This window comes from Danio aesculapii, chromosome 7, assembly GCF_903798145.1.
Source record: "Danio aesculapii chromosome 7, fDanAes4.1, whole genome shotgun sequence".
NCBI lineage: Eukaryota > Metazoa > Chordata > Actinopteri > Cypriniformes > Danionidae > Danio > Danio aesculapii.
Window position 1 is genome coordinate 3,562,227 of NC_079441.1, and position 72,089 is coordinate 3,634,315.

General features: G+C 38.8%; 6 protein-coding genes across 6 annotated transcripts in view; all 6 read left to right on the forward strand.

Moving 5' to 3' along the window:
- Positions 1-9,523: 9,523 nt before the first annotated feature.
- LOC130232780 (macrophage mannose receptor 1-like) lies at positions 9,524-12,435 on the forward strand. The gene is made up of 3 exons (XM_056462761.1): positions 9,524-9,560; positions 9,653-10,009; positions 12,077-12,435. The coding sequence occupies exons 1-3, from the start codon at positions 9,524-9,526 to the stop codon at positions 12,433-12,435; spliced, it is 753 nt and encodes a 250-aa protein (XP_056318736.1).
- Positions 12,436-28,721: 16,286 nt separating this feature from the next.
- On the forward strand, positions 28,722-31,484 carry LOC130232887 (secretory phospholipase A2 receptor-like). The gene is made up of 4 exons (XM_056462868.1): positions 28,722-28,752; positions 28,845-29,201; positions 30,628-30,966; positions 31,123-31,484. The coding sequence occupies exons 1-4, from the start codon at positions 28,722-28,724 to the stop codon at positions 31,482-31,484; spliced, it is 1,089 nt and encodes a 362-aa protein (XP_056318843.1).
- Positions 31,485-35,907: 4,423 nt separating this feature from the next.
- LOC130232670 (macrophage mannose receptor 1-like) lies at positions 35,908-38,188 on the forward strand. Its single transcript, XM_056462645.1, has 3 exons — positions 35,908-35,944; positions 36,037-36,384; positions 37,276-38,188. The coding sequence occupies exons 1-3, from the start codon at positions 35,908-35,910 to the stop codon at positions 37,635-37,637; spliced, it is 747 nt and encodes a 248-aa protein (XP_056318620.1). The 3' UTR covers positions 37,638-38,188.
- Positions 38,189-45,471: 7,283 nt separating this feature from the next.
- LOC130232671 (macrophage mannose receptor 1-like) lies at positions 45,472-52,289 on the forward strand. The gene is made up of 4 exons (XM_056462647.1): positions 45,472-45,508; positions 45,601-45,936; positions 51,396-51,743; positions 51,900-52,289. Exons 1-4 carry the CDS (start codon positions 45,472-45,474, stop codon positions 52,259-52,261), a joined length of 1,083 nt encoding a protein of 360 aa, XP_056318622.1. The 3' UTR covers positions 52,262-52,289.
- Positions 52,290-55,993: 3,704 nt separating this feature from the next.
- On the forward strand, positions 55,994-59,989 carry LOC130232672 (macrophage mannose receptor 1-like). Its single transcript, XM_056462648.1, has 3 exons — positions 55,994-56,030; positions 56,116-56,451; positions 59,628-59,989. The coding sequence occupies exons 1-3, from the start codon at positions 55,994-55,996 to the stop codon at positions 59,987-59,989; spliced, it is 735 nt and encodes a 244-aa protein (XP_056318623.1).
- Positions 59,990-67,442: 7,453 nt separating this feature from the next.
- Positions 67,443-72,089, forward strand: part of LOC130232692 (macrophage mannose receptor 1-like) — a 5,040-nt gene continuing 393 nt past the window's right edge. Inside the window, exons 1-4 of the mRNA XM_056462667.1 lie at positions 67,443-67,479; positions 67,564-67,899; positions 68,285-68,632; positions 71,975-72,089. The exon at positions 71,975-72,089 is cut by the window's right edge and continues 393 nt beyond it. Coding sequence (XP_056318642.1) covers positions 67,443-67,479; positions 67,564-67,899; positions 68,285-68,632; positions 71,975-72,089 — 836 coding nt within the window. The remainder of the gene's footprint in view (positions 67,480-67,563; positions 67,900-68,284; positions 68,633-71,974) is intronic.

Here is a 72,089-nt window from a genome sequence, read left to right on the forward strand (position 1 = left end):
GACCACATGTGCTCGGCTGTACACTATATCAATAAAGTGTTTAGACTTTTAAAAACACTGCTGTAACACATTGAGCCACTGAACATTGCTCTTATGACGTTTTTCTACAGGAGGAAAACGCGAATTACATCCAAACACTTCAGATATAGTCTGTGTTAGTAAATGCAAGACTATTGATGAACTCCAGCATAACACTGTACGACAACGCTTCAGATGACTGTTCTAGAGCCTACAGCTAATCAATCTGTCACATTCTGGAGTGCTTTACGGGTCTAAAGAAAAATATTAATGATAAATGATCTTAAATAAAACAAATACATTTATAGAGATGGTGTATAAGTATATAACTTTACTCACATGGGAAACGAGGCCACATAAATGGTTTGTGAGCACAATTAGGAGCACACAGCATCCCATATCAGCTGATAATTGTAAGAAATAAGTCCAAAAGGCAGCTGACTGTGTAAAGCCACATAAAACAACACAAAAATACGATGAATATGCCGAGATCAGTGGCTAATCTGCCGGATTCAGCTGAGGTGAAGTGACGGCGACCAGCGAGACCTAGCTGTCACTCAAGTGGCCCCGCCCTTAATTATGCAGACTTAATATAACCTAATATAAAGGAAATGGATGAGTTATAAAAAAATTCACCCCCCTCACAGTTGTCATGGAGGGTAATAATAGCTATATGACCCAAAATCGACGAACTACGGCAACTACGGAAAAGACGAACTACGGCAACACAAGAGGTACAAAAAGGGGCGATGTGCAGGTTTATCATTGCCATGGAAAATAAATAAAAATGACTGCAAAATGTGTTCTCAAAATGATAAAATCCACAAATATTTAATAAAATCTTCAAATAAATAAAAAGCACAATATAATTTGAAATTGTTATAATTTTAACAGAGTGCAATAGTAACTCTGTTATGCGTACATCCATTTTTCTGTCAAAATATGTTACAAAAGTCAAATTAAATGAAAAATAATACAATGAAAAAGCCCAATGCCCACAATAAATGAAAATGCCCACATGTAATGTCAGTAAACACATGTTGAAAAGTACCACTTATCACACAACGTTGCCCTGAGGCCACAAAAAGAAAAATTGAATTACTGAACATGTAAAATAAATAAAAAAAACTTCATAAAACCTGACAAAAGGCTTCTCTACAACTTCACAAACACACAATTTTTTTGTACAGTTTATGTTACTTTAAATGAGGTTAATTAAGCAAATAATCTTAACTTCTTCTCATACCATGTGCTCCTGTCACCATGAATCAGAAAATTAAGTTCCACCTTCAAACGGTGCTAGATAGTGACTCCCACACCTTATTGGATGTTTTATTGCTACTTTTTCTAACATTTTAATTGTTTACCGTCATTTTAAGAAATCTGTGCTTGGCACGAGAAAAGCCTAAAGAAAACTTTCTGTTGCCCCAGGCCAACGCTGTGCTGTAGAGGGTTAACACTAATACATCCATACATGTTTTTGTACATTGCATTTCACAGCTTTCCAATGTGTTATGTCTTTTTATAGTTAAAGTTTGTTAATTGTTCTGCTGGAATATAAGAGATCTAAACAATACATAAAACACTAAAAAGAGTTTGAAAGCTCAAGCCTCCAACAATGTTGCATGATCCAACTGGTTAAAGGGGTGAAAGAGGGTCCACATTTTATCCATTTGATTCTTGAGAAGCAGCTAAATCAGTGCAGCACACACACAGCGCTCAACCATACATAGTGCTTTTGCTGACTTTATCTGTATGACTGAAATGGAGTATTTGAAATTGAGTAAAGTTCGTCATTGCAGCCTTACATTATCAATGTAAAATGCATTAAAATAAGCATCTATACATATGAAAAGTGACGATGTTGTATTTAACAAACAACGAAATAAATTTTTTTTAAAAATCAACAAAACCGGAGTGAGAACTACAGCTCTGCACATGAAGGATGACGATCTAATTCTAAACACAAGGGGATTTGGAGGGTTTGAGTTTGTTAACTAAGCAAAAATCAAACATATATTAAAACAACTTACATCAGGGATGCCCAATCCTGTTCCTGGAGATCTACCCTCCTAGTAAGCCCTTATAATAAAATAAAATCAGACACGTCCTACTGACTTCAGCGTCTGTCCACTAGCCTGACTCCATAGCTTTTAATACTATTCCTGCTTAAATCAAGGCTGGGCTTGACATTGCGCTCGAACCTTTCTCTCCTGGCAAGGGAAATAAAGTCAGGCATATGCTGCGATTTTGGTTCAGATTTTTTGCCAGATTCTGACTAGTATGACTCTTCTTTGAATCTGGCCAAATTTCAGCTTTGTCATGCATTGTTTATTGTGCTGTATTCATGCATTGCACAGAGGAAACAGTGAGGTGAATAAACTCTCCAGATTGGTAATTGAGTGGTTTTCTGAAATTGTGCTCAGCCTTTGTGAGGGAACCAATTGAGTTGAACTCAATGTTCGGGCCTTCACTACACCTGTGTGAAAACCGAAACAGACACATGCTTATGGGAACACGGGGGTGCACTGGTGTAATATTAATGAATTCCAGATTGCACAGAAACAATTCAGTTCAATTCAAGTTTATTTTCACAATGATTATCATTCCAAAGCAGCTTTAGAAAAAAGTGTGCATATATTAGTTTATGATAGTCACACCAGAGTTTGAGCATGCGAAATTCTGTAGTACGGCGCTACGAAAAGGGGCAGGATTAAACAAGACGATTAGACATTTAAAGCTATGGTCACACTGGGCTTTGTGTGTGCGAAATTCTGTCGTACGGCGCTGCGAAAAGGGGCGGGATTAAACATGATGATTAGACATTTAAAAAAGCCAGCCATCGGTCCATGTTTTAAATTTCTGTCTAGAGAGGTGCTGTTTTGATCCTCGATTGGTCTCACGCAATCAAGTGGCGAGATTTCGCAGGTCAGAGTTCACCAAGCTTGAACTTTGCACTGCTGCAACCTGCGAAACTCGACGCATGACCCCGCGTTTCCGGTCTGACGCATTCGCGTGCGTATGAATGGAAGTCTATGGAAGGAAAAGTCAAGTGTGACCGCACCTTAAGTGAAGTTTCACAAACTAATTTCGAGAGGAGCATGTGATATGATTGACTGCAGCTGGCCACTCATCTACATGTATTAATTAGCCAATCAGATTACATTTACATTTAGTCATTTAGCAGACGCTTTTATCCAAAGTGACTTACAAATGAGGACAAGGAAGCAATTTACACAACTATAAGAGCAGCAGTGAACAAGTGCAATAGACAAGTTTCAGGTGTGTAAAGTCTAAGAAGCAAAGCATTAGTAAAACATTTTTTATTTTATTTTTTTTTTTTTGGAGAGAGAGAGAGAGAGAGAGAGAGAGAGAGAGAGAGAGAGAGAGAGAGAGAGAGAGAGAGAGAGAGAGAGAGAGAGAGAGAGAGAGAGAGAGAGAGAGAGAGAGAGAGAGAGAGAGAGAGAGAGAGAGGGTACAGTTAGTGGTATAGCCAGAGAGGCAATTGCAGATTAGGAGGAAAAGTGGAGACTAAACAGTTGTGTTTTTAGTCGTTTCTTGAAGACAGCAAGTGACTCTGCTGTTCTGATGTAGTTAGGGAGTTCATTCCACCAACTGGGCAGATTGAATGTGAGAGTTTGGGAAAGTGATTTCTTCCCTCTTAGGGATGGAACAACGAGGCGACGTTCATTCACAGAACGCAAGTTTCTGGAGGGCACATATATCTGCAGAAGTGAGAGCAGATACGAAGGAGCAAAGCCAGAGGTCGCTTTGTAAGCAAACATCAGAGCTTTGAATTTGATGCGAGCAGCAACTGGCAGCCAGTGCAAACGGGTGAGTAGCGGAGTGACATGTGCTCTTTTGGGTTCATCAAAGACCACTCGTGCTGCTGCGTTCTGAAGCAGCTGAAGAGGTTTGATAGAACTAGCTGGAAGCCCGGCTAGTAGAGAGTTGCAATAGTCCAGTTTGGAGAGAACAAGAGCTTGAACAATAAGTTGAGCTGCATGTTCAGATAGGAAGGGTCGGACCTTTCTGATGTTGTAGAGTGCGAATCTGCAAGATCGAGCAGTTCTAGAAATGTGGTCAGAGAAGTTCAGTTGGTCATCAATTGTTACTCCAAGGCTTTTTACCATTTTGGATGCAGTGATGGTTGCTCCATCCATCTGGATTGAAAAGTTATGGTGAAGAGTCGGGTTGGCAGAAACTTCAAGCATTTCCGTTTTCGTGAGGTTAAGCTGGAGATGATGATCTTTCATCCAGTGTGAAATGTCTGACAGGCAGGCTGAAATGCGAGCTGGAACCGAGGGATCGTCAGGGTGAAAAGAGAGGTATAGCTGGGTGTCATCAGCATAGCAGTGGTGGGAAAAACCATGTTTCTGGATGACTGTTCCTAAAGATGCCGTGTAGATAGAGAAGAGAAGTGGCCCAAGAACAGAGCCCTGAGGTACCCCAGTGTTTAGATGCTGTAGGTTGGACACTTCTCCCCTCCACGACACCCTGAATGACCTGTCCGAGAGGTAGGAACTGAACCATTGAATAACAGTGCCTGCGACGCCCAGTGACTCAAGCGTAGATAGCAGGATCTGGTGGTTTACAGTGTCAAAAGCAGCTGATAAATCCAGCAAGATTAATCCCAACTCACTATAAGTAGTCTAGCTAGAACTACTTCCTTAAGCTATGGTCACACCAGAGTTTGTGTGTGCGAAATTCTGTCGTATGGCACTAAGAAAAGGGGCGGGATTAAACAAGATGATTAGACATTTAAAAAAGCGAGCAATTGGTCCATGTTTTAAATTTCTGTCCAGAGAGGTCATGTTTTGATCCTCGATTGGTCTCACACAGTCAAGTGATGTGATTTCGCAGGTCAGAGTTCACCAAGCTTGAACTTTGCACCGCAGTAACCTGCGAAACTCGACGCATGACCCTGCGTTTCCGGTCTGACACATTCGCGTATGAATGGAAGTCTAGGGGAAGAAAAGTCAAGTGTGACCGTAGCTTTATCTTTGTTTTTTCGAAGAACCCCCCCCATCCACCCCTTCTCCTCCTTTACTACGGGGAGCTCTCGAGAACCACCTGATCTCGTACTCCTCTCACATGCTCTATGGACCAGGCGGGAGCCCTGGGCTCAACTATCTCCGAGCTCAGGGTTCTCTCCCGGGACAGCATGCCAAACCTGCTAACAGTTGTCAAACAATATCTAAGTGTGAACTAAAAAAAAGTGTGAAAAAAAAGCAATCAACTGGTTCATATAGGAAATTTCTGCCCAAAGAGGTCCTGTTTTCATCTGTGAATGGCCTCATGCAGTCACGTGATGCGATTTTCGGAGGTCAGAGTTCACCAAGCTTAAACTTTGCAAAAGTCTTGCATTTTCGGTCTGTCGCATACGTATGAATGGAGCCTCAGCTTTAGGATGTCTTTATTGAGCTCAGAGCCCTGTCCTCAGACAGCATGCTAAATACGAATATACTTTGAATATACTGAGGTTGTAAAGCAGTATACAATGTTTTGTAAACACAAGCAGGTATTTGTAGACTCCTCCTGAGAGATTCCCTTCATTTATAGAACTATTCAATTTCACTGTTTCCTTCTCTAGCCAGATTCGGTCTGTTGTTCGCTCTAGCTTCTTTCACTTGAGACAACTGGCCAAAATTAAGCACGTTTTATCACACAAGCACTTTGAAACAGTAATCCATGCTTTTATAACCTCCCGCTTGGACTATTGCAATGCCCGTGCATTTCAGGATCCATTTTAAGTTACTTTTATTTGTTTTTAAGTGTCTAAATGGTGCTGCACCCCTTTACCTCCCTGAGCTTCTCTGTCCTTACACACTTTCTTGTTCGCTCAGGTCAGCCGACCAGCTCCTCCTGGGTGTGCCCAGGACCAGTCGAAAGCTCAGAAGAGATCGGGCTTTTGCTGTGGCTGCACCAAAATTGTGGAATGAGATGCCATTGTATATTAGACAAGCCTCTTCCATTACTGTTTTTAAATCTCTTCTTAAAACCCACTTGTTTAGTTTGGCTTTTAGCACAGTGTGAGATGCTGACATTTTATGTTTATTTATGTGTATTTTAAAGTTTGTTTTACTCTCTGTTGTCAGCACTTTGGTCGTCTGTGTTGTTTTAAAGTGCTTTATAAATAAAAATTGAATTGAATTGAATTTCTGAAGCTGGGATGTGTGTAAAGCGGACGAGACTATATGCTATATGTGTGTAAAGTTATATGGTTACATCCAAACACACAGCAGACTGCATGCCAGGAAAAATGAGCAACAAAAAAGGGGGAGGCGAGCGCATGTGAAGAAGTAGTTGGTTATGTATAAACATTGCAAAATTGCCAAAAAAAAACAGGTCAGTTATTGCACAGAAACACAGTCATTTATTATTGCACATATAAATAAACAAGCTGCATGTTTTGTTTTTAATTCGTCTGAGCTAGTGGACAGTAGAAAACTAGCTACAAACTAAACACAAATTTACAAAAGTGAAAATTTAATCTGATGATTTTTAAGGTACAAGTGCTTTTGTTTTGAATTAGAAAGTAAAGAATCATGTTTCAATAATGTAGCATAAATTATATAGACTACTAGTAAGTAAAGCACAAGTTGTGTAATGTCAGTTTATTTTATGGGATCTTGGTTTTGTGGTGGTGTAACGACTTTTGTTAGTAACACCTTTTTTGCTGGTTTATTAAAAAAAGGGTTCTTAAGATCCCCCTTTATTAAAAATTTGCTGTAACACTATATTTGTCAATTTTACTATAGATAATAGTTTATTATTTTTCATCATGATGTTAAGTACTGTATGGCATTCCTTTACAATAAAATAATAATTCATCACAAAAAGGGACGTTTTCTTTACATTTATTCATCCTCTGTTGCCATGCAGAAATCAGACACACGAGTCGTGTCTGGGTCACAGCTAACCCAATCACTGTCAGCGTATTTAAAGACGTACACATACAATTTAGCCAATCACTATCCTCAAATTCAAGCTAAGATGAAGGATTATTTGTTAGCCATTTTTTATGCACAATATGGTTTCAATATTTGCAACATTTTTCAACATCACATGCTGTAAGCTGTTTTATGATCATGAGCACAATGTGTTACTCCAGGTAAAGGGATGGTTCACCCAAAAATAAAAACATGCTAATTCCACACACAAACGCTACCAGATCCAGCCGGGACTCTATCCAGAGACCGTCTTGCTGTGCGGTGAATTTTTTGGTAAAATTTCTGGACAAGGTCTCAAACCTTGCTGTCTAAGGAGAATGAGGGAGCTCTGAGATTTCATCTTAACAGGGGTGCTCAACCATGTTCTTGATGATCTACCTTTCTCCACCGTTTAGCTTCCACCCTGATCAAACCAACACAATCGGCAATTCGTAACTTTTTGATTTAGTGGCTAATTTGTAAGAATTCGTAGGATTTAATTCATACATTTTCGTACGTTTTGCTCATCCTCCAATGACGATTGGGTTTATGGGTGGGGTTAGGTGCCACGCCTCCTTTTTAAAATCGTACAATTTCGTATGACTGAACTCGTACGAATTAGCCACTAAACTGACAAAATGTAAAATACTTACGTTTTCTCTTGAGATCAGGCTGGATCAAACTCACCGAAACCAAAGAATTAGGACCTGAACAGATGCAAATGTTGAGTTGGATTTTCCCTGTTAAGCCTGTAAGGATGGCTATATCTCTCCTTAATATTAAACCCTGAAAACGGTTAAGGAGCTCCACACGAGACAGGACCACCAAATGGTCAAGCACTAAAACAATAAACTTTCTAATCTGAGAAGATCAGCTAGAAAACCAGTTGTTCGGGTTGTCTCGATCATGCATCCTGAGCCCCCCTCTTTGCCCTGGACTTTACCTTCTCCACCAGAGCAGCTCACTCACATTCCACACAGAATGTTTAAGTTTTTAATATGGTGTATCTTGTGGCTTTATATTCATGTTTGGTGTCATTTTAAATCTCTCTGTGTGATTGGTAAAGTGGTCTTAATTTCACTGTAGTATTTTTCAATCTCCCTTATATCAGTTAATTTGGGTTTTGACTTTGATAAGATCTTTGCCAGATGCTCCACTCCAGGGCAAATGGTCTTTACATCAACTCATGACCAGGCAAGTGTCTTGGTGAAGCTTTTATTGTCTTGAATTTATGACGATTTGAGTATTTAGGCAAAGGGTGCAGAAGTGTCTGTGGGATTCTGTAGGCAGGATACCCCATTGCAGTTTGTGAGTCTCTGAGCTCTGCATCAGGACTTATGTGCTGCAATGTATTTCTACACGGTCAGGTATTAATCTCTAACTTAAATGTATCTTCGAATAATTGATGTTGTACAATCTTGATTGGCTTATTTTGTTTAATTATGTGAATTGAATGGAAAATCTTTGCCTGACAAATAAATGAAAAATTCTTGTTTAACTCTAATATCTCCTGAAATCATTTAAATCTAGTAGATTGTTTAAGCTGATGTTTCCGCAGCTTACGACCAGGATTTGTCATACATTCAGGATCAATGGATGGAGCATGGGCACAGCATTAGAGACCTGATGATTTCTGACAATCACTGACTTAGTATAATATAAATTAGGGGGCTAAATACAACTTCCTTTAAATATGAGCAAGCATGGGGCGGCCAATTATTGCTTAAAGGAAGTAGCTTTCAGTTATATTCTTTGACTAAGCTAAATTAAACTTTTCTTTAAATATGTGCAAGCATGGGGCGGCCTATTATTATTTAAAGGAAATTAGCTTATCGGCTAAGAATCGGAACTGGTGAGGTTGTGTCCGTGAGCAGATGTAACTGGCCAGCATACTGACTCTAAGCGACTTCGGGTAAATGATGAACCATTACTTGAGAATAAGGATTTATTAGGTTAATCAATCTAAATTAGACCGAATCACAACCTATAAGGTAATCAGCTTGAATTAGATAAATCTAAAATTATTATAAATTGGAGTCAGATTAAAATTCGGAGTTGGAAACAAATTAAAATAAATCTTAATGAATAAAAATATTTCTTTTCACATGTGCTAAAAGGCTTACATGCATTTAACCTTCACCCATGCTGTTAGTTCCGTCATAGGAAAAATAGATGGGCCCTTACAAGCCGTTAAGGAAATATGAATTATGAAACATACAGACTTCTACCACACTTAAATAAACACACTTGCAAAAAAGTACATAATTACACAGAGAGGACTTATGCAAAAACATGTGAATGAGGAAGAAAAATGAAAAGGCCTTTTGTTTAGAGTAATAAACAAATAATGTGACGTGCTGAATGACGGATGAGTGCAGATGTAGAATAATCACACAGTCTGAAGCTGCAGACAGAAACATCAGACTGAAGACAGAAAGACACCAGCTCTGAGGTAAGAACACACACATCTACATTATTTAAACACAAACACACTTAAGACATAGTAATGCTAATGATTATAAATCTTGTTACAAAGCTAAAATGTATTGTCAATGTTAATTTCTTCAACAGAAATGGCTCAAACTCTATATTTCCCTCTTCTCCTCATTGGTGAGTGTGTTTGTAGTTTTATTTATGGTTTATAGTCTCATTAGGTTTGACTCTGTAATGAAAATAATTAAAGCAAAGTGTCTCTTTCACAGCTCTCTGCTCCATATCTGAATGTGTTCAGCGTCAGTATCACTTTATAAATGAGAACAAGACCTGGACTGAAGCTCAGAGATACTGCAGAGAGAATTACACAGATCTGGCCACCACTGACAACATGAACGACATGAACCAGCTGATGAAGAGTGTGAAAGTGAATAATGGACGTGTCTGGATTGGTCTTCAGAAGACGAGTGTTTATAATTGGCATTGGTCTTCAGGTGATCCTACACGGTTTCTGAAGTGGTATTCTAGACAACCAGTCAGCAGTAATAATTGTGCTTATATAACAGGTGGACTATGGTATGTTTGGCCATGTAGTACCACCATCCCATCCTTCATCTGCTATAACAGTGAGTACAACCCCTACAGTAACAAACGTTCATTAAGTAAAGAGGATTAAAATGCAAATTAAATGTGACAGGAGTAAGCATTATACATGAGTGTAAAATAAATGCAAAAGAATACTTAATAATATTTTACATCTGAAATAACCCATTGTTTAGAGAGATTGAACTGAAAAAGAGGTTGAATTGTGTTCTTTCAACTTTTACCCTGCATTCACATGGAGCTTCAGCATCAACACTTGATCGAGGGCATGTCTGAAGTCGGGGCTGATGCGATCATCATGGCAGTGCCAGCCAATGAAATTAGTCCGCAATCAGCTACTGTGTGAGCTGGGGTATTTTCATAAAGTGATCTGATTGGCTGATGCTTCTGTCGGTGCTTGAAAAGTTGAGAAATTCCCAACTTCTGCAGCGAGCAACGCTGCTAAAGCAGTGCCGAAGGACCCACAATTCAGTTCGCCAATGCTTGACATCACCCATTCAAAGTGAATGAGAAGCATTGATGCTGACGCCCTTAGTGAATGGGGTGTAATGACCTCAAATCTCATAGTAATATTCATAAACATTACAAAAAATACACCACAAATTTTCTGTAATACAGTCATTTGCTTCTGTTCACAAACAAACTCCACATCAATGTAAGAATAATGTTAACTTGATTTATTAATGTTTTCTATATCATTTTCCTAAAGTGAGCAGAGGACTGATGATTGTCAATCAGTCAATAAACTGGAGAGACGCTCAGAGATACTGCAGACAGAATCACATTGATCTGGTCAGTGTGAGGAACCAGAATGAGAGTCAACAGCTGAAGAAGTTCATTAATGACACAAACTCATCTGGATCTAAAATCTGGATCGGTCTGTTCAGAGACACATGGCAGTGGTCAGATCAGAGCAACTCCTCATTCAGATACTGGGCTGCTGATGAACCAAATAATAGTGGAGGTCATGAAAACTGTACAGTGCTAAAGGAGAACACTCAGGGACAATGGGCAGATGTTCCTTGTGACTGGCAGTATCCTTTTGTGTGTCATGAAGGTGAGCAGATCCTCCAAACACACTCAATCCATCATCAGCTCCAGATCTCTTAAAGTTGACTCTACATGTCTGACATGACAAATTCCTCCACAGTGACTACGTTTACATGGACACCAATAATTAGATTTTAAAGGGCACCTAGGTTAGCCCTTTTTTCAGATTTAATATAAGTGTTTTGCGTCTCCAGAATGTGTCTGTAAAGTTTCAGCTCAAAACACAGCTCAGGTTTTTTATTATACCTTTTATTAAATTCCTATTTATACATTTTTTCACTGGGTGGAGGTTTTGGTGTACTGCTCCTTTAAGGCTAGTCCTCCCCGCCCACCGTTTCTACGTGCCTTTCTGCATGCCTTAATCTCCTCCCTCGGCTGCGTCAGACAACTGACAGACTTAAAGGAAGCAGATCTCACGTAGCGTTTGTGAGAAATACTACAGTAAGAACTTTACCAATGAGTATTTATTGTGCAGTTGCATCGCAGAGTCACACAAAGTTCACGTGCACACACACACACAATGCAGTAGACACACACAGAGACAGACAGACAGAGCGCCCGTTTAGCTTTGCACTCTTTTTGCACGCAAATGTGACATGATACTGGTAATATCCACTGCTGTATGGATATTTGTTATGTTAATGTACAAAATAAACCTGATTTAACGTCCACAAACCGGGACTGAAGCGTTTTCCTTTATAATTGTTCTGACACGCGGCTGTGCTGATGAAGTAAAGCTAAGCTAAATCCCCAATATGACGGTCTATACACCATACATGCACATATGTTTGTCCAAACAGCTTGAAAAGCCCTTTAATGCAATTAATCAGATTATACTCTGATTAAGAGTCTACCATGTAAACAGCAATTTCTGATTAATTTAATCACATTAAGGTCATAATCGAACTAAAGAGAAATCGAATTAAGGCATGTGGAGTATGCAATTAGATTACTGATGTCCTTGTAAACGTAGTCAGTGTTTGTTCTGCATGTTGTTTTTGATCAGTCTCTCTCTAGTTTCTGCTTTGTTTTGTGTCCAGATAAACTGATTGTGATCCAGCAGAATCTGTCGTGGTCTGAAGCTCTGAGATACTGCAGACAGCATCATGTGGATCTGGTCTCGGTTCAGTCAGTGGAGATGCAGCGTCGTGTGATGAACGTGGTTAAACTGGCGTCTACTGAGGCGGTGTGGTTGGGTTTACGATTCTCCCACATTTTGGGCATCTGGTTCTGGGTGAGTGGAGAGACCGTGTACTATCAGAACTGGGCTCGAGGGAATGGAACATCAGAGATTTGTGAACCCACAGTGAGATCTGGAGCAGTTCAGTCTGGACAAGGTCAGTTTTGGATTAGCCGTCCTGAAACTGACCAACTCAACTTCATCTGCACTAAGTACTAGGATTGAAAGACCTGAGGATGTTAGTTTAAAAGTAAGAATGTTAAATTTATTACTGCTTCAATATTTCAAAGGAACTGAATTAGTCTTTTATTGATAAAAGTAACAAGGTGGGTAGCAATCTCACCTCACAGCAAGAAGGTCGCTGGTTTGAGCCTCGGCTGGGTCAGTTGGCATTTTTGTGTGGAGTTTGCATGTCCTCAAGACAAGACATGCAGTTCAGGTGAATTGGGTAGGCTAAATTGTCCGTAGTGTATGAGTGTATGTGTGAATGAGTGTGTGTGGATGTTTCCCAGAGATGGGTTGCGGCTGGAAGGGCATCCGCTGTGTAAAAACGTGCTGGATAAGTTGGCGGTTCAGTCCGCTGTGGTGACCCTGAATTAATAAAGGGATTAAGCTGAAAAGTAATTAAATGAATGAATGAATAAGACTAAACCCTTATAAAATGAAAAAACAAGCATGTTACATGTGGCGCTCACTCCTGCCTATAATTATTACTTTCAATTAATCTTGTTTGTCTTTTTTCCCTTTTCGGTTGTCTATTGGTTGATTTGGTGGCGTCAGGCCTTTAAAATGGATGGAAACAAACTTCTCACGTCCCCTCATTCCTGCATAGCACCACAGTTTTTGACGGCTTTATTGTTGTGTTTCCTTAATACTTCCCTTCGGATATTTGTTTGGAGTGGGGGTGGCCAACCTGCTTTAGGTTTGTTTGGTTGTTGTTTATTATGTTGTTGGGCTCTTCATCTCTTGGCATTTTGGATTGATTTGCTGGTTATGTTATGTTAAAAAATTATTTAGCTTGAGCACTTTGGCCATTGTTTATTCATGTTAAATTGTCACAGGATCACGAGTCGTATTTAAATTAGGGACAGTAACATAATTGGGGGCTCGTCCGCTTCTCTTTATAATTTGTTTTCTTTTGATACCAAACTTTCTTTACGGAACGATAGAACATTAGAATGTCAATTACAAAATCAAGTCAATTACATGTTGACACAAGGTATTGCAGAACCTAATATTAGCCCATGGAGCTCGCCCTGTCTTTGGCTATAAAGTCTAATGGATCTGACCATTTCTGCACAGACTTTAGAAGGGTTAACAGTGTCACAAAACCCGACTGTCACACTCTTCCTTGTATGGAAGACTGTGTTGACCATGTAGGGGTCGGCTGTATTTGTGACAAGTTAGTCCTTCTTAAAGGTAATTGGCAGGTGCCATTTACGCCACTTGCCAAGGAAATTTCGCTTTTGTTACACCTTTTTAAGATGCCTTTTTACAGTATACAGTGCAACACCTCTTCTCCTTGAATTGGTATTACTCTAAGGGGGTTCTACAGAAAGTTGTCTGACTGAATAAACACTCATGAAACAAATTATAGCAAGTGTAAACTCTTTATTTAACACGTGTATTGTTTTATCATCAAAAAAAATCACAACAAAAATAAACAAGGCATTTCAAAGTCAGAAACTAAGTAGTCTTTCTGAAAAAAAGTCAGTGACCACTTATCGTTAAGAGCACTTGAGAGTGATGCAATGATTCCTCAATATTCTTACTCTATGGTAAGTGGCTCTTTATAAGGGTACAAATCAACCTAGGAGGTCGGAAGCAATATTACAACATAATGGTTTTAGCATGTCAAACAATACACGATGCAAAAAATAAACTAAAATAAATTAGAAAATAATAATAGTGACATTAAACATGTTACAACAGTTAACTGCGTGTTCAGGGGAGAGTGTCAGGATGTGAGGTGTATCTAGATGACATTGTTGTTCATTCAACAACTTGGCAAGAACATATCAATCAGTTAACACAGGTTTTTAAGAAATGACTGAGGCCAGTTTAACGATTAATTTGACCAAATCTGATTTTGTAAAAGCAACGGTTGTCTACTTGGGTAAGATTGTGGATAGTGGCATGGTTAAGCCAGTACATGCCAAGATTGAGGCTATCTCGTCCTTCCCAGTTCCTTCGATACACCACAAGTTACAGCACTTTCTGGGAATGGCAGGATTTTATCGTAGTTTTTGTAAAAACTTTTCGTAAGTAGTTTCCTCTCACAGACCTATTAAGTCCTAAATCGTTTTTAAATGGACACCGGAATGTCAACATTCTTTTGAGTCACTTAAATCCCTTTTAATGCATACACCCGTCTTGGCTGCGCTAGTGTACGACCGTTCATTCAAATTGGCTGTTGTTGCTAGCGATGTGGTGTGCCATTGCAGGATCAGCTTGGAGTTGAGCACCCAGTGTGCTACTTAAAAAAAAAAAAATTCCAAGAACATCAAAAAGCATACTCAACATTTGAAAAGGAAGCTCTGGTGCTAGTTTTGGCCCTCAACAACTTTGAAGTATATATTGGCTCTTCATCCTATCCAATTATTGTCTACACTGATCACAACCCTCTCATCTTTATTCATAAAATGCGTAATTCTAACCAAGGTTTGTTGTGAAGGGCTTTGTTTGTCCAAGCTTTTAACTTGAATATGAAACATGTTGCTGGTAAGGATAAATGTGCTGGCCGATATAATGTCACGTATTACTATATGGTGATGGGTGGTGTTTTATTTATGCATTGTTTTTGTTTCGGATACCAGTTACCATTTTAGGGGTGGAGGTGTTACATGTGGCGTTCACTCCTGCCCATAACATATTAGTACTTTCAATTGATCGTTTGTCTTTTTTCCCCTTTTCAGTTTTCTATTGGTTGATTTGGTGGTGCCTTTTAAAATGCATGGAAACGGACTTCTTGCGTTCCCGCATTCCTCCTAGCCACCAGTTTTTGACGGCTTTATTGTTGTGTTCTCCTTTATACTTCCCTTTTGATATTTGTTTGGAGTGGGGAGTTCCAACCTGCTTTAGGTTTGTTTGGTTGTTGTTTATTATGTTGTTGGGCTCCCCATCTCTTGGCATTTTGGATTCTTTTGCTGGTTATGATATGTTAAAAAATTATTTAGTTTGAGCCGTTGTTTGTTAAATAGTACTGTACAATTCAAGTTTATTTTCACAATAATTGCCATTCCAAAGCAGCTTCACAAAAAAGAGTGCATATGAAAGTACGTATGATATTCTGTTATTATATTTGTGAGATACAGATCTGATACTTTCTTTTTTTCTTCCTTCACATCTGAGCTTCACACTCCATAATCTGGTTTTGCAACCACCATTAAAAAGAAGAAGCAGGTGTTACGATTGATTTCCATACACAAAATGTTTAGTCAAGCCACTGCTAAGTAATTGGACTGTATAGTGTGAGCATGTGAGTCGTGAGTTTTTCCTTTACATCGCATGAAATTCCATACCAAGTTTGGGAATGCCAGGTTGGTACCATGTTAAAATTGCATGGACATTGCAAAGAAGTAGCACAGTGTATGCCTGGCCATACACGAGTTAGGATGTCTTTCTGAGCTCAGTTCCCTCTCCCTAGACACCATGCCAAATCAGAATATACTTTATTGCCCGAGGTTGTACAGTAGTCCAGCATAACATGTTTTGTAAATGCAAGCAGGCATTTGTCGACCCCTCCTGAGATATGCCCTTCGTGTATAAAATTCTTTCATTTTACGGTTTCCTCTTCTGAGACTGGTATGTGTGTAAGGACACCTGCAAAGTCTCATAGGGTTACATCAGAAGACACAGCAGATTGCATGCCAGCATCAAAGAGTAGAGGCACGATCACACTAGAGTTGGAGCATGCACAATTCTGTCGTACGGCACTGTGATAGGAATAGCATTAAACATTGATTAGACATAGATAAAGCAAGCGATAGCTCCATATTTTAAATTTCTGTAACGAAAGGTCATGTTTTGATCTTTTATTGGTGGTGCAATTTTGCAGAGTTCACCTAGCTTGGACATTCGAATGTAGCGACATGCAAAATTTGTCGCGCAAGCTTGCATTTCCAGTCTGCTGCATTTGCATGGATGTCCATGGGGCGAAATGTGTAGTGTGACAGTGGCTTAACAAAAAAGGTCGGAGGCAGTCACATGTTCGGTACCTGGTTATGCATAAATCATTGCAAAATTCAAACAGGTCAGTTGTTGCACTATTCAAATGGTCTGAGACGTCAGACAAAACGCAGAAAAAAAACTCTACAAAAGTGAACATTTAACCTGATGTCACGTTTAAGATGCATGTACCAAACTGTTTAATCCAATGTCTGTTTAATTCAATAATGTGGCATAAATTATATAGACTACTAAAAAAACTAAGCAAAGCACAAGCTGTGTAATGTTAGATTATTTCATGGGATCTTGGTTTTCTGATGGTGTAGCGACTTTCTTTAGTAACATCTTTATTGGTGGTTTATAAAAAGTGATTCTTAAGATCTCCTTTCATTAAGGATTTGCTGTAATACAATGACACTATATTCGTCAATTTTACTATAGATAATATAGTTTATTATATTTCGTCACATTAATGTCATGATGTTAAAGTATTGTATGATTTTCTTTACCAATAAAATAATAATTCATCACAAAATGGATGTTTTCTTTACATTTATTCATCCTCTGTTGCCATGCGGAAATCAGACACACGATCCAAGACCAACGACGAGATGATCCCAAAGTTTCCATATCCTGGACCTGGCTGTATCCTGAGCAGCTACTGTGGTGGTCATGGAGGAGTGGATAACATGAGACTGATTCCTGTGACGCTCCAGGGACAGACGAGTCTTCGCTGAGGCTAGCTTCCAGCCTCCGCCACTGAGACTGCAGCTCTGCACAAGACGTTTGGCCAGCGGAGAAATTAAAATGATCGTGCCCAACTGAGCCTGGTTTCTCTCAAGGTTTTTTTTCTTCACTTCTGCCATTAGTGAAGTTTTTTTCCCTCTCCGCTGTCGCCACTGGCTTGCATGGTTTGGGATCTGTAGAGCTGCGCATCGTTGGATTTGCTCTTCAATATTTGGACTCTCAGTAGTGATTATTAAACCACACTGAACTGAGCTCAACTGAACTGAACTTAAACACTACAAACTGAACTACACTGTTCCTATTTACTGTGACCTTTTATGTGAAGCTGCTTTGACACAATCTACATTGTAAAAGCGCTATACAAATAAAGGTGAATTGAGTTGAGTCGTGTCTGGGTTGCAGTTAATCCAATCTCTGTCAGCGTATTTAAAGATGTACACATACAATTTAGCCAATCACTATCCTCAAATTTAAGCTAAGCTGGATTATTTATTAGCCATTATTGATGCACAATAGGGTTTCAATATTTGCAACATTTTTCAGCATCGCATGTTAGCTGTTTTATGATCATTGAAGTAAACACAATTTGTTACTCCAGGTAAAGGGATAGTTCACTCAAAAATGAAAATTCTGTTAATAATTCTCACCCAAACTGAAATTCTCTTAAGAAAATCCATGCAAAAATGGGGAGAAAATGCAAACTCCACACAGAAATGCCACCAGGTCCAGCCAGAAGTCAATCCAGCAACCTTCTTGCTGGGAGGCGACAGTGCTAACCACTGAGCAACCATGCGGTCTGGTTTGAGAATGTTTTGGGGAAATTTTTTAACTTTGAACAAGTCTGAAACCTTGTTGTCTATAGAGCAGGGGTGTCCAAACTCAGTCCTGGAGGGCCAGCGTCCTGCTGAGTTTAGCTCCAACTTGCTTCAACACACCTGCCCGGAAGTTTCTAGTATATCTAGTAACAGCTTGATTAGCTAGTTCAGGAGTGTTTGATTAGGGTTAGAGCTAAACTCTCCAGGACACTGGCCCTTCAGGACCAAGTGTGGACACCCCTGCAATAGAGCAGGGATCACCAAACTTGTTCCTGAAGGGCCGGTGTCCTGCAGATTTTAGCTCCAACCCTAATCAAACACACCTGAACAAGCTAATCAAAGTCTTACTAGGTATACTTGAAACAATCAGGCAGGTGTGTTGAGGCAAGTTGGAGCTAAATCCTGCAGGGACACCGGCCCTCCAGGACCGAGATTGGTGACCCCTGCTATAGAGGATGGGGGAGCTCTGAGATTTAATCTAAAACCGGGGTGCTCAACCCTGTTTCTGGAGATGTACTTTCCTGCAGAGTTTAGCTCCAACACCGAACAAACTCATCTGAACCAATTAACTAGGACCTGAACAGCACTTGATAATTACAGGCAGGTAATTACAGGCAGGTGTGTTTGATATGGGTTGCAACTGAAATCTGCAGGAAGGTAGATCTCCAGAACCAGGGTTGGCCACCTCAGATCTAAAACATTTGTATTTGTGTTCCAAAGACACAGCAAAGTTTAGTAATTAATAACAGAAATGTTATTTTTGAGTTTCAAGGATACTTTAAACTGCACAGCTAATTTAGGAGGAGTGAGTTCCAGAGATTTGGAGAAAGGGGGTACACACCATGTTATCCAGAATGCAGACAAGTCCAGAAGACCAGAACACGATGAATGGAGATTATGCCTAGGAGAGTACGCAGTTAAAATTTCTGAGCGATTCTGAAATGCCAGACCATGCAAGGGCTTATATGTGAGCCCTTGATTTTTTTTAAATCAACAAAATCTAACAGGGAGCCCTGAGATGGCAAAATGAAGTTTTAACAGTATTCTGAACAAGCAGGCCAAAGTTAAGTGATTGTCAAAAATAACCCTAATATTGTAATTCTAATACAGTGCCATTTAAATTTAGAGCTAAAGGGTTGACTTTTATTGTGTTGAACCAAAAAGCACCGTTAAGACAAAAACATTTTGGAACGTTCATTTTTGTTTTCATAGATAAACTTTCAAAACATTTTACAGTTGAAAGGTCAACAGTTTTTGATTAAGCGTACACCGGAGTGTCATCTGCATATAGGCTGTAGTTAAGGCCAAGATTTCTAAGGAGATAACCAAGAGGTGAAATGCACATTGAGAAAAGTAATGGACTTAAGATTAATCCCTGGGGTACACCAAAATTGATTGAGTCAGTTTTGGAGACAAACCGCATGAGGCTTGAGAGGCATGAGTTGAACCACTTTAGTCTAGTCTAAGTAATGCACAGATTACACTTGAGACAGTAAAAGTGAGTGATCAACAGAGTCAAAGCCTCACTATGGTCAAGAAGGATCAAGAGTGATGGGAAAAATTATACTGAAATGGGTTTTTAAATAAAATACCAAATACCTCAATTTTACATGGTATCAAAATAAACTACAAAATACTTTTACAAGGCAACATGACATTTCCTCAAAAACTTTCTATCAATGGTCTTATTGGATCAATCTCTTCATCATTAAACTGATTAAGGGAAGTAAACAATGTTTGACAACAACAGCATTTCTCAGAGCAAGTGTAAGTCAGCTTCTCTGCCAACTCATTCACCTCTTCTCCTGTACATGAGGTGTTCATAAACCTTTGTTTCTTTTATTTTAGTATACTTTTATTTTATTTTTTTTTTTTTTACAAATTTTATACTGAAAGTCCTGTCTTAAAGATGATCTCTTTAATCACAATAAAAACTATGTAAAGCAAATAATGAGTAGAAACATCGTACTATATCTAATGGGTATTTAAAGAGTTTTGGCAAATCACTTAGGGAAGCTTCTTTAGCTGTACAACACATAATTTAATGAAACTTGTCTTCTCTATATTAGTTGCATTTATTGATTTTGTTGTTTCTTTGTGTAGTTTCATGGTGATATGCAACTAAAGTTTAATGGTGCTCTTCATGAGCAAAAGAAAGAAAAAAGAACCCATTGAGACACCCTCAGTGTCTTGTTTATGGATGACAAAGGGGAGCTACAAGCATACTGGTGCACTCTTTCTCAGGAAAGAAATGTTGAGGTGGATTTTTCCTGTGAAGCGGCTAAAAATACTTCATTATAAGGCACACAGACTCGACTCTTGACCACATTCAAATGAGCACACTTCTAAAGTACAGAAACACAGCTAAAATATGGCAAACAAAGAGCTGTATTAAACAATAATATCCAGCTGCAGGCCTGCAGAATCACACACGTTCTAGGCACACACAATCTGGCACACACAATCTAGGCAAACCATATATGGTTACGACAGATGTTAATGTTATATACATCTTCTTGGACATCGTCATCGATATATTTTGATAAATATGGTTAATAAATATTGTACACAATATACAATAGTGTTTACTTTACTTTATTTCACAAATATTTCGATCAAGACGGGCAAATGGGAAGCGCTGTTTCCGATCTCCATTCAATATGATAGACTGAACAGATTTCTATCAGTCATCATAGATGATCAGTCATTATTATCTGACAAGAGTCAATATAGCAGATACTCGTTTGCTGGCCTTGCTGAACGATCTAAATTGGACAGGTTTAATTTACATAATGGATTCATTTATAATGAAGGAAATAATAGCAAGTTAATATTGGCAATAATGCATTTTACATGTAATAAATGTATAACACTATATTAATATTTTACTCAAGCGATTTAATAGTGTGTATTTGCTTAATTTTCTAATAACTTTTTAATTGATGATTTCCCACATTAAATACTGTAGTAGGGTTAATTTATAGTAAGCAACATGTTGTTTTTAAACCAAAATGTAGCAATAGAAACAAATTAACTATTAATAATTAATCAAAAAATAATAATAATAATAAGTAAATATATATATATAACTAACAGCTGTGACAGTTTAGTAAAATATATTAGTTTATAATCAGATAATCAGTTAAGATAATCAGTTTATAGCTATATTATATATTGTTTTAATGATTAACTATAGTAATTCATTTTAATGTGACACATTATTGTTTGCTTTTTATATTTTACAACAAAGTGATTTTAACCAAGTATGATAATATTAAGATTCAGAATTAGTTTATTACACTTAATCCTCCAATTAGACGGTCTATTATGCTTTCTTTGTGTATGTGGACATGTGAATTAAGTCATAAGTGTCTTTAACCAGTTATTCTTATTTACATAATTTGAGCTCAGAAACTGCAGAGATGTTAAAATGATCGTTACGATATAATAATTATGACTGAAATGGGAAACCATATTTGTGAAATTCAATAGGTGGCGATAATGCTGAGGAGTTAAGTTACCATATATGGTTTGCCTAAATCGTGTGTGCTAGATTGTGTGTGCCTGAAACGTGTGTGGTTCTGCGGTTCTGCAGCTGGATATATCTTGTATTAAATGACATGAGAGCAAAAATAAAATAAATCACATAGTTTTAAGCATATAAGATAAAGGGAAGAGATAATAATTTGCTATGTCAGAAATACAGTACAGATACAACTGTTAAAAGTTATATTTCACTGTTTTCTCTCTGTTTATCAAGAGTTTATTACTTGCACCAAAAATATGCTCTCTTGCTTGAATCCAAGGAAAAACTGAAATGTCTGCATCTTATAGAAAACCCGGTTCTTTGAAATTTGGAACCGGTTCTAAATTGGAAATGGTTTTTAAAACACAAACCTATTGAGAAGTGTCAGAAATGCTCTGCCCGCCCTGCCATTGGTGCTCTGATAAACAAAACAACCAACGACCTGAATGAGTTTTACTGCCGGTTTGAGAAAACCCCCCACACCCACTCTGAACTGCTCTTCACGCTACCAATAACCCCTCCACCACCCCCCGCCCCTTCATACCTGCCCTACAGTTCAGTAAAGAGGAGGTGCGCCAGGTCTTCCAGAAACAGAAGAGGAAAAAAGCACCAGGCCCAGATTTTATAACACCAGCCTGTTTAAAATCCTGTGCTGACCAACTGGCCCCCATCTTCACCCTGATCTTCAACAGATCACTGGAGCTGTGTGAAGTGCCCTCCTGCCTCAAACGCTCCACCATCATCCCCATCCCAAAGAAACCCAAACTTACAGGACTAAATGACTACAGACCGGTGGCACTAACATCTGTGGTCATGAAGTCTTTTGAAAAACTGGTGCTGGCCCACCTGAAGGACATCACTGAACCCTCACTGGACTCTCTTCAGTTTGCCTACAGAGCAAACAGGTCTGTGGATGATGCAGTAAATATGGGACTGCATTATGCTCTGCAACACCTAGACAGACCAGGGACCTATGTGAGGATCTTGTTTGTTGACTTCAGCTCGGCGTTTAACACTATCATCCCAAAACTTCTCCTGCCCAAATTAACTCAGCTCTCTGTGCCCACCTCTGTCTGTCAGTGGATCAACAGCTTCCTAACGGACAGGCAGCAGCTGGTGAAGCTGGGAAAATTCTCATCTAGTATCCGTACAATCAGCACTGGCGCCCCCCAGGGGTGTGTCCTCTCCCCACTGCTCTTCTCCCTGTACATGAATGATTGCACTTCAAAAGACTCCTCTGTGAAGCTCTTGAAGTTTGCAGACGACACCACACTTATCGGCCTCATTGAGGACGGTGACGAGTCTGCTTACAGACAGGAGGTTAAGGAGTTGGCTGTCTGGTGTAGCCACAATAACCTGGAGCTCAACACGCTCAAAACAGTGGAGATGATAGTGGACTTCAGGAGAAACCCCCCCCTGCTCTCCCCCCACTGAGCATCATGGACAGCATTGTGGCAGCAGTGGAGTCATTCAGGTTCCTGGGCACCACCATCTCTCAGGACCTGAAGTGGGACACTCACATTGACTCCATTGTCAAAAAAGCTCAACAGAGGCTGTACTTTCTTCGTCAGCTGAGGAAGTTTAACCTCCCAAAGGAGCTGCTGAAACAGTTCTACACCTCCATCATTGAATCAGTCATCTGCACATCAATAACTGTCTGGTTTAGCTCAGCTACTAAATACGACCTCCAAAGACTACATCGAATAGTTCGGATTGCTGAGCGAATCACTGGTACAACCCTTCCTACTCCCCAAGAACTGTACTTATCCAGAGCGAGCAGGAGGGCTGCCAAAATCACTCTGGACCCCTCACACCCAGCACACTGCCTCTTTGAACTGTTACCTTCTGGTCGACGCTACAGAGCACTGCGCACCAGAACAGCCCGACACAGAAACAGTTTCTTCCCTCAGGCAATCCATCTCATGAACACTTGATGATAATAATTGTGGAGCCAACATCACTACTTGCCATACAGTTTTATACACATATACACTTATTTAACAACACACTTTACATGCCAATTTGCACATAACAGCTGCACATATAACGTTGTATATAGTAATAAACACGTACATACACTTGTCAATCTGTATATTTGCACTCACTACTTACTTCTATTTTTTTAAATATATTTATTATCTGTTTTTTGTTCTGTCTCTGTAATCCTGTTGCACTGTAGAAGCTTTGTCACGAAAACAAATTCCTCGTATGTGTGAACATACCTGGCAATAAAGCTCTTTCTGATTCTGATTCTAAACACCATCTGTGTGGTGAGTTTCAGCCAATTGAGTGTGACATTTTACTCTGTAGATATAGATAAGTGTCATTTGAGAAAGATGCTTTTAAGTACCCGATGGTTTAGTCTTGACCAGCTGCACATGTGCCTCATAAACCAGCTGAAATGCAAATGTAGTTTCGGAGATGCTTAAAAGATTGTCTTTCTTAAGTGTTACTGAAGGCCTGTGTTGCGTTCGCAGGTGTGTGTGTCTCGTTCTTACCCACTTTTACCAAGAGTACCTACCAAAAGGCAGAGCTAGATGCGCAGCTGAACGCTAAAAAGTGGAGGAACTATGACGTCACCTTGTAGGCTAATCGGCTGCTAGCATAAAACTGGTTCCCTCGATAAAATCGCCATAGGATTTTCCCATAGGCTTATCGAAGATTGCAAATAATAAGCTCAGTGTTCAAACATTGTTTATTACACTTACACGTTTTGTCCAGCTGGATAATCCTCACACCAAAATACAACTTTTAGCACTTTTGGATCTTAAATGCAAACGCAAGAACTAAAAAGCTAACATTAGGCTATAAGCGGACTACAGTGCCTTCGGGGCGCTCGCCTGTGACGTCAGTACCGCCCTGCTACAGACAACTTTTCAAGCTTATTTTTAGAAATTTGGTCCATAACAAAGAGTTAATCTCTTGGTTAATTATATTATAATCCCCGCTATATATTATATACAAATAAGTACACAAAATCACATCTGTATAGACCTACGTGTCTTTTTTTATGTGGGAAATGCATTTTTTGTTTTGCTTTACAGTTGTAAAGTTTTAAAAATGTGCCGACATATTTAAATGAGTGTATTGCTCGCGTGCACACAGCCCACTTACCTTAACAAATGACAGAAATGAGGCGTGAGGAGCAAGTCTATCAAATGCCAGCAAGTTCCATCATGGATACAGAACAAAATTCAATATTCTTTTTATGTCACGAATTACAGCAAAAAGCAGCCTATACAGTCACATATGCTTTACATTTTATGGAGGAGTGTAAATATTGTAGTTATGACAGAGTTAAAAGTGTTCAGATGAATAAAAACCTGACGAAAAATCTATTGATCACGTTAAAATGACAGTTAACTTACATGTATTTTTACACATTTATTCACACATTTGCATTATTGAGAGCAGGAAAGAGACCGGCTGCACTGGTAGCAGTGTCTTCATATCGTTTAATTAAAATAAATTATCAACAAATTAATCTGACTTGACAGCCTTTACAAGTCAAGGCATTATCTACACACAATATGAATTCCAAATTAGAAAAATACTACAAACTATAAAATCCTATTCATGAAAAAACTTAAATCACAGACAACTCCAAATGGCCAATGGAGGCGGCCAGCCCAGTTCAGCTCGATGACATATATAATGTCTCCGACACCGCCTGTAGTCCCATTTAGCAACTCGATAGTGTGCTGGATCAGATTTATTTAATTACCCTAATTAAACAAAAATTAACCAGGATCCTCCCTTAGCTATATTTCTTAGCTAGAGTTTAGTTAAAGGATCGTCTTTATAATGTATTTTGCTAGAGAATAAATTAGATTCATACTTTACCACACAGGGTAACTTGATGGGTTCTGGAAAATGAAGTCAATGTCCACTTCAGTGAAGAAAAGTAATCAAATACACTTTTATTAATAAAATAAAATCCTGTGAAAAAGTAGAATAAACAAAAGACAATAACAGAAAACAAGATCCTTTATCCTCCGTTGAGGATAAAGGGCAACCGACTTCAGCATACAGAAGTCAAAAAGCGCAAAGCTGGTTTGTATATTTCAGCTTTTATACTCATCGTGCATAGGTACAGATCAACTCTGGGACCATGTTTGGAGACAGGGTTCAGGAACAATGTTCAGAAACAGAGCATTAATCATTCATAAACACAGGTGTATAGCTTAATTAAATCCTACGTTCAAAAAGCATGCTTTATCATTTGAACAGTGGGGAAATCCCTCGGGGAGACAGATACATAGTCATCCGAGTATAAGTCAATTATTTGGCAGTTATATTATCAGCCTTCATACATAGTGTGCCTACACATTCATGCACTAAGAGTTGTGTTTAAACTGAGCAGTGAGGTCAGCCAAAGTTCCTCCAGCTGGTTTGTTGGTTCAGTGCGCCCTCTTGCGGAGGCGCCTCTCCTTTCTCTTATGCTTGGTTTCATCATTAAGAGTTGTGCTTTTGCACATCAGAATATCAGAATACATCATTGATTTTTTGTGTCTCATATGATCAATGCCATAAGACAACACAGGCTCATTGTGAAAACGTAGCCCTGCGGACGTTTCTGGAGACAGCGAATTACATAGGCGGAGGTATGGCTGCATTTCATTTCTTTAAACGAACACTACGGGGTGGTGTGACGCCGTTCCTTATCGCGCTTACCAGCTGACCGCTTACCTCCGTATGGACGGCATTCCGGCTGCAAACAGTTTGTCCCGTTAGCGCGCCACGTCCGTCGGCGGATTTGAGATGCAGAGAGGAGTTGACCATGAAGACGGGGGTTCGAGTTTGGTGAAGAGCGGTTCCAGAAATCAGGTAAGACAAAAACAGAATCCAAAATATAAAACAAACAAGTGAATAGCAGGGTGAGGATGTGGTAAAAAAAAAGTTAGTCGAGGGCTTTTATTTTTTTGGATTGCTTCAATCGATGAAATTGGTTGGGTTTAGGGAAGGGGGAGGGTGGGTCAGCCGATCGTTTGCTCAGTCAGTCAGAAAGTCTGTCCAAAAGTGAGTCAACAGCGGCCTCTGGTGGGTTTATGTGAGAACAGCAGGCGTGAATGGCACTCGCGAGGGAAATTTGAGATCTCGAAAATCGTACACTGCGACCTCTGGCGGATTCGCGAAAACAAAAACTGCAGAAAAACGTGCCTCCGGGACGTATTTCGCGGTCTCCAGAAACATCCGTGGAGGTACGTTTTCAGAATGAGCCTGGGTTGTCATAAGACCAATCAGACACCACAATAGAAACCGTCTTTTTAAAGAAGAGTTACCAATTTAAAAACTCAAGAGTGAGATGTAACTAACGTGTTTTATGTCGTAAAACAAAACATGAAAGTATCTTGAGGTTGTGTTAGCCTTATTTAACAAACCTTATTTAAGCGATTTTACTGAAATCTCAATGATAAAACCCATTGACTTTGGGACGAGGGAACCAGAACTGCTAAAATGCTAACTCGCTTCCGGGGTTTTGCATACAAATTGACGTCATAGTTCCTCCACTCTATTGGTTTACAAAGAAGCGCATGCATAAGCTAGGAGAATGAAAACAAAGCAAGCGCCATTTTTAAATACACCGCTGAGACATTACACAATAATAATACATATAATAGCTAGCTATGGTCGACCAGAGCTCAAACAAACCTTGTCGTTGAAGAGCAGAATCTACACCGTGCCCCGTAGTTGTTTATAAGGCTGTCAAGTGCGAGCGCTCTTGCTTTCTCGCATGCACTCGCAGCACGTCTATATTTGAAATAACTTCTTTAGCTGATGATAATAACGTGCGCGTGATTATTGAAAGGCTTCTGACATCCGATCCTTTCAGAAACAGACAAATGCCATGTTTGACTATTATCATCACCTTTTGGACTATTATGAACTCAGAATGACGAAATTACTCTCTAACGGAGACAACATGTGCTGGTGAAGATTACAGACACAGATAAGAGGTTTGCACTGTGGGCTATATGCTGAATGTTGTTTTTGAACCCAAATAAGGACTAAATATATGCTGTGTGTAGTTTTTCTGTAGTTGGTAACATATCGGAGACTGTAAGGGTCTGTATGTGTTCATATGTTGTTATGTTTATTTAGTTTATGTAATTGCAGACATTACAGTAGGCTATTCAATCATTGATCTGCATTTATAATCAACTCATGTTCATGGAACGGTTAGCAATGAACATTTATACACAAGTATTTATGCGAATAAGCATCTGTTTTGTGAGGAGCTTCTCATATGATATGCAAACAACCAATACCACCATTGGTATCCTTTTGAAAGTGGAAACACAAGCCTGATAAAGGTGACCCGTACTGTACCACTCAGTGGAAATGGGCCATTAGTTTCATTTGGGTGTTTAGGTATAGGATATTTTTTTGTTTTTTATTTTTCTATGGGTATTTGGCTTTACATTTTAGGTGTTTAAAATAGAAAAAGAAAAAAGACAAATAAACAGACCCGACTCCGGGATAGACAAGTGCTGTAACACCTGGAGGTCCTCATATGCATGTAAATCAGCAAACATGAGAAATTCTGAATGATTTTCTTATATGAATACCTGAGTGTGTTTTTTAGTTGTCTTTGCACATGTTTGTTTATGTCCATTATATCAACACAACAGAGTAGATACTGTACTTATGAATGCATAACGCATATAAAATTTTGTGTTTTGGGGTGCAAAAATATGTCATTGTAGAACGATCGAGGGTGAAAAAAAACATAAAAAGCAAATGTTGGGGTGGATTTTTCTTGAGAAGCTTCTATAGAAATTCTGTGAAAAATATAGACTCGAGTCCTGACCGTATTCAAATGAACAAACTTCCAAAGAAGTACAGAAACAATGAACAACACAGAGCAAAAATGAGTAAATACACCTGAATGAGGAAGAAAAATGAAAAAGGCCTTTGTTTAGAGTAATAAGCAAATAATGTGACGTGCTGAATGACTGATGAGAGCAGATATAGATTAATCACATAGTCTGAAGCTGCAGACAGAAACATCAGACTGAGGACAGAAACACACCAGCTTTGAGGTAAGAACTACTCACATCTACATTATTTATATATATATATATATATATATATATATATATATATATATATATATATATATATATATATATAGACTGCAGAAATTGTGAATTGTGCTTAAATATGAGAAATAAGCTGAAATGCTTCTTTTTCTAGCATTTTACTCCAAACCTAATGAGGGTTTGTGTTTTTTAATGTGTTCCACAGAAATGGCTCAAACTGTCTATTTCCTCCTCATTGGTGAGTGTGTTTGTAGTTTTATTTATGGTTTATAGTTTCATTAGGTTTGACTCTGTTCTGAAAATAATTAAAGCAAAGTGTCTCTTTCACAGCTCTCTGCTCCATATCTGAATGTGTTCAGCGTCAGTATCACTTTATAAAGGAGAATAAGAACTGGACTGAAGCTCAGAGATACTGCAGAGAGAAATACACAGATCTGGCCACCGTTGACAACATGAACGACATGATCCAGCTGAACAAGAGTTTGAATGATGTACGTGATCAGAATATCTGGATTGGTCTTCAGAAGACAGATGTTTATAAATGGCATTGGTCTTCAGGTGATCCTGCGCTCTTTCTGAACTGGACATCTGAACAATCAAACAGCAGTAATAATCGTGGTACAATAAAGAATGGACAGTGGTTTGCTGTGGCACGCAATAACACATTTTTCTTCATCTGCTACAACAGTGAGTACAAACCCCTACAGAGAAAGTTTCATTTAACTAAGTATACTTCCATTGAAAATTTAAATGTGACAGTATAAATGATAAAACACTCCAAAACAATATAAGTCAAATCTACTTTGTAATGTGGCAGATATTTCTGACAACCTACTATTATCTCAAAGTAAAGGTCTGCAATCCTGCAGCTGTCTGGACTCTGTAGCATCCAGCTGGGTGTTTTTTTGGGAGCCATGTTTAATCGCTATACATTTTACATTCTTCTGTGGCCCAATATGTACCTGCAATGTGTATAGAAATAAAGCTGATATGATATATCAAACGCAATCAGTAGTTTGCAAATATATTGAGTGGATATGTCTGTACATCTGATTTTGAAAGAGTCAGTGCTGTTTAAGATTGGTTCACTCTGGTAATGAACTATCCTTCTATAAACATGTAAATCTCAGAAAGGCAGGTTTTCTCTGTGCTTTCCTTTACGTCACATGCTTGGCATAACAATGATGTCACACACTACAAATAACAATTTAACCATAAATGGTCTGTCACATCCTGCTGACCATATATAACATATTGTAACACAGACATCCCAAGTCTCCCGGATGATCTGGGAGTCTTCCGCAAATGCAGAGATTCCCAGATGCCTGCAAACGAATGATAATCTTCCGGAAATCGCGCGTCTTCCGACCGGTCCTCAAATACATCGCACACGCCTCTCCACCGCATCCCTCCCAGCTCTTCAGATATATCGCGTGAGCACACACCCCTACCACTCTTCAGGTACATTGCACCTACATTGCTCTTTAGATACATAACATCGCGTGCACAGCACACGCCCCCACCGCTCTTCAGATACGTTGCGCACCATCATTTTTTTTTTTTTTTTTTTTTTTTCTTCAGGCACCGATTCTCCTGCAACCTCCCTCATCTCTGTCTTTCCCGGAAATAACTTTTCCCAACTTGGGATGTCTGGTAACTAGTGCCTCACCGGCCACAATCCTCACAGCACATCACTGTTTAATGTGGCACGCATGTCTCATCACAAAGGTGCAAACAAAACTGACATTTAGCCTACGGTTATTGCACAACCTACACTTTTATCTGTTATCTCTCTCTTTTGGTAATACCCAATTTTGACGTGAGATTTTGGAAACCAGATCTAAATTTAGCAGGAATGGGCGGGACGAGCCACGCGTGAACAAAGGCTGAATATACAGCGGGAGCAGTCAGGTGCGGGATAAAACCTGACGGGAGAAAATTCAGTCCTGTGCAGATTTATATTTCAAATGCAAACAGAATATGTGATGTTGAATTATAATTCTACAGGCTATAGTTTTAGGACTTAAAAAAGTAGCATTTATAAGTACTGATTTGTTCGCATACAACTAAAGGACGAACTAATAAAATAATGTTTTAATTGATTTTCTTAAAGAGAGCGCAGGACTGGTGTTTGTCAATCAGACGATGAACTGGACAGCTGCTCAGAGTTACTGCAGACAGAATCACATTGATCTGGTCAGTGTGAGGAACCAGAATGAGAATCAACAGCTGGAGAAATTCATTAATGACAGAAACTTATCTGGATCTGCAGTCTGGATCGGTCTGTTCAGTGACTCGTGGCAGTGGTCAGATCAGAGCAACTCCTCATTCAGATACTGGGCTTCTAATTTTCAAGATTTTGCATACTGTGCAGTGATTCAACCAAACACATCGGGACAATGGGCTGACTACTCTAGTGATTACCACCAGTATCCTTTTGTGTGTCATGAAGGTGAGCAGATCCTCCAAACACACTCAATCCATCATCAGCTCCAGATCTCTTAAAGTTGACTCTACATGTCTGACATGACAAATTCCTCCACAGTGTTTGTTCTGCATGTTGTTTTTGATCAGTCTCTCTCTAGTTTCTGCTTTGTTTTGTGTCCAGATCAACTGATTGTGATCCAGCAGAATCTGTCGTGGTCTGAAGCTCTGAGATACTGCAGACAGCATCATGTGGATCTGGTCTCGGTTCAGTCAGTGGAGATGCAGTATGAGGTGATGAACGTGGTTAAACTGGCGTCTACTGAGGCGGTGTGGTTGGGTTTACGTCACTCCTGGGCTTTGGGCATCTGGTTCTGGGTGAGTGGACAGACCGTGTGCTATCAGAACTGGGCTCCAGGGAACGGCACATCAGAGGAGGACTGTGAGCCCACAGTGAGATCTGGAGCAGTTCAGTCTGGAGGAGATCAGACCTGGATCAGCCGTCCTGAAACTCACAAACTCAACTTCATCTGCAGAAACTACTGAGTGAAAGACTTGTTTTCAATAATTTTAACACCTACTGTATGTAACATTTATTTTAGTCATTTAAAAATACTAATGTGCACTTTATATCTACTTTAAAGACCTTATGAAATAAATAAATAAGTTTTATCTTTAGCTTTCAGGTACATTTGAAGTTTCAATCTCATACTCTTCCGACAAAAAGAGGCTTGAGAGATTTAACAAAGATAATAATGGTTCAAATGTGTGCGTAATAAACACTAAAAAAGTAAATAATTCATGTGAGTTGATTTCATGAGTAGGTTTCCTGGTAGTGTAGTGACTTTATTCTCAACAGTGTATTTTGCATTGGTCATATCTTTACAATTTATTGTTTAAAAAGTGCGTTTTTTGCATCAAAGCCATATTTTTTGCTTGTCTCTATAAAATACAATTGTGTTGTTTTAGATTGTGTAAAAGTTCATTATAAAATGTCTTGCAACATGTGTGTTCAACTCTTTTAGGTCAAATAAACTCATTTAAATGAGCATTGTTTTTTTAGTTAAATAGCAAATTTTAAAATTCACATCAAAACAAACACATTTCTTATTAAACTGCTTATTCACGGGAAAACATTCATAAATATACAATCATAATTCAGTAGTTTCTATGTTTGTATAACATTTACTCTTCTAGTGACTTTACTCACCCTTATGACTAGGGTTGGGTTTTGTTTGGGGTTATTTCGATACCGGTGCTAAATCGATACTTTTAAACTGGTACCGGTGCCAAAACGGTGCCTGAACCGATGCTTTTGAGCCACAAAATTATGGTGGATGACTAGAAAAGTCTTTAATTTTAAAAAATCTTTAAAAAATAATTTTAATGGAACAATATAATTAAAGTTTACAGTAAACATCAATTCATATTTTATATATTTGAGATACATTAATATATTTCCTTTGATCATTTTTTGGTTGGCATGAAATTAAGATTTGCATTATGAAATAACATTAGCTTACTACTAACCTGTGGAAAGGGTGTCATCAAAATACTGGACTCCTTTGTTCTAGAGTTGGGGCTTGTGTCTATGTTTACATGGTTATCAGTAATCTAATAATCTGAATAAGACACGAATATGATTCAGGTGTTTACATGAGTTGCTTTTTGAATGTTCCTTTCATGATCCCGTCTTACATGTTATAGTACATAGATCGATTAACGTCATTGTGTCACCGCGCTATCCATATTTCCTCCAGAGTTTCATGTAATTTCAGGTGTTTCATTTTTCGACTTTAACTGCAGTTTCACTTTCATTCAGGAACATTTAATTCGTGTCCCCATGACAAACTGAGGTATTTGATGCGAGCATTAGGTAAGGACTGGTGGAAGATCGCTCTATGGATTTTGATACCACGCGTTGAATGGAAAGAAAAAATCTGCGCATTTCACAAGTGGCCCTTTAAGGTTATCAAAAATCACTGTTTACATGGAAGTCTAGACTCTTAATCAGAGTACTGTCTCAATCATATTAAAATCGGAGCATTGGTTTCTATGTACATACTCATTGAAAGTGCCAGATGATGTTGCAAGCTCTCAGCGCATTCCTCTGCCTTTAAGTTGATTCCATGAGCCTTCACATGTGTCATTAAGTTTGATGTGTTTCCCCATTACACGCAACTTTTGTAAAGCATCTGCTTCACGTTGCTGTGTCAGAATCCTTGCTTGTAAAATACGCTTTAGAATGTTTCGTTTAAGCAAATTTGATGAATGCGATCCTGCGTGTTGATCTGAAGAGAGTCGCTCTTGCTCACCGAATGCGCTGTACTGCGTGTGTTGCGTGCGTCCGTTCCCTAAGCAACAAGAATAAATGCCTGACATCGCCTGTCCGTATTCCTCAAAGTTGTTTAGAATTAAATGATTAGAGATGGTGTGACAACGCGTACCTATGTGTGCCTTTGATGTACCCCTTGATGCTTCTTACGTCCCTGTTGCAGCACCAGTGGCACCGAAATTCATATGCTGATTCGGTCCGGTGCATACCGGTTACAAAGGTACCAGTGTTATAATGGCACTGGGTTTCGGTACCCAACCCTACTTATGACATTTTGAACAATTATCTGTGAAAAAACAAATACTGAGAAATAAAAAGAGAAATAAAAGTCCAAAAACAGCAAAATAAATAAATATAGTTTTTATAAAGCTAAATACTCAGCATGATCTTAGTATCAAAGTTCTATCACATATTTCATATATTAAAAATATAGATAATGTCCTTATATGGACCACCAAAAATTATTGATGTGTTTTTCACTGTCAATTTCAATAAAATGTTATTTATAATGGACTTTAATAAGAAACAAAGCAGACTGAAGCGCTAACAAAGTGTAACACATACTTTAAAAGATATGAATAAATGTCATGCTGTGTCAAATTCAATGTGGGTTTTAAGAAGAGATTTAAAAACAGTAATGGAGGTGGTTTAAAGTAGCACAGCACCATAAAACAAATAATAACAACCTAAAATGGATCCTGAAATGCACAGACACCCAGTGAAGAGAAGATAAAACCGGAGTGATGTGCCCATACAGTATTTGCATGAGCCAGTTAAAAGATGTGCAGCTGCATTTTGAACAAGTTGTTATCGAAAAATAGAGGATTGACTTACTCCAAAAGTGCATTACAGTAGTCCAGCTGGGTGGTTACAAAGGTATGGATTACTCCTTCAAAACGCTTACGTGACAAAAAGTGTTTTACTCTTCTCTCCTGATCTTGAAAATATAATTGGCTGAATCGTAGAAAAGCTGAATTAAGATTGTGTGGTCGAATTGAGATCGTGATTTTTTTTTTGATTAATCGTGCAGCCCTACTTCAAACATGAGTCCTTTTGGATCAGACTTAATTTCTTTTTTCAAGTCTTTGATTTGTTTGCTTCTAGTTTCAAATCCGGCTTGACTTGTAAGCCTGTCGTGTGTTAGCTTAGCTTCAGGCAAAACATCTCTGTTTAACGTTTGTGTTTTGTTCATTCCCCTTTATTTTCAGAATCAGAATCAGTTTTATATGATTATTAAAGAATTGTACGGCTCTTTGATTTGGTACCCCCACTCATTTTGAGTCTGAATTTGTGTTGAGAATTAGATTTTTAGGGGTTGAATCAGACTAGCTATCGGGAGCCGTTCACACCACCATCTAATCCGGAACCCCATCTGTCCTTTTAAGGGGAACATAGATTTGGCAGTCATTTGCATAACAATCAATAGTTTGTTGCGATTCTGCTATTGCTGAAAATTAAGCAAAAAGTAAATTTTTGCGATCCTGCAAAATTCTTCATTTAAAAGCAAAATATTCACCAAAAATGTAAAATAATCTCATAAAACATCGAATTCCAAACCATATAATCAGATTATGTTTATTTCAGTTTGGAATTGCACGTGTATATGAATATCTCTCAAAATATTATGTCTCACCTGCGCCCTCACAATCCTAACATAACATGAGAGAATGGGGGGGGGGGTGTTTTGCAGTCTCTGCAGCAAGCAGACATGAATGAAGCACAAGTAATGTGAAGTTTGACGCACTTCAGACTGCAAAAAAAAGTTGGAGCAAACATCTAACAAACGGAGCAAGGGAACAGACAGAAAACCAAGCAGCTTACAATGATCGAGGTTGATTCAAGGATAGCGATGCAGGATGTGACCGAATTTAGGGACATTATTTGTGCTTTACATATATGGCTGGGGCGACGTAGTGGCGCAGTAGGTAGTGCTGTCGCCTCACAGCAAGAAGGTCACTGGTTCGAGCCTCGGCTGGGTCAGTTGGCATTTCTGTGTGGAGTTTGCATGTTCTCCCTGCATTCGCATGGGTTTCCTCTGGGTGATCCGGTTTCCCCTACAGTCCAAAGACATGCAGTACAGGTTAATTGGGTAAGCTAAATTGTCCGTAGTGTATGAGTGTGAATGAGTTTGTATGGATGTTTCCCAGAGATGGGTTGCAGCTGGAAGGGCATCCGCTGCGCAAAACATGTGCTGAATAAGTTGGCGGTGCATTCCGCTGTGGCGAACTCAGATTAATAAAGAAACTAGGCCGAACATAAAATCTTATCTTTAACCTTTTATTACAGAATACAGACTCTGGACTCTCTACCACATTCAAATGAACTTGCTTTCAGTGATGTACAGAAACAAAGACTAACACAGAAAAATATGCAAATACACCTGAATGAGGAAGAACAGCCTCGGTTTACAGTAATAAATAAAAAATAAACATCACATAGCCCGAAACTGCAGACAGAAACATCAGACTGAGGACAGAAACACACCACCTCTTAGGTAAGAACACACACATCCACATCAGAATCAGAATTTAATGTTTGTGAATTGTGTTGTGCTGCTGACATTCTTTAATACATGATCATGTTCTACTCAAAGATGAACATTAGAGTGTGTTTTTATATGTTTCTTCCACAGAAATGGCTCAAACTCTATATTTCCCTCTTCTCCTCATTGGTGAGTGTGTTTGTAGTTTGATTTATGGTTGATAGTTTCATTAGGTTTGACTCTGTTCTGAACAACATTAAAGCAAAGTGTCTCTTTTACAGCTCTCTGCTCCATATCTGAATGTGTTCAGCGTCAGTATCACTTTATAAATGAGGAGAAGAAGCAGAATGAAGCTCAGAGATACTGCAGAGAGAAATACACAGATCTGGCCACTGTTGACAACATGAACGACATGATCCAGCTGAACAAGTGTGTGAATAATGGATGTGTCTGGATTGGTCTTCAGAAGACGAGTCATTACAAATGGCATTGGTCTTCAGGTGATCCTGCGCTCTTCCTAAAATGGGCATCAGGACAACCAGATGGCAATGCTGATTGTACTTTTATAAGAAATGGACAGTGGCATGATTGGCCATGCACAAAGACGTGTTGCTTTATCTGCTACAACCGTGAGTAACAGACACTTATAGCAAATGCTGATTTGGCAAAAGTTTCTAAAGAGACTTAAATTTGATTATTAATAAATAATGACATTATACAATTTGTGTAAACGTAAAACAAAAACATAAATCTACTTGGTAATTTTGTGGTAAACATTTCTGGCAAATTTATTAACAAGGGCAAACAGGAAAAGACATGTGAAGTACAGACTTACAGGCCATAGTCTAAATAACTTAAATAGTGAACATAGTAATATTAATAAACAACAAACTCATAACAACTCACCTTTTCTGTAACAGGCTTTTCTTATGCTTTTTACTTATTTTTATTTTGATGAACATAAGCAGAGTAAGAATACACTGATAAAATAATGTTTCCACTTGTTTTTCTTAAAGAGAGCAGAGGACTGGTGTTTGTCAAAAATAAGATGAACTGGAGAGCTGCTCAGAGTTACTGCAGACAGAATTACATTGATCTGGTCAGTGTGAGGAACCAGAATGAGAATCAACAGCTGAAGAAGTTCATTAATGACAGAAACTCATCTAGATCTGAAGTCTGGATCGGTCTGTTCAGAGACACATGGCAGTGGTCAGATCAGAGCAACTCCTCATTCAGATACTGGAATACTGGTGAACCAAATAATATTTTAGGGCATGAAGGCTGTACAGCAATTAAACAGAACACTCAAGGAAGATGGATAGACATCTCTTGTAATAGACAGTATCCTTTTGTGTGTCATGAAGGTGAGCAGATCCTCCAAACACACTCACTCCATCATCAGCTCCAGATCTCTTAAAGTTGACTCTACATGTCTGACATGTCAAATTCCTCCACAGTGTTTGTTCTGCATGTTGTTTTTGATCAGTCTCTCTCTAGTTTCTGCTTTGTTTTGTGTCCAGATAAACTGATTGTGATCCAGCAGAATCTGTCGTGGTCTGAAGCTCTGAGATACTGCAGACAGAATCATGTGGATCTGGTCTCGGTTCAGTCAGTGGAGATGCAGCGTCGTGTGATGAACGTGGTTAAACTGGCATCTACTGAGGCGGTGTGGTTGGGTTTGCGTTACTCCCACATTTTGGGCATCTGGTTCTGGGTGAGTGGAGAGACCGTGTGCTATCAGAACTGGGCTCTAGGGAACGGCACATCAGAGGAGGACTGTGAGCCCACAGTGAGATCTGGAGCAGTTCAGTCTAGAGGAGATCAGAGCTGGATCAGCCGTCCTGAAACTGACAGACTCAACTTCATCTGCAGAAACTACTGAGAGTGAAGGACCTGTGTTTGATTGTTTCAAACAATTAATGATTTATTTTTTGTACTGTTTATATAATGTATTGTTTATTTTAAAAAGTAATGGAAAATTCTTTCATTTAAACACATACTGCATGTAACATTTAATTGGAAATTTAAATTTACTTTTCTCTGTATATATTTTTTGAAGAGCCCATGTGTTGTGATCGCCAGCTGGAGATTGCTTCCTGTATTCCTGCCGAACTACATCTCCTAGAAGTCAATGTACCAAACAACTCCTTCCACAGCTGACAATATTCTGAACACACATATACACACAACTGAAGCTCATCATCATTGATTATATGGACTATTTATAAGCCTCAATTTCTCGCACATTTTGCTAAATCTTGTTAATCAGCATTTCTAAGCGCTTCTTTGTCCTGCATGATTGTTTTTTTTGTTTTTTTTTTTACCTTTGTTTTGTTTATCGTTTATGCTGTTATGCTTCCTGTCCTGACCAGTTGCCTGTTTATATCTACTACTCTGGATTATTATTATTATTATTATTATTATTATAATAATAATTATTATTATTATTATTATTATTATCATTATTATTATCACACTGTGAAATCAACATACATTTTTATCTCTGGTTTTAAGGTACATTAAAAACCTCAGTCATTCTCTTTTAGAAAAATTCTCAACCCTACTGAAAAAAACAGCTTAAACCAGCCTAAGCTGGTTGGCTGGGTTTAGCTGGTTGACCAGCCTGGTTTTAAAGGGTTTTGGCCATTTCCAGGCTGGTTTCCAGCCATTTCCAGCCTACTCTTAGCTGGTCAGGCTTGACCAGCCTGGTTTAAGCTGGACATAGCTGGTTTTGGCTGGGCTCCCAGCCTGGGTAGGCTGGTCAAGCTGGTTTTAGCAGGTCATTTTCCAGCTTGACCAGCAAAGACCAGGCTGGAAATGGCTGGAAACCAGCCTGGAAATGGCCAAAACCCCTCTAAAACCAGGCTGGTCAACCAGCTAAAACCAGCCTAGGCTGGTTTAAGCTGGATTTTTCAGCAGGGAAAACAATTAATTTCAGTCAATTAGAAAGTAGAAAATCAACAATGGTTCAATAATTTGGCTCAAAGCATACTAGACATAATAAATGACTAGAGAAGTCATGTGCATTGATTTCATGTCATGTTTTTCTGGTAGTGTGGTGACTTTCTTCTCACTGCTCGGTTTTGCATTAGTCATATCTTGCTCACACTTTATTTTGATCGTCCGTTTGTTGAATTTAAGTTACATTCCATCTACATGCCAACTAATTCTCATTAAGTACTGTTAGGGTTAGTGTAAGCTGACATGTACTTGCAAAGTTTCTTATAGTCAGTTAAATGTCTGTTGAAGGAGCAGTATTAACAGATATTAAGCAGACAGACTACTAATACTCAAATGGACCATCAAAATAAAGTGTTACCCATATCTTTACAACTTTTTCTTTAAAATGTAAAATGTTTTAAAATGTCTGCATCAATCTAATATTGTGCACGTGCTTCCATAAAATACTGTTTAATCTTGCAGCATGTATGTATGTTGAACCACACAGATAAGTGTTTAGCACATCATCACCTCAAATAAACTGATTTAAACATGGCTAATGATCATTGTTTTCTAATTTAATACCACGTTTTAAAAGTCACATCAAAACAATGTTCACATCCGTGAAACAATATGTTCACAGAAAAAGAACAGAAAGCCTGTATGAAGGAATCATAACAGTCATTCATTTTCCTTCAGCTTAGTCCTTTATTTTTCAGGGGTCGTCACAGCCAGGGCCAGGTGTGTCCTTAAAGGCAACAGAGGTGGCCGCCTAGGGTGGTAGAATAGAGAAGGTGGCATCCGTGGCATCACCCCCCCCCCCCCCCCATCACATTTACACACACACAATCATACACAATGACCAGTGACCTTGCTAAGCACTGGGACACCGTGCCACCTGAATCGCAACATGTACAATCATGTACAATTTCAGAAAAATGCTGATGCAAAGAACTAAAGAAAGAGCGAAAATAATAATCGTTTTTCCATAAATAAAGTGTGTATAATTCAGCCACTAACACAATACTGAGTGTGATCTAAAGCCAACATATATCATAAATGAGAATATGGCACCTCTTCAAATGAAGAAATAAATAAGCAATCAGGGTGCAAATAATAGATTGGTGTTCAGGGGGTCAACTTTTTTGGTAAGTTTTCAGTGAATCAAATTTATCTTTTAATTTAAATGACATCAAATTTATTAATAAGACATATTGAAGTTTTTATTGTTTTGAGGGATATTTAATGTATTCTGGCATACAGTAACCTCTGATTATTTCAAAGCTCAAACTATGCATCTAATTTTACGTGTACTTTATTTATAAACTAATTTCTAGAGGCTTATGTTTTCTTGCGGCTGGCCCCACATTAACCCATTTATGATACACCAATTAGACGATTCCTAAGCCACTATAAATAATCCTATGGAAATGGTTATATGGAAAACAAAAGTTCCATATAACAGCTATCTTCATTTTAAAGAATCGCTCCTTCCACCCCTTCTCCTCCTTTCCTAGATGGGTGGCACAGTGGGTCAGTGGTTAGCACTGTTGTATCACAGAACATCATGAGGTTCTAGTGCTTACCAAGCCAGCCGACGTTTCTGTGCGGAGTTTACATGTTCTCCCAAACTCCCCACTCGCCTTGCAAACAGGAAGGAGCCCAGGGCTCGAGGATCTTATGAACTCAGGGCTCTCTCCTGGGACAGCATGCCAAACAAGCTTTATAATCAATCATCAGCTAAGAGTGAACTCTTGAGTTTACTTTTAGGCTATATATAAATACAAACACCTATTTTACAATTAAAGTGTCTCGTGAAAACTTAGAATATCCACTGTTGCTCTAGATCTGCTGGTATGAACCATTATAGGGGTGGTCAAATGTATATTTGTATTTTCTATTTTATTTTAATCATTAATATTATTATTATGTAAGATACAGATCAGGGAAAACTATTTCTCACTATTTAAGGGCTGACCTGCCCATACATCTTGTTTTGACATCCTTTAGGGTGGATCGAGAGTTAATTAGGAGGGACAACTCCCCTCAAACCCTGCTGTAATTTGCACCCTGCTCGTAATAGCATGTCCCTGGCATGGCTGGAACACATTTCTAGGACAGCATATGAAGTTGTGTTAATTGCTAAAATGAAATGAAAGTCAGGTAAATATCATTTTGAGCCAGATGTGCAGATTTGCTGAAATTTGATAAAATAATATTTTTTGTTGTTGTTGTTGTTGTTAAAAGGGGACAACAATCTAATTTATCCCCCTATAAAAGTAAGATGCCTTTTAACTATTTCATCTGAAATTATCTCTGCATTAGGAATAGTAGTGTACAATTTCATGAAAAAGAAAAAGGAAAAAAATAGCACAATAATGAGAAAGATATTTCTTGAGATTTTTTGAAACACAAGTTAACATACAATAAGATTATTATGCCTTTGAAAAAGCTCAGATGGGGGTGTCAAGGTTTTGGAAGTTTCTGATTGGCTAATTGACAAAATTTGAGTTAATTGGAGGCACAACTGTAGAATAGTATTTAAGGAAAACCTCAAACACACTGCTTCATTGTGTGACAACATGGGAAAATCAACAAGCCAGAATCAACAAAAAAGCCAGATTACAATTTGCTAAATTACACTGGGAAAAAGACTGCAAAGAATTTTTGGTGACATGATGGTCTGATGGAACTAAAATTAATAGTCATTCACCCACCCACTCCTTCCAAGCGGAGATCGAACCAGCAATTCCTGCATGGGAGCCGAATGCTCTAAGGAGGAGGCTATGTGAATGAGGCTTTTGGGCTGCATTCGCCAGCTGGTCTCCGTTAACCACTATACTACGATATGAGTGATTTTCTTTAAAGATAGCTGTAAAAGATATGCTAATACACTTTAGTATGGCTCAAAACCTTTTTTACTATAAATGACTATTGTATTTTGGTTTAATTACTGGTGTATGGGACCAGTGCAGTGCTGTGAATCAGTAGAAATGTATGTAATCAATGCCTAATCTCTCGCTATACACTTTACTAACCCATGGGGGTGTTTAAACCTTTGAATCAAAATTCGAAGCAGTCACGTGGGTATAGGCGAAAGTGAAGCTTCGGACGTCACTGATCACGTGATGATGGCAAAACGAATCAAGCTCCGGCACACTGCTTCACAGCGAGATGTATCGTTTTTTCAACGTCACATCACTAGAGGAAAGCTTAGTGCCTAGGAACACCCTCCGAACTGTGAAGTGTGGGGGTGGCAGGATCATGTTGTGGGGCTGTTTTGCTGCAGGAGGGACTGGTCCACATCACAGCATAGATGGCATCATGAGGAAAGAACATTATGTAGAAATACTGACATCTCAAGACATCAGCCAGGAAATTAAAACTTCGCCACAAATGACCCTAAACATACTGCCAAATTAGTTAAAATTTGTTTTAAGGACAACAGAGTGAATGTTTTGGAGTGGCCATTACAAAGCCCTGATCTCAATCCTATAAAAAATGTATGGGCAGAGTTGAAAAAGCTTGTGCAAGCAAGAAAGCCAACAAATCTGACTCGGTTACACCAATTCTGTCAGGAGGAATGGGCCAAAATTCCTGCAAACTATTGTGAGAAGCTTGTGGAAGGAGACCCAAAACATTTGACCAAATGTAAACAGTTTTTGTTTTTTGATTGTTTTCCAGAATGCAGAGGCCTTGCAGCAGATGATGATGCTTTTCATGGCAAGAATAACAAAAATAAATAAATTGTGTTTATTTTAAGATGTGTCATGTCCAGAGGTGGGTAGTAACGAGTTACATTTACTTCATTACATTTACTTGAGGAAAATTATGGGTAACCTGTACTTTTTGAGTACATTTAAAAGTGTGTACTTTTACTCTTACTCCAGTAAATTATTAGAGAAAAATCCTTATGACTCATATGACTTGTTTGCAAATATCCAACCCAGGCTCGTTCTGAAAACGTACCTCCACGGACGTTACTGGAGACCGCGAAATACGTCCCGGCGGCACGTTTTTCTGCAGTTTTTGTTTTCGCGAATCCGCCAGAGGTCGCCATGTACGATTTTCGAGATCTCAAATTTCCCTCGCGAGTGCCATTCGCGCCTGCTGTTGTTGCGTAAACCCACCAGAGGCCGCTGTCGACTCACTTTTTGACAGACTTTCTGACTGACTTATCGAACGATCGGCTGACCCACCCTCCCTCTTCCCTAAACCCAACCAATTTCATCGATTGACCCGCCCACCCGCTTCCCTAAACCCAACCAACACGTTTTAAAAGCAATCCAAAAAAATATAAGCCCTCGTCTGACTTTTTTTTTTTATTTACCACATCCTCACCCTGCTATTCACTTGTTTGTTTTATATTTTGGATTCTGTTTTTGTCTTACCTGCTTTCTGGAACCGCTCTTCACCAGACTCGAACCCCCGTCTTTGTGGTCAACTCCTCTCTGCATCTCAAAATCCGCAGACGGACGTGGCGCGCTAATGCAACAAACTGGTTGCAGCCGGAATGCCGTCCATACGGAGGTTAGCGGTCAGCTGGTAATTGTTCCTTTAAAAAAACAAAATGCAGCCATACGTACCTCCACCTACGTAATTCTTTGTCTCCAGAAACGTCCGCAGGGCTACGTTTTTACAATGAGCCTGTGTTGCAAATATCGCGAGGCGCCGCATTGGAGAGGTTGTGAAGTTGCTATAGAGACGCGTCTCTCGCTTTCGGTTAGAGTGCGCGCACCTATGTCAGAAAAATGACTGAAAGTTAAGAAGACGAGATTATACTGCTGTCCCGCCATGGCCATCTGCGGTTCCGAGAAGCACTGTCACGCTGTCTGTGCAGTGAGTTTATTGGACCAGATCACCCGGCCTCAAGTTCAGTCTGTTTTTACTCCAAGATGTCAACAAGAATAGTTTCATAATGCGATGCACGCAACGAACTGACATCACAACATATACATGAATGACAGCTCCAACCTGAAAAAAACACGTAGTGGTGAGTGTCAACATTATCCCAATTTAAACCTTATAAATAGTAACTATGGTATAACTAAAGAAACTGCTGTTTAATGAAATAACTGATTAGCACATATTAGTCATTCACACTGTTAACCATCAAAAATATAACATTTAAACATTATTTTAAAATGTGTGTGTGTGTGTGTGTGTGTGTGTGTGTGTGTATATATGTGTATATATATATATATATATATATATATATATATATATATATATATAATTATTGTTAACAAATATTTTATTGACACATTCCTATAGTTTTAATAATTCATTTCTAATAACTGATTTCTTTTATCTTTGCCATTATGACAGTAAATAATATTTTGCTAGATATTTTTCAAGTGACATTTAAAGGCGTAACCAGGTTAATTCGACAAGTTAGGGTCTGATGGTTAGTTCTGTAGACAATCAAAAGAAATATTGCTTAAGGGGGGCTAATAATATTGACCTTAAAATAGCTTTAAAACAATTAAAAACTGCTTTTATTGTAGCTGAAATAAAAGACTTTCTCCAGAAGAAAAAAAATATAGCAAATACTGTGAAAGTTCGCTTGCTCTGTTAAACACCATTTGGGAAATATTTTAAAAAGATATATACATACATACATACATACATATACATATATATATATATATATATATATATATATATATATATATATATATATATATATATATACACACACACACATTATATTTATATATATATATATATATATATATATATATATATACACATTATATTTATATATATATATATATATATATATATATATATATATATATATATATATATATATATATATATAGGTGAATCAGAGTGAAAAGAGAGGTATAGCTGGGTATCATCAGCATAGCAGTGGTAGGAAAATCCATGTTTCTGGATGACTGTTCCTAAAGATGCCGTGTAGATAGAGAAGAGAAGTGGCCCAAGAACAGAGCCCTGAGGTACCTAAGTGTTTAGATGCTGTAGGTTGGACACCTCTCCCCTCCAAGACACCCTGAATGACCTGTCAGAGAGGTAAGATCTGAACCATTGAATAACAGTGCCTGCGACGCCCAGTGACTCAAGCGTAGATATCAGGATCTGGTGGTTTACTGTGTCAAAAGCAGCTGATAAATCCAGCAAGATGAGGACAGATGATTAGCAAATGTAAATCATTTAGGGTATCCTAACGGACCTAAAACAGTAAACGTTTAGTATGATTTACCATCCGACATTTTTTTAAAAATATTTATGTTCCTTTTTTTAGAGTGTATGTAAACTCCTGGTTTCAACTGTATATATATATATATATATATTGCCATACAAGTAGGTTTTATGTTAAAAGGTTAATCTGATTATAATGTAATGAAAATGACAGATCTTATCTTAAACAAATAATTGTAGAAAACAGAATCTGGACCTTACCTCTTATTCAAATGAATATACTTCCAAAGAACCACCGAAACAAAGACCAACATTGAGCAAAATATGCAAATACACATGGATGTGGAAATACAACAGAAAAAGGCATTTGTTTAGAGTAATAAACTAAAAATGTAAATGACAAATGAAAGCAGATATAGAAAAATCACATTATCACGAGCTGCAGACAGAAACACACCACTTCTACAGTAAGACCAACTCACATGTTCTTGTTAGTGTATAATGATTGCAAATTTTGTTATGCTTCTGATTTTTATTTTTTCCACATTCATGTTTACTCTGAGATGAATATCAGTTATTGTTTTTTTCTCAATGTGTTTTTTTCTTCAGAAATGGCCAAAATTACATATTTCCTGCTTCTCCTCATTGGTGAGTGTGTTTGTAATTTTATTCATGGTTTATAGTTTAATTAGGTTTGACTCTGTTCTGAAAAGCATTAAAGCAAAGTGTCTTTTTCACAGCTCTCTGCTCCATATCTGAATGTGTTCAGCGTCAGTATCACTTTATAAATGAGAAGAAGAACTGGACTGAAGCTCAGAGATACTGCAGAGAGAATTACACAGATCTGGCCACCGTTGACAACATGAACGACATGATCCAAATGATTAAGAGTGTGAATAATGGATGTCTCTGGATTGGTCTGCAGAGGAAATGGCAGTGGTCTTCAGGTGATCCTGCGCTCTTTCTAAACTGGGGATATAATCAACCAGATGGCAAAAATTTGTGTGCATTTATGAAAAATGGAAAGTGGTATGATGGGAAATGTAGTGACTCCTGGATCTTTGTCTGCTACAACAGTGAGTACAAACGCTTATATATATAAAAAACTATTTAACAAAAGTTTTAAAGGGAAATTTAAATGTGACTCTGGTAAAAATGACATTTGTATAAATCCAAAACAAAAGCCTTACATATTTTAAGTGGAAACCACTTGGTAATCTTGTGGCAGATATTGCTGACAAATCTACTTGTAACTGATACAGTGTAAGGTTCCATTCTATTAGCCAAGGACGCAATTCGATGAATGGTTGAAGGTTAAATTATATGTAAGCCTTTTCTAGCTTCTGAAAAGGATTCTGTTATTTATTATTATTATTTTTTTAATCCAACTGCAAATTTGGTGTGACTCCAATTTTAAGTGACCATTAGATTTAGACTACAGATGCTGGTAATATAATTAGAATATCTTCAAAAAGTGGATTTATTTCGCTAATTCCATTCAAGAAGTGAAACGTGTATATTGTATACACTCATTTTACACAGACTGATATATTTCAAGTGTTTATTTATTTTAATTTTGATAACAATTAATAAAAACCCAAATTCACTATCAGAAAAATAGATTATCACTTAAGACCAATACAAAGTAAGGATTTATAGAAATCTTGGCCAATTGAAAAGAATGAAGATGAAAAGTATGAGCATGCACTCAAGCACTTAATACCTAGTTGTCAAGGTCTGGATAAAGGGATGACTGGTCTGACACAGGTGCAGGTCTCAACAATGTTTATTAAGTATGCCCGAATAAACTCAAGGGGCAAAAAAAGAAAATATCAGACAACTCAAAAATCTTCAATTTAAAAAAACCCTGAAAATTCCTAAATCAAGGAGCTGGCATAGAGACCCAAAGTTCACAAAAGACAAAAACTGAGACGATTGATAATAAAGTCTTCAAAAAATGAAACTACTTCGAAGAGACTAGAGAACGGTCTTCAAGAGGGTGCAATACCCGGATACCCGACAGAGGGCGATGAGTCCAGCCGCAGCTGACTGAACCAGTGCGGCCATGATGAAGACTGAGGCTTTGAGGCCAGTAAGAGAGAGATGAGGGCCTGATGGATAGAGACGGAGGGTGCGTCCGAAACTGCCTACTACTCAGTAGGTATTGCATTTTAATTTAAACGTACTACTCGGCCGTTAGAAAAGTACGTTCTATACAGTATGAATGTGAAAAGTATGAATGGAATTCGGACGTACTACATCTGCCATTTTGTCATGGTCATGTGACCTACCTGCGTCAGTTGCGCCGCTTCACTCCAATTCATGAATTCGCATGATGGGATTGTAACGTTTCCTTTACTTTAAAATGCTGGGGTGCCAGACAGTATGTCACTGTCAAATAAGTCAAACAAAAACAAACAATAACCAGGAAACCTTACAGAGGCCTGTTAAGCTTCTGTTCATACACAGACCCACAAGTTGTGAGCATTGAGGGGGAAAAAAAACACTCAAAACTCAATGATCTCATTACCATCAATCATGTTTGAAAATTAAATCAAGAATCAAACAACAAAGAAACAATTGCAAACACCAAACAAATACACACTCGTATAACTTTTCGGGAAGGGATAAATTTGAAAAACTCAAAATGGTCAAGCCACTAAAGTACTCTCAGTCTTGACATCAACAACAAAAATTATACCACAGTTCGCAAAGTCTCTTTAGGAGAAAAAAAACTCAAAGTGCAAGTCAGAATCAACAGTCAGTCATGCTTTGCCGTTCTCACTTTAGTTGAGCACTAAAATGCAGTAGATGCTTTCAACAGAGGTTTTGCGGTTCTCACTTCAGTTGAAGCGTTTAAGTGCAGTAGAAGCTTTTCGTTGCTCACATATTCATCGGCTTCTTGACATCTCGGCAGGGTTTAAACAACGCTGGCTGATGAAAGCATGATGAGTTAATACCCACACGAACGCCATCGGAGAAACCGAAACTTTAACACAACAAACCGCAGCTTGAGTCTTCCATGACTGTCAGAGGCCCACTCCTTTTCCTCTCTCACCTTCCTTCTAGCTCGTACTTTTTTTCTCTATGATGCCAAGCTCCGCCCTTTTCTCAAGGAATAGACGTCATCTATAATAAAAGTGATTACTGAGATTGCTGAACTTACATAAAATAAATAAATAAAATTTGGGTTATTTATGACATCGTCACAGGATAGCGCAGCATACATGGGATGCGCACTTCAGAATCTCGCCGGAAATAGTAAGTCATCCGGGTACTTCTCGCATACTGATTTTCGAATTCTATGAATTTGGAGATACTACTCTGCTCGCATACTGATTTTAGCTTACTATATAGCATGGAAGTATGCGGTTTCGGACGCAGCCAAAGAGTCAGATGGGTAGCGATACAAAAATAGACGGGAACAGGCTTAAAGGCAGACAGGGAGAAAAACAACTTTAGGATATTTCAACAAGATGACGTCAGATACGACAAAACTCACATGACTTAAATGGAACAGGACTAGACCGGGAGATCGGCAGACATGCAGGAAGGGGGAAACTACGATCTAGGGAGGAGTAAATTGGGAGAGAAATCAAGGAAAACAGGTGAGTGAAATTAGCTTGATAGAATAATGGAAAGTAATTAGAACGGATCGGTGGGGAAGCGAGAGGTAAACGAAGCATAAAGTGAGTGATCAAAACAAAATGAGTGAAAGGGAAAGACTAAAGGTGCGGTCACACTTGGCTTTTCCTCCCATAGACTTCCATTCATACGCACACGAATACGTCAGACCGGAAACGCGGGGTCATGCGTTAAGTTTCGCAGGTTGCTGCGGTGCAAAGTTCAAGCTTGGTGAACTCTGACCTGCGAAATCGCATCATTTGACTGCGTGAGACCAATCGAGGATCAAAACATGACCTCTCTGGACAGAAATTTAAAACATGGAGTTATCGCTCGCTTTTTTAATGTCTAATCATCTTGTTTAATCCCGCCCCTTTTCGCAGCGCCGCACGACAGAATTTCGCACACACAAAGCCCAATGTGACCGCAGCTTTACAAACACAACAAGGAATGAACCGGTGATCAGACCGAGGATGTGACACTAGTTGGGGCTCTTATTGCCTGAATTACTGTAGCATTGTGGCATGGAGTGAATCAGTCTGTGGCACTGTTCAGATGTTATGAGAGCCCATGTTGATCTGATAGTGGCCTTCAGCTCTTCTGCACTGTTGGGTCTGGCATATTGTATCTTCCTCTTTACAATACCCCATATGGGATTTTCTATAGGATTAAGGTCAGGGATAGCATGGTCCTTAAAGCAGGTACTTGTAGCTTTGGAACCGTGTGCAGGTGCCAAGTCCAGTTGGAAAATGAAATCTGCATCGCCATAAAGTTGGTCAGCAGCAGGAAGCATGAAGTGCTCTAAAACCACCGTCCTCAACCACCGAGCTGCAGACCGATACCTGTCTGTGGATCAATTGGTACCGGGTCGCACAAGAAATCATTAATGTTAGATGTATGTGCCTATGTACACTGGGTGGTTAACATCTATTCCTTAAACCCGGTCAGAGGTGAACAGGCAACATTGACAACATAATGTTTTGCTTGTCATCCTCAGAGAAAACGGTCGATGGTAGCCTAGCAATCTATGAACCACAATCTATAAACCACAAGCGAGACGCTTCTGACACTCTCTCTGTGCATAGTGGTTCTTGAAGCCCTGACTTCAGCTGCAGTCCACTCTTTGTGAAACTCCCCCACATTTTTGTGTCACAATTCTCTTCACCTCATTTCAATTGCCTTCACCTCTCTATTAATGTGCTTGGACACAAAGCTCTGTGAACAGCCGACTTCTTTTACAATGAACTTTTGTGTCTTACCCTTCTTTTGCAAGGTGTCAATGGTTTGTCTTTTGGACAACTGTCAAATCAACCGTCATCCCTGTGATTGTGTAGCATACAGAACTAGACTAAGAGACCATTTGAAGGCCTTAGCAGGTGTTTTGATTTAATTAGCTGATTAGAGTGAGGCTCCCGGGGTCTTCATTACTGAATTTTTTCACAATATTCAAATTTTCTAAGATACTGAATTTGTGGTTTGCATTAGTTGTCATCAAAACTAAAAGAAATAAACACTTGAAATATATCAGCATGAATACATTACACAAGTTTCACTTGAAAAGAATTAGAGAAATAAATCAACTTTTTGAAGATATTATAATTATATGACCATCACCTGTATTTCTCAATAGGATTGGATCACATATGGCATTCAAAAATCAATTAAGTGTTTTGTTTCATATCTGATCCCATACTCTTCAATTATACATTCATTAGGGGCCAAACGCCCCTTAGAGTTTCATGTCTCAGGTTTGCGTGTTTCTCCCGGTCATTCAATATTCTCAACATTCTGAAGTTAGTCAGAGGATCCGGGGTTAACTAATACCTCTTAAGCTACGGTCACACTGGGCTTTGTGTGTGCGAAATTCTGTCGTACGGCGCTGCGAAAATGGGCGGGATTAAACAAGATAATTAGACATTTAAAAAAGCCAACGATTGCTCAATATTTTAAATTTCTGTCCAGAGAGGTCATGTTTTGATCCTCAATTGGTCTCACACAGTCAAGTGATGCGATTTCGCAGGTCAGAGTTCACCAAACTTGAACTTTGCACCGCAGCAACTTGCGAAACTTGACGCATGACCCTGCGTTTCCGGTCTGACGCATTCGCGTGCGTATGAATGGAAGTCTATGGGAAGAAAAGTCAAGTGTGACCGTAGCTTAAGTCTGGTTGCCTCCTCCTCACTCATGCTAAAAATGTAATTAATTTAGTCCAACTTGCTAATATCAGTGATAAACAGAAATTTAATAGTCTCTGAGCTGAATGCCGACTGCTCAAAACAGTCTTGTGTGATTCGTTTGGATATCATGTACACAGATCAAGGTAGCAAAAGCCTCCACATAATCTACTGGATATATTTTCAGGAGAATTCAGAATGAATCAAAACTTAACACTTTATTTTCCAGATGAAAGTGTATCATGCCAATTAATGAATCAAACAATAAAAGCCAATTCAGAATTAAATGCACAAGGTCAATTACTCAAAGATAAATTTAAGAGTACAGATGGATGGTCAAGTGAATTTGAGAGCTCTGCATTATGGGCCGGTCTGGATACAGACTTGTGTGCTGACACATTTATAATTTCTCCTTAAATACCCAGTGACAGCAGTGAATGGTTCTTTTGTTAGAGCTAGAAAACATGATCTGTTTGGGGTTAAGACAAAGGTTATCAAAGCAAAGGGAGCCAAACCCGTCACACCCGAACTTACTTTGCCATACCAAAGGGGAAAGAGGGCAAGAAAGGGTCAAAGGCTGTCCTGGGCACTTACTTGAACGTACTGTTCTTTAGATTCCAGAGTTTTTATTGCAGGGCACATTTAAGTCTGAGTAAAATCCATCCCTACAACAGGAAATACATTCAAAGCATAAGAATGAACTGCTAAACTAATGTTTCCATTTGTTTTTCACAAAGTGAGCAGAGGACTGGTGTTTGTCAATCAGTTGAAGAACTGGAAAGATGCTCAGACGTACTGCAGACAGAATCACATTGATCTGGTCAGTGTGAGGAACCAGAATGAGAGTCAACAGCTGGAGAAGTTCATTAATGACAGAAACTCATCTGGAGCTCCAGTCTGGATCGGTCTGTTCAGTGACTCATGGCAGTGGTCAGATCAGAGCAACTCCTCATTCAGATACTGGTTTACTGGTGAACCAAATAATAGTGAAGCTAATGAAAACTGCACAGGGCTAAAGGAGAACAGTCATGGACATTGGGCAGACATCTCTTGTCACTACCAGTTTCCTTTTGTGTGTCATGAAGGTGAGCAGATCCTCCAAACACACTCAATCCATCATCAGCTCCAGATCTCCTAAAGTTGACTCTACATGTCTGACATGTCAAGTTCCTCCACAGTGTTTGTTCTGCATGTTGTTTTTGATCAGTCTCTCTCTAGTTTCTGCTTTGTTTTGTGTCCAGATAAACTGATTGTGATCCAGCAGAATCTGTCGTGGTCTGAAGCTCTGAGATACTGCAGACAGAATCATGCTGATCTGGTCTCGGTTCAGTCAGTGGAGATGCAGCGTCGTGTGATAAACGTGGTTAAAAAGGCATCAACTGAGGCGGTGTGGTTGGGTTTACACAACTACTGCAGCATGAACATGTGGCTCTGGCTGAGTGGAGACATGGTGTGCTATCAGAACTGGGCTCCAGGGAACGGCAGCACACCGGAAAACTGCAAACTGGAGAAGAGAAAAGGAGCAGTTCAGTCTGGAGGAGATCAGACCTGGATCAGCCTTCCTGAATCTCACAGACTCAACTTCATCTGCACTAACTACTAAGAGTAAAAGACTTGTATAAATGTTTGTTTAAAATAATTAATGCTTTATTAATGCTGTTTTAATAATATAGTGTGTTTATTTCAACTGTATAATTTAAAAAGTCTGTAAGTTAACACATTGAAATGTTATTCTATGGAAAAAGTGGTTTAAAACATTTAACAAAGACTGTTGAGTGAAATTTCAGTCAATTGGAAACTAAAAAATAACAGTTCAATACTTTGACTCTTGCTTACTGAACACTTAAAAAAGAATGAAGTAAACAAGTCCTGTGCAGTGACTTCTTGGGATCTTGGTTTTCTGGTGGTTTGCTAACTCTCTGCTCTTTACTGTTAATCATGTTAAAAAGTGATGTGGGTGCATCAAACTCTTAATATGTTGCATGTCACCAGTTACAATACAATTTAGTTTGATTTTTAAAGTGTACTAGTAAAAGTTGTTTAAAAAAATCTTGCAGCATGTATGCATGATGAACTATTACCAGGAGTGTTCAACCTCCGCTCAAATAAAGATTTGAACATGTCTAATGACTACTGCATTGGCTCCCTATTAAATATTGTACACATTTTTACATTTTATTGACCTACAAAGCCCTGAACGGCTTAGCTCCCCAGTATTTGAGGGTGCTCCTGGTGTATTATAGCCCCTCACATCCATTACACTTAATTCATTCTGGACAATTAATTACTTCTAGAATATTATAATCAACTGTAGGCGGTAGATCTTTCTCATATCTGGCTCATAAACTCTGGAACAGCCTTCCTAGCACAGATCGGGAAGCAGACACACTCTGTCAGTTTAACTAGATTAAAGACACAAATGCTGTTGAAACCCAAATCCTCTAAAGGATTGTTAGTCTGCATTATTTAGGGCAACCGGAGCCGGGAACACTTCCCAAAAGACATTAGAGTTTGAAAAGCATCTGCGCTTATGTTAGTCTTTTTTTTAATCATTCCTGAGGTTTCCATAATTCTGGACCAGGCCGTATCCTGAGCAGCTGCTGTGGTGGTCATGGAGGAGTGGAGAGCATGAGACCTGTAAGACCCCAGTGACAGACGAGTCCTTGCATTGACAACAAAGTTTCAAAAAACACTGATGCAAAGACGTGTATATATATATATATATATATATATATATATATCCACTATTTTTTAAGAGGCTATAACTCAGGCAAAATACTAAGTGAGATCTGAAGCCACCAGACTTATTTTCCATAGAGGCTGGAACGCATTTCTAGGACACTATTTTACCCCTGTTGTTCCTGATCCGTTCAGATGGGGGTTAAATAAATAAACAAAATAATACATATTGAAGTAGGGCTGGCATGAGGCGTCAGATAAAATAATTATATAAATCATCTAAACTTATTACAATAAATCTTCACTAAACCAGATTTTTATATTTACAATACACTGACCCAATAATTGGCGCAAGATAACAAATGCAGTGTCTTTATATTTATGGTAGAATTCATGTGTTAGGATGTAACGGGGAGAACCAGTGATGAGGGATAAATTGAGTAGGGTCTGTCTGCGGTGTGCAAGACAGGGGCGTAACATGAAGGTGCCTTGGGGGTGTAACTTGGAAGTATGTTAGAGGTGTAACTCTAAGTTATGGAGCCATGTTAAAACTATGTTGTCAGCTAGATGATCTGTATATCAGTTATTAACGTCCACACCTACTCCAAGCCCAGCCATCAGTTATTAATGTCTACACCTTTCCAAACTAAAACCCAACCATCACAGTTATTAACGTCTACACCAGGGGTGTCCAAACTCGGTCCTGGAGGGCCGGTGTCCTGCAGATTTTAGCTCCAACTTGCCTCAACACACCTGCACGGATGTTTCTAGAAAGCCTAGTAAGTGCTTGATTAGCTAGCCCAGGTGTGTCTGATTGGGGTTGGAACTAAACTTTGCAGGACACCGGCCCTCCAGGACCGAGCTTGGACATGCTTGGTCTACACCTTCCTTTAACTCTGAAGACCCGGTACCGCGTCTGTGACGTCACTACTTCCGTTTTTTTTTTACTTTAAAGGTCCGTGAGAGGACCTTTATATACCATATATGGTTCCGTTTGAAAGCGTAGAAACTATTTTATGCACAAATGCATAACTTGGGTTTTTATTGTACTGTACAAAAGTTATTTACACTTAATTAAACAATTTACATTTATTTTATGTAAATAAAATGGAGTCACCAATGGAAATAAAACAAACACACACAAGAAATGCACGTACACCAGGCATGAAGTTGGCGTGGACCAACGCTAGTAAACAATAGTAAATCCAAACGTGAGCGTGAAATCTGGCGTACGCAAAGTGTTTGTGCCTACACAGCGTTGATACATGAGGCCCCAGATGTTTTTGATGAGGAGTGCTGGAACGATATAACTAATGAAGATGAGGGACCAGTGCAAGCGCACTTTACGCCAAAACGTTCACCGGGGCTTCAGCTATTATGATCTGCAACATACTCACCCGTTAAACTCTTTTGGTTGTTTTTCACAACAATGGTGATGGACACTATCATAAAAAAAACACAACTGACTATGCATCGGAAAGGGCAGAAGGTGGAAAAAAGTTCCACTTGTTGTGAAAAATCTTTTTGTATTTATAGGAATTATCATTTACATGCGACTGGTAGAGGCTAAGCATATTGTAGACTATTGGTCAGGCCAAGATATTTAGTTTTTCCTTTCCTAGGTCAGCTATGTCGAGAAGTAGATTCTAAGCAATATCTTGGAATCTTCATATTTCCAGCCCCGCTGAGGATAAGGAAAATTTCCGAAAAAAGGGAACACTGGACTTTGATAAAGTTTTTAAAATCAAACCCCTTTATGACGACATAGTTTCAGCCTGCAGAACCTATTTCCACCCAAAAAGACAGCTGGCAGTGGATGAACGCATGGTTGCATCAAAGGCAAGATCTAGCTTGAAACAGTACATGAAGGACAAAACAACGAAATGGGGGTACAAGTTGTTTGTCCTAGCTGATTCCATGTGCGGCTACACATGGAACTTCTTAGTGTCCACAGATTTTCAACAATATTCTGCACAGAAACAACAGAAAATGTCCATGTATTCTGTTTGGCCCTACTTTTAACTGATTAATTTGAATAGCCTCAAATGATCTCTGCAGTAAAGTGTAGTAATGTACAATTTCATGAAAAAAGAAAAGATTTCACACCAAATCACCTGTTGATTATGTTATTTCAAACATTTAAATTCCATATGAGTAGGTTGTGACTTGTTTATTACTTGAAATTGTTTGCCTTTTAAAAAAGTTATAATATTATATTGGTCATATTATATTATAATGAAAAGCAGACCCTGGACTTTTTATTTCATTCAAATTAGTATACTTCCAAAGAAATAGAGAAACAATGTGCAAATACACCTGATGGTGGAAAAAACTGAACAAGGCCTTTTCTGTTTGACTAATAAACAAATGATATGATGTGCTGAATGACGGATGAGAGCAGATATAGAATAATCACAGTCTGAAGCTGCAGACAGAAACATCAGACTGAGCACGGAAACACACCACCTCTGAGGTAAGAACAACACGCATTTCATTCTTGAATCAAAATTATTGAGACATTTAACAATTACACTAATGATTGTGATTTTTTTATTTTTTTTTTAATGTTTCTGATACTTCTTTAATGCACAGTCATGTGTTACTCAGAGATGAATATCAGAGTTATTGTTCATCTCAATGTGTTTCTTCCTCAGAAATGGCCCACACGCTATATTTCCCTCTTCTCCTCATTGGTGAGTGTGTTTGTAGTTTTATTTATAGTTTAATATGTTTTGAGTCTCTTCTGAAAAGCATTAAAGCAAAGTGTCTCTTTCACAGCTCTCTGCTCCGTATCTGAATGTGTTCAGCGTCAATATCACTTTATAAATGAGATGAAGACCTGGACTGATGCTCAGAGATACTGCAGAGAGAATTACACAGATCTGGCCACTGTTGACAACATGAACGACACAAATGAGCTGATGAAGAGTGTGAATGATGTACGTCTCTGGATTGGTCTGCAGAGGAAATGGCAGTGGTCTTCAGGTGATCCTGCACTCTTTCTGAACTGGGGAAATAAACAGCCAGATGGCACAGATGAGTGTGCTTTTATGAGAAATGGAGAGTGGCATGATATGAAATGTAGTGACACCTGGTTCTTCGTATGTTACAACAGTGAGTACAAATGCTTATAAAAAAAACTCATTTAACAAATGTTTCAAAGGAGATATAAATATGTGTGTACAATTTATGTAAATTAAGTGTAAATGCAACTTTTCAAGTCAAATCCACTTTGTATCTTATAGAAATATTGTTGAATATATCAACCCATTCTTTTAGTAACACAGACATGTAGGGGAGAGTGGGGTAAAATGAGACAGTTTTTAATTCAGAATGTTTTCTAGCAATGGAATTTATCAGACTGTATTTAGGATAAAGGAAAGTGGAAATATGATTGTTTTTAAAAAAAGTTGTCTTGGTTCTCACTTTACCCCAGCTTCAGGGTAAACTGAGACAGACCAAAAAAATCAAAGGGGTAAAGTGAACCAGCTGGGAGTAAACTGATCCACTAACCTTTTCCACATTAAAAATACCATAACAACACATGTTGTAAGAGTCTGAATCCTGACAGCTAGCTTGACAACCACACATTTCAAACATAATCTCTGACTAGTCAATTGAATTTACATTCTAATGACAAAAAGAACCACTTAGATTAAAACACAATCTGGGGGTCAGAATAAAGGACCCTTAGAGCCCTTAGAACTATTCTACCCTATAGTATGGGGGTCAGAGAAAAGGACAATCCGTACCAAATAGAATAGCTTGGGACTCAGAACACAGGACTAGACCCACCTGGATTAGAACATCAACCTACTGTCATACTCTACAACTCCCACTCTTTTGTGTTTCCTTGGATTCTTCTTTAAAATTTGTGCATGAACCTCATCGCCAACCTAATTTTACCCACATGTTTCTGGATTAGCATCTATGTTGATCCTTGAACAACATTCCAATCAGCCGATCAGACTTAGGGGTATGTTTACCGTTTGTGTTCAGTTTAAGCTTATGGTTAGGTTTATGCTCTTCTACATGATTGTCATCCAACTATTATTCTCCTCTGATTTCAGGAGTAATTTACAGTTATGGCTGGGTTTAGGGGTAGGGAATAGGTATTGATTACATTTTCCAACAAAAATGATGTTCCAGGATAAACATAGATGTTAATCTAGGATCAGAACATATTTGGCAAAATCAAGACGTGTGTGTTTCGTCATCCTCAACTTTCTTAACCATGCCAGTGACAGATCTGTGTTTCTTGGACCACTACTCTCATCCTCAGAGCTCACTTTGTCAGACACATTATGAACTGAGACAGGAACATCACTTTTCTCAGAGCTGCTAACTATGTTTTCCTTTTGGGTTGCTTTCTTTTTTTAATTTTGCCTTTTATTTGCTATTCTTTTGCTTTTTCCCTGCTAGTTTTTGGTGTTTCTTTATAGGCCTTTTCAATTGTCACACGGTTTCATTTGGATTGTGTTCTGGGACGACATTTGAGAGTAGTAGCATTTCCTGAGGAGACACTAGGAGAACTATCTGCAGGTGGATCATCTGCAGGGGATAGATTATCCAAATCTTCCATAGTGGCAGGCTGGAGCTCAGGAATTGGCCAGTCTGACACCATGAATAGTGCAAATGCTTTATCAAGGAAAATTTCTTGGTTATAAGGAAAAATTCCAGTGCACCTGAATCCAGAAGTTATGTTGCATGGTGTCACTGTTGATATGAAAGCCTCATTCACAAGTCCTGCAGTCTGGTAGACTAAATTTAACTTGTGCCTTATGTCTCACTTTACCCCAGAGAATTTGTCTCACTTTACCCCACTGTCACATTTTAGATTTTTTTTATTTTTTAGCAATTCAGGCTAATCTTCAGCTAGCATCATCACATGGTTTTATTTGATAGTTCATTAACATGTATGATATAGGTTTTTCTACTTGAATCAATTTGCTTTGGCACAATAGTTGATTAAGTTGACGGCAAAAATGTTTACTTTTACATGCAAAAAATATATTTAAAAAAATGCTTTCCACAGTACCAGGAAATCCTATCCTTCATAGTAGAGGGGAAATGGAAAGGGCTTGAAAACAAAATTGTTATAGAGTGATATATAAAATCCGTTGTCTAGATACAGGGGGTGTCTCACATTACCCCATTCTCCCCTATGATGATTTCATTGCTGTTCCTGTTCACATTTTATCTAATAAGCATAGAAGGGCTGAATCATGGAATCATTCATTTGTTTATTTTTTTAACTCAAGAGAGCACAGGACTGGTGTTTGTCAATCAGATGATGAACTGGACAGCTGCTCAGAGTTACTGCAGACAGAATTACATTGATCTGGTCACTGTGAGGAACCAGAATGAGAATCAACAGCTGGAGAAGTTCATTAATGACACAAACTCATCTGGATCTGCAGTCTGGATCGGTCTGTTCAGAGACTCATGGCAGTGGTCAGATCAGAGTAACTATTCATTCAGTTACTGGAATACTGGTGAACCAAATAATGTTGGTGGGAATGAAAATTGTACAGTGCTAATAGAGAACACTCGTGGACACTGGGCAGACCTCTCTTGTGACCATCAGTTTCCTTTTGTGTGTCATGAAGGTGAGCAGATCCTCCAAACACACTCAATCCATCATCAGCTCCAGATGTCTTAACTGTTTCCATGCCAGTGTTTTTAAAAATGTTGCCAGCGTTTATGTTGATTTTTCCCTCTGGCAGTTTTCTCATAGGAATATATGATCATATTATATATAACAATAAAGCACCAAGCCTCTGCTTGATCTATATTCATGTGCTCGTGTTTTCCCCCAATTGAATGCTGGTAGGTTTAATAAAAACTGCAACATTTTCTGACAAAAACTAAGAAAAAGGCAGTACGTTTTCAAGAAGTATATAATACACATGCATAAATGTGTTTTTGCGAGCAAGTGTCTGTGTGTGCAAACTCTTCCACATTTCTAACCTCATGCAAATCAACGGGGTGGATCATTTCACTGTGGTAACTGATGAAGCTGTAACTAAGCCAAAGGAAGCTTGTATAACTAATTATTACACGCACACTGACTTTCACTTTCTCCAATTTATTTTTCACTTCCAAGAGACTCTGAAGTCCTTTAACTGATTTAGGAACTCCATCAAGGCGTCCCTTACCATCTTGTGAATGGCAGTAAAAGTGTTAAAGTTGACTCTACATGTCTGACATGTCAAATTCCTCCACAGTGTTTGTTCTGCATGTTGTTTTTGATCAGTCTCTCTCTAGTTTCTGCTTTATTTTGTGTCCAGATAAACTGATTGTGATCCAGCAGAATCTGTCTTGGTCTGAAGCTCTGAGATACTGCAGACAGAATCATGTGGATCTGGTCTCGGTTCAGTCAGTGGAGATGCAGCGTCGTGTGACGAACGTGGTTAAACTGGCGTCTACTGAGGCGGTGTGGTTGGGTTTACACAACTTCTGCAGCATAAACACGTGGCTCTGGGTCAGTGGAGACATGGTGTGCTATCAGAACTGGGCTCCAGGGAATGGCAGCAGACCAGAAAACTGCAAACTGGAGAACAGAAAAGGAGCAGTTCAGTCTGGAGGAGATCAGACCTGGATCAGCCTTCCTGAATCTCACAGACTCAACTTCATCTGCACTAACTACTGAGAGTAAAAGACTTGTATAAATGTTAGTTTAAAATAATTAATGCTTTATTAATGCTGTTTTAATAATATAGTGTGTTTATTTCTACTGTATAATTAAAAAAGTCTGTAAGTTAGCACATTAAAATGTTATTCTATGGAAAAAGTGGTTTAAAACATTTAACAAAGACTGTTGAGTGAAATTTCAGTCAATTGGAAACTAAAAAAAATAACAGTTCAATATTGTGACTTGAGACTTTCTACTTGTGCATACTGAACACTTTAAAGAATGAAGTAAAACAAGTCTTGTGCTGTGACTTCTTGGGATCTTGGTTTTCTGGTGGTTTGTTAACTTCTCTCTGCTGTGTTTTAGTCATATCTTTACAGTTCATTATTTTAAAAAGTGATGTGTGTGCATCAAACTGTTAATATGTTGCATGTCACCAATTACAATACAATTTAGTTTGATTTTAAGAGTGTACTAGTGAAAGTTGTTTAAAAAATCTTGCAGCATGTATGCATGTTGAACTATCCACAGGAGACTACTGCATTGGCTCCCTATTAAATATTGTATGAATTAAAAAATGTTATTGACTATCTACAAAGCCCTGAACGGCTTAGCTCCCAGGGAGCTCCTGGTGTATCATAGCCCCTCACGTTCACTATGCTCAATTAATTCTAGACAATTGATTATTCCCAGACTATCAAAATGGTATATCTTTCTTATATCTGGCACCTAAACTCTGGAACAGCTTTCCTAGCACAGTTCGGGAAGCAGACACACTCTGTCGAACCTCTTAGCCAGCACCACAACGCGGATGTACTTGGGCGCTGTTTTTCCACATGTCAATGTTTATGAATAGATTACACCAAAATGAATACTTGACAAACTACATCAGTTTAAAGCTACAACCCTCAAGCAGCCATTGCAGCTATTTGTGTTTCAATTGGAAGCTTATAAAGAATGTATTTGCTAAATTTGTGTTAGTTGTACAGAAAACGCCTATTAGATATGGAGAACATATCATCGTAATAACAACACACACGCATTCATTGCTGTACATCACAGTTTATTTTGAAAGGTAAGAGTCCACAGAAAAACATCCCATCAAGCACATTTAGTCCACCGACACAAAAGTGTTGAATTATGAATGGTTATTCATTTATGTCACCGTTTCTGCCAGAGACCTGCTTTACCATGTTTCACCATGGTACTTACATGCGAAATCGGCGTCTTTGTAGTAAAAGGCATGTCGATGTCATAGCTTACAGCAGGGGTCACTAAACTTGTTCCTGGAGGGCCGGTGTCCTGCAGATTTTAGCTCCAACCCTAATCAAACACACCTGAACAAGCTAATCAAGGTCTTACTAGTTATACTTGAAACATCCAGGCAGGTGTGTTGAGGCAAGTTGGAGCTAAACCCTGCAGGGACACCGGCCCTCCAGGACCGAGATTGGTGACCCCTGGCTTACAGGGTTACAGATAAAATGAGACCACAAACAGAATAAAAAGTCAAAGTCATTAAAATCTAAAAGCAGTCGAGTGTTTTGGCCTTCTGCATATGCTGTCATTGCTATCGATCTGTCACAGTACTTCCTACTTCCTGTGGTTTGACTGATGGAGAATTTAGCCAATGGCTGCATGATATCTATGAACATCTATTGGTCGGTAGCAGTGTTATTGCACTCTTTTTGCTGTCACTGGCTCAGTGACCTGTCAATCATTACGTGACGCGATGCACCTGCCCCTACACATGTGGTCCTGTGTACAAAAAAAGTAAAGAAACAAATCTGAAGTTAAAGTTATATAATCAACAGCTAGAACAGGTATCAAAAATTTGGCTAGACAATAGACTTACATGGAACAAACATTAAAAGAATGGAAGATACAAGCAAAAAAGTTCTGAACGTGATGAGATGTGTAGTTGAGCAGGTCTGGGAGGCAGACAGGTTGGTTTTAAAAACTATATATATATTACACTAATTAGATCAGTGTTTGATTACAGCTGTGTAGTGTATGGTTCAGCAGCTAAGACTCATCTAGAGAAGTTAGAAAGAATCCAAGCTCAGGCATTAAGGATTTGTTGTGGGACATTTCCGATCATCACCTGTGTCAGCTCTTCAAGTTGAAGTGGGAGAAATGCCTCTTAGTTTAAGAAAGAAAGAGTTAACAGTAGTTTATTGGGTAAATCTAATGAGGCAGGAGGAGTCCCACCCTACAACAAAGGTCTTACAGAAATGTTGGGAGTATAGAAAGAGTGAATGCAACAGGTTTGGGTGGATAGTGGAACATTTAGTAGAGGAAGTGAACATTAAAGGGTTAAGTATTTCTCCTAGACTGATTATTCCTGATGGTCCTTTAAGGGTTCTGCCTTAACCAGTAGAGGATCTAATGATGTCCGAAATTAGATAAAAAGAGGAAATATACATAAGGGAATGTTTAATGGAAGAATACGGAGACATGTTTTCTCAGATGCATCAAAAAATCCAGATAATGACCAGCTAGGAATAGCATATGTAAGTCCAAATTTTAATATAGCAAAAAATAAGAATTTCAAACAAATTATCAGTGTACTCAGGGGAAATGTTGGCAATATGTCTGGCATTACAATGGGTGAAATAAGCAGGAATTAAGGAAGTTTTAGTGTGCTCAGATTGTAGTTCTGCTCTTTTAAGCATTGAAGCAAAACTCTCAGACTCGAGGCAAGATTTAGTTGAAATATTACAAGAGTTGTATAAGTTAAAAGGAGAAAGAGTAAAGGTAGTGTTCATGTGGGATTAAAAGGAAATGAAGTAGCAGATGAAATGGCAAAACAAGCGGGTTTACGCAAGAACGGTGGGGGAAAAAGTGCGCACAGCGGCCTCTCGCGAATTCGCGAAAACAAAAACTGCAAAAATACGTACTTCCTGGGACGTATTTCGCGGTCTCCAGAAACGTCCCCGGGACTACGTTCTCAGAATGAGCCTGGGTTATGATTCTGTGATGTCTGTGTAAATGAGTTGACATGCTCAAATATTACTGCTAAATTAACTTACTGTCATAGCAGATGTTATTGTTTTTATTCCACCACTCTCTTGCCATCACTCTCATAACTTACAGGGAAACCAAAGTGCTCCCAAACTCCAGACCCACTGTTGGTTATAGACATTTTCCTTAGATCGCAAAATTACCCATTATGCTTTGTGTGTATGCGCAAGGATAATGCTAAGAACTTCCGGTCGGCAGCTGATGCGTATATACAGTCATATTTGGACGGCTATGAAATGATAGTTTTAATTTGTTTTACCTGCTTTTCTCATCTTTGAACTGATACTGTTGTCGATCAGCGCCACCTCCAGGACTGATCATTTAAAAAATGTGATCTAATGGGATGGAAAACAACTGCTCTGAGGCATTTTCCCCTCGTTGTCAGACGGCATCTTCTGCTGTTTAAATGAAGCCTCGTCATCGCTAAAGTCAACAGTTTCTCTTTCTTTCAAATATATAACCAACCCAAACTAATGTAATTCACCAAAATCTGGTGTAATCTGGTGTGCTCTATAATGCAGTGAAATATTGCGTGTGTGTTTGTTGAAACGCCGCTGAGCTAACAGCTGACAGGCCGGGGAAACACACACACACACTGTATTTCTGACAGCAGACACGTGAACTAGGAGAACGTTTTTCTCTCGCGCTTGAAGCACTTCTTTATAATGGCTTTAACACACACTTTATAAAGTTGTGTGTGACAAAAACACTCCGTAATCCACGCAAAACGCTAATAAAACCCATTTTCGGAGCGCAAATTACCAGTTGTAAACGCTGTAAACGGAAGTTCTACCTGAAGACGCTGGTCGCTATGTCACCCTCCATGCAGCAGCCAAGAAAAAGGTCTATAGGAGGATTACATTAACATGACTAGCCATTTTGCGAGTTAGTGCAGTGTGTGCCTGAATGGAGTAGTGTTTGAAGGTGGGCAAGGAAGGCAGCATGTTGCCTGTCACATCATTTGGGATGTGAAGTAACTCATGGGCATATTGCAGTGAACAACACGAGTAGAATCTGAAATCTTGGGCAAGCGCCAAATTGTCTGTCATTGAACTGGCTTGAGGGCCTATACCATCAGGATAACAGAGCGGCAATTGATTTTTGACTATTCTGACCAATACTTTGGCTGCAGATGTTCTGGTACCCTTCAGCTAACTATTAAATGACTAATAAACTTAAACAATGGGGCTTTACAGGATTTTCAGCGGGAACCGCCTCACGAGACTTTTGAATGACTCCTGGTCATGCTTTAGTCATATGGGACATCCTGCCAGATGTACAATTTCGTAGAGATAAAGAGAAAATAATGCATACAAATAAAAGACAATCTCTTAAAATGTCAAAACTAAGGCAGATGTATCTTTGAATAATATGCCATGGTTTTCCTCATATTCTGTGTTTATTCCAACCAACCAGGTTAATTAATGTGTTGTTTTAACCCTTATAGCAGATTAAAATTATCTGTATGTGTCTGAAATGTATGATGTCTGGTATTGAACGAAAGCTAGTGACATTTGCAATACATTGGTGTAAATGAAAAACTAGTAGCACAAACAGTATTCGTCTTGTAACCTTTGATGTGATATAGTCACAAAACTTACCACGAGAATTCTACATGCAGTCTGTTAATTATTGACCCTACCTACGATGGTATGGGGCGTGGCCCCGCCCTTCATGGCAACTGCTTATTGGAAGACAGTGCCATGGGGATGGACCAAACCAGGTCACTTAAAACACCCTGCAACAAAGAAACTTGCTTTTTGCATTAGCTGGCTTGCTATTGCTTTCTGCCCCCGGTCGCCTGCTCGGACACTGTGCCGCCACGCGATTGGGTCACCACGAACTCTCCATGTAAACCTCTTAAGTTTCGGGACCGCTAAAACTGCACGAACTTCCGCAAACCGACTCTCAGCAGTCCGTCACCTCGGTAACCGACAGCCGCCCACGAGCGAATCACAAGGACGTCACTGAAGCCACCAGCCAATCAGGAGCACCGTGTTTCCCAGAGGCCAGCCGACGAGGGAAAATTGACTCCAGCAACTCGCAAGTAACAAACAAACGTTGTCTCTTGCTGATCTGGTGCAGATTGATCTTAAGCAGTTAGAGATAAGCCATATCTCTGCTTTTGTGGTTTCTCAGGTGTGATTCTAAGATCTTGTAAGAAGTATTAGAATTAATTTGGGACGGTTGTTCAACTCATCTTGCATCCTCTGAACTGCCTCTGTGTGAATGTGTGTGTGCGTGCGTTTGTTTGTGGTTTGCTTATTACGTAGTTAATTTCATGTATCGTAGTGTAGCTCAATAAATCTTTGTTCTCATTTTGTAAGAACTGTGGTCTTGTTTATGTGCTTCTAAGTCATTGCCTCGAGCTGTAGATCTTTTTACCTTGCTAAAAGTTAACTCAATACTGTGTTCTGTTATTATTGTTGACCATGTAAATAATATTAACAAGATTGGTTAGATACGATGTCTTCTATTTGCAGGACAAATGGTAGATAAAGTGTGAATCTTTTAATCTGATTCAGTCTGACTCAATTGAGTCGAATCAATGATTTGAATCTTCAAGATCCGGTTCATTGAAATGAGCTAATAAATCCCTTGATCGATCTTAAAACATAGGTTGATCCCCTACATAAGTCTGAATTGTTCGGTTTGTACCGAACCAAAAGTCTCGTAACGAATGGTTCAATACGAATACCCGTATCATTACACCCTTACTGTTGATCATGTTATTTCAAACATTTAAATTGCCATACGAGTAGGTTGACTTGTTTATTACTTTTTCAATTCAATTCACCTTTATTTGTATAGCACTTTTGCAATGTAGATTGGGTCAAAGCAGCTTCACATAGAAGATTATAGTGAATTGAAACAGTGTCAGTCCAGTTTTCAGTGTTGAAGTTCAGATTAGCTCAGTTCAGTTTGGTTTAATTTTCACTGCTAAGAGTTCAAACACTGAAGAACAAATCCATCGATGAGCAGCTCTACGAGTCCCGAACCATGCAAGCCAGATGCGACAGTGGCGAGGAAAAAACTTCACCAATTGGCAAAAGTGAAAAATTAAAATACCTCAACAGAAACCAGGCTCAGTTGGGCATTACCATTTCTCCTATAGTCAAACGTCTTGTGCAGAGCTGCAGTCTAGGCACCGGAGGCTGGCGAACGCTGGACATCCATTGTGGAGAAGCTGCAGATGGAAGAGGTCACTGGCTGGTGTACAGGCTGTCCCTTCAGGATCAATGAGAGGACTTGTCCGTCACTGTGGTCTTACAGGGATCAGTCTCATGCTCTCTACTTCTCCCTGACCACCACAGCAGCTGCTCAGGATAGGGCCTGGTCCAGGATTATGGAAACCTCGGGAATAATAAAAAAAAGACTAACATAAGCGCAGATGCTTTTCAAATTATAATGCCTTTAGGGAAGTGTTCCCGGCTACGGTTGACCTGAATAATGCAGACTAACAATCCTTTAGAGGATTTGGGTTTCAACAGCATTTGTGTTTTATGTGTATGCTAATGCAAAGAGATGTGTCTTTAGTCTAGGTTTAATCAGACAGAGTGTGTCTGCTACCTGTGCTAGGAAGGCTGTTCCAGAGTTTAGGTGCCAGATATGAGAAAGATCTACAGCCTACAGTTGATTTTGATATTCTGTGAATAATCAATTGTCCAGAATTAATTGACATTAGGAGCTCCCTCAAATACTGGGGAGTTAAGCCGTTCAGGGCTTTGTAGGTAGTCAGGAAGATTTTACAATTTATACGATATTTAATAGGGAGCCAATGCAATGCTGAAAACACTGGAGTAATGTGATCATATTTCTTTGTTCTAGAAAGCACTCTAGCTGCTGCATTTTGAACTAGCTGAAGTTTGTTAATTAGGCCAGCAGGGCAACCGCCTAGTAACGCATTACAATAACCTTACCGAGAGATCATGAAAGCATGACCTCTTTTCCGCATCAGATATTGACAGCATATGTCGAAGTTTGGCAACATTTTTAAGATGAAAAAGTGCACGTTTAAAGATGCTTATAATAGTTTGCACTTTTAAAAGGTTATCTAATATTATAATGAAAAGCAGACCCTGGACTTTCTATGTCATTCAAATTAGTATACTTCCAAAGAAATAGAGAAACAACATGCAAATACACCTGAATGTGGGAAAAAAACTGAACAGAGCCTTTGTTTGAGTAATAAACAAATGATGTGATGAGCTGACCGGTGGATTAGAGCAGATACAAAATAATCACATAGTCTGAAACATCAGGCTGAGGACAGAAACACACCACCTCTGAAGTAAGAACAATACAAAAAATCTAAATTATTCAGACATTTAACAATTACAATTGTGAATTTGTTTTATGCTTCTGAAATTATTTATTTAATGCACAGTCATGTTTTACTCTGAGATGAATGTCAGAGTTATTGTTCATCTCAAGTGTTTCTTCTTCAGAAATGGCCCACACGCTATATTTCCCTCTTCTCCTCATTGGTGAGTGTGTTTGTAGTTTTATTTATGGTTTAATATGTTTGAGTCTCTTCTGAAAAGCATTAAAGCAAAGTGTCTCTTTCACAGCTCTCTGCTCCGTATCTGAATGTGTTCAGCGTCAGTATCACTTTATAAATGAGATGAAGACCTGGACTGAAGCTCAGAGATACTGCAGAGAGAAATACACAGATCTGGCCACTGTTGACAACGTGAACGACACAAATGAGCTGATGAAGAGTGTGAAAGATGTACGTCTCTGGATTGGTCTGCAGAGGAAATGGCAGTGGTCTTCAGGTGATCCTGCACTCTTTCTGAACTGGGCATTACAACAACCAGATGGCACAGATGATTGTGCTTTTATGAGAAATGGAGAGTGGCATGATGGGAAATGTAGTGACACCTGGATCTTCGTATGCTACAACAGTGAGTACAAATGCTTATAAAAAACTGTCATTTAACAAATGTTTCAAAGGAGATATACAGTAAATATGACTGTAAAATTTTTGTAAATTAAGTGGAAATGCCACTTTACAAGTCAATTCCACTTTGTATTTTTTTTTATATAAAACCAGCTATTCCCTTGAATTATTTGTTATCTTTAATAGCACAATATATTTATTTACATTTATGGCAGATGCTCTGTTGTATAATGTTGCTTAATATCTTTGTTATCTTTAGTGTTACTAAAATATATTTTAGTAACACAGACATGTATGACTATTTCATTGCTGTTCCTGTTCACATTTTAACTATAAAGCATAGAAGGGCTGAATCATGGAATCATTCATTTGTTTATTTTTTATTCAAGTGAGCAGAGGACTGGTGTTTGTCAATCAGATGATGAACTGGACAGCTGCTCAGAGTTACTGCAGACAGAATCACACTGATCTGGTCAGTGTGAGGAACCAGAATGAGAATCGACAGCTGGAGAAGTTCATTACTGACAGAAACTCATCTGGATCTGAAGTTTGGATCGGTCTGTTCAGAGACTCGTGGCAGTGGTCAGATCAGAGTAACTATTCATTCAGTTACTGGAATACTGGTGAACCAAATAATTATGGAGGTAATGAAAACTGTACAGTGCTAAAGGAGAACACTCGTGGACACTGGGCAGACATCTCTTGTGGCCATCAGTTTCCTTTTGTGTGTCATGAAGGTGAGCAGATCGCCAAACACACTCAATCCATCATCAGCTCCAGATCTCTCAAAGGTGCAGTAGGTTATCTGTCACAATGCTAACCATTTAGCATGATATCTTTGAAATACAGTCCCTCCCCTGCCAAAGCCAAGCCTCTTGAAAAACAAGTGCGCGCACCTTAAAGATGACAGACAACCCTCTCTCTCGTGCTGTCCTATAGCTACTCCACTTAGATTTTGGCCGGCGGCGTGCAGGAATTACACTTATTACTAAGCCATACTTGCATGCTATTTCTGATCGAGTATTCAGAGAAGCATGTTAAACAATACAGGGAGCGTGTCACAGGCTTTCATTGTTCAAAAATAAATCAATAAATATAAAACTAACTTCATGTCAGTAATGCAGGCTAGGCAGAATAGAGCTACTTATGTTTTGTTGTTAAACTGAATGAAAATCTACATTATCGATGCTTTATAAGGTCACTTATGAAGCTGAAAAGAGTCACATCAATCTTTCGCTGAAAGATTTCAGTGGCTGAACAACACTTCTGTGCATATAACCCATTCATAACAACACAATCTACATCAGCTCTGTGTGACTGAAATACTTTTAAAACAGAACATTACCTGTTGTAGGGGATCAACCTACGTTTTAAGATCGATCAGGGATTTATTAGCTCATTTCAATGAATCGGATCTTGAAGATTCGAATCATTGATTCGACTCAATTGAGTCAGACTGAATCAGATTAAAAGATTCACACTTTATCTACCATTTGTCCTGCAAATAGAAGACATCGTATCTTGCCAATCTTGTTAATATTATTTACGTGGCCAACGATAATAACATAACACAGTATTGGGTTAACTTTTAGCAAGGTAACAAGATCTACAGCTCGAGGCAATGACTTAGAAGCACATAAACAAGAACACAGTTCTTAAAAACTGAGAACAGATTTATTGAGCTACACTACGATACATGAAACTAACTACGTAATAAGCAAACAACAAACAAATGCACACACACATTCACACATAAACACAGAGGCAGTTCAGAGGATGCAAGATGAGTTGAACAACCGTCGCAAAATAATTCTAATACTTCTTACAAGATCTTAGAATCGCACCTGAGAAACCACAAAAGCAGAGATATGGCTTATCTTTAACTGCTTAAGATCAATCTGCACCAGATCAGCAAGAGACAACGTTTGTTTGTTACTTGCGAGTTTGCTGGAGTCGATTTTCCCTCGCCGAAACACGGGGCTCCTGATTGGCTGGTGGCTTCTGTGACGTCCTTGGGATTCCCTCGGTCGTGAGTGGGTCGTTCTGGGTTACAGAGGTGACTGACTGCTGAGAGTCGGTTTGCGGAAGTTCGTGCAGTTTCGGCGGTCCCGAAACTTAAGAGGTTTGCATGGAGAGTTTGTGGTGACCCAATCGCGTGGCGGTGCAGTGTCCAGGCAGGCGAATGGGGGCAGAAAGCAATAGCAAGCGCAAGCCAGCTAATGCAAAAAGCAAAGTTTCTTTGTTGCAGGGTGTTTTTAAGTGACCTGGCTTGGTCCATCCCCATGGCACTGCCTTCCAATGAGCAGTTGCCATGAAGGGCGGGGCCACGCCCCGTACCATCGTAGGTAGGGTCAATAATTAACAGACTGCATGTAGAATTCACGTGGTAAGTTTTGTAACTATATCACATCAAATGTTACAAGATGAATACTGTTTGTGCTACTAGTTTTCATTTACACCAATGTATTGCAAATGTCACTAGCTTTCGTTCAATACCAGACATCCTACATTTCAGACACATACAGATAATATTAATCTGCTATAAGGGTTAAAACAACACATTAATTAACCTGGTTGGTAGGAATAAACACAGCGTATGATGAAAACCATGGCATATTATTCAACGATACATCTGCCTTAGTTGACATTTTAAGAGATTGTCTTTCATTCGTATGCATTATTTTCTCTTTGTCTCTACGAAATTGTACATCTGGCAGGATGTGCCCAAGGTGAGCACATGACCATGTAGAGGAGTCATTCAAAAATCTTGTGAGGCCGTTCCCGCCTAAAATCCTGTAAAGCCCCATTGTTTAAGTTTATTAGTAATTTACTAGCTAACTGAAGGGTACCAGAACATCTGCAGCCAAAGTATTGATGCAGCTATTCAAGTCAATTGGCGCTCTGTTATCGTGATGGTGTAAGCCCTCAGGCTAGTTCAATGACTGAGACAATTTGGCGCTTGCCCAAGATTTCAGATTCAACTCGTGTTGAGTACTGCAATATGCCCATGAGTTACTTCACTGTCTAACAGAAATACTTCAGCCATAGTGTCGTCCTTCTTCCAGCGTGCAAAACTAACTCCAATATTGATTCGGGATTTTAAAAAGTTTTGATTCAGCATTTGTTTTGCTCTCTCTCTCTCATTCGCATGCTTGCGCTGATGGTGGGTCTGCGTGAACGGCTGCAGATATTCAAATCTACATTTGTTGACACACAGTTTGGCCTACTTAACATAATTATAGGAGATGTCAGCCCAACAATATTTAATTCGATGAACATTTTTTAGTTTTAAGCCTCACCCAGAATATAAAAATACATAGCCTATAAATACATTTAGATCATTTACTTTATCAATACTATTGGAATGTGAAGAGACTTTCAACCAGCACAAGAAAACAAGTTTCTAAAGACAATCGCCTACTGCACCTTTAACTCTTTCCATGCCAGTGTTTTTAAAAAGGTTGCCAGCCTTTATGATGATTTTCACCTAAATTTGATGGCTCTCGGGAAGTTTTCTTATAGTAATATATGATCATATTATATATAACGATAAAGCACCAAAAAAATCTATATTCATGGGTTGTGTTTTCCCCCAATTGAATGGAGGTAGGTTTAATAAAAAATGCAACATTTTCTGACAAAAACTGAGAAAAATGCAGTACATTTTCATAAACATGTTTTTGTGAGCACATGCATTTGTGTGTAAAACTTTTCCACATTTCTAACCTCATGCAAATCAACAGGGGTGGATCATTTCACTGTGGTTAGCTCTGATGATGCTTTAAATAAGCCAAAGGATACTTCTATAACTCTTAATTTTTACACGCAATCTTACACTTTCTCTGATTTATTTTTCACTCCCAAGAGACTCTGAAGTCCTGTAACTGATTTAGGAACTGCATTAGGGTGTCCTATACCTTAATATACATGAAACATGGATTGCCGTAAAAACTTGTCAATGGCAGTGAAGTGTTAAAGTTGACTCTACATGTCTGACATGTCAAATTCCTCCACAGTGTTTGTTCTGCATGTTGTTTTTGATCAGTCTCTCTCTAGTTTCTGCTTTGTTTTGTGTCCAGATCAACTGATTGTGATCCAGCAGAATCTGTCGTGGTCTGAAGCTCTGAGATACTGCAGACAGAATCATGTGGATCTGGTCTCGGTTCAGTCAGTGGAGATGCAGCGTCGTGTGAT

Bases quoted from the DNA above. Each gene is read 5' to 3' on its own strand.
- LOC130232670 (XM_056462645.1), top strand. From the start codon at position 35,908: ATGGCTCAAACTCTATATTTCCCTCTTCTCCTCATTG. The intron at 35,945-36,036 runs GTGAGTGTGTTT...TCTCTTTTACAG, and splicing joins TTTCCCTCTTCTCCTCATTG to CTCTCTGCTCCATATCTGAA. The intron at 36,385-37,275 runs GTGAGTAACAGA...TTTTGTGTCCAG, and splicing joins TTGCTTTATCTGCTACAACC to ATAAACTGATTGTGATCCAG.
- LOC130232671 (XM_056462647.1), top strand. From the start codon at position 45,472: ATGGCCAAAATTACATATTTCCTGCTTCTCCTCATTG. The intron at 45,937-51,395 runs GTGAGTACAAAC...TTTTTCACAAAG, and splicing joins GATCTTTGTCTGCTACAACA to TGAGCAGAGGACTGGTGTTT. The intron at 51,744-51,899 runs GTGAGCAGATCC...TTTTGTGTCCAG, and splicing joins TCCTTTTGTGTGTCATGAAG to ATAAACTGATTGTGATCCAG.
- LOC130232780 (XM_056462761.1), top strand. From the start codon at position 9,524: ATGGCTCAAACTCTATATTTCCCTCTTCTCCTCATTG. The intron at 9,561-9,652 runs GTGAGTGTGTTT...TCTCTTTCACAG, and splicing joins TTTCCCTCTTCTCCTCATTG to CTCTCTGCTCCATATCTGAA. The intron at 10,010-12,076 runs GTGAGTACAACC...TTTTGTGTCCAG, and splicing joins ATCCTTCATCTGCTATAACA to ATAAACTGATTGTGATCCAG.
- LOC130232672 (XM_056462648.1), top strand. From the start codon at position 55,994: ATGGCCCACACGCTATATTTCCCTCTTCTCCTCATTG. The intron at 56,031-56,115 runs GTGAGTGTGTTT...TCTCTTTCACAG, and splicing joins TTTCCCTCTTCTCCTCATTG to CTCTCTGCTCCGTATCTGAA. The intron at 56,452-59,627 runs GTGAGTACAAAT...TTTTGTGTCCAG, and splicing joins GTTCTTCGTATGTTACAACA to ATAAACTGATTGTGATCCAG.
- LOC130232887 (XM_056462868.1), top strand. From the start codon at position 28,722: ATGGCTCAAACTGTCTATTTCCTCCTCATTG. The intron at 28,753-28,844 runs GTGAGTGTGTTT...TCTCTTTCACAG, and splicing joins TGTCTATTTCCTCCTCATTG to CTCTCTGCTCCATATCTGAA. The intron at 30,967-31,122 runs GTGAGCAGATCC...TTTTGTGTCCAG, and splicing joins TCCTTTTGTGTGTCATGAAG to ATCAACTGATTGTGATCCAG.